The sequence below is a fragment of the Panthera uncia genome, chromosome B4, assembly GCF_023721935.1.
Source record: "Panthera uncia isolate 11264 chromosome B4, Puncia_PCG_1.0, whole genome shotgun sequence".
Taxonomy (NCBI): domain Eukaryota; kingdom Metazoa; phylum Chordata; class Mammalia; order Carnivora; family Felidae; genus Panthera; species Panthera uncia.
In genome coordinates, this window is record NC_064809.1 from 79,019,611 (window position 1) to 79,091,699 (window position 72,089).

General features: G+C 35.6%; 5 protein-coding genes across 5 annotated transcripts; 3 read left to right on the forward strand and 2 right to left on the reverse strand.

Annotated features, from left to right (window-relative positions):
* Positions 1-340: 340 nt before the first annotated feature.
* Positions 341-1,318, reverse strand: LOC125919851 (olfactory receptor 9K2-like). Its single transcript, XM_049626685.1, has one exon. The coding sequence runs from the start codon at positions 1,301-1,303 to the stop codon at positions 341-343; it is 963 nt and encodes a 320-aa protein (XP_049482642.1). The 5' UTR covers positions 1,304-1,318.
* Positions 1,319-9,701: 8,383 nt separating this feature from the next.
* Positions 9,702-10,738, forward strand: LOC125919176 (olfactory receptor 12-like). Its single transcript, XM_049625684.1, has one exon. The coding sequence runs from the start codon at positions 9,746-9,748 to the stop codon at positions 10,736-10,738; it is 993 nt and encodes a 330-aa protein (XP_049481641.1). The 5' UTR covers positions 9,702-9,745.
* An 11,392-nt stretch (positions 10,739-22,130) lies between these two features.
* Positions 22,131-23,078, forward strand: LOC125919163 (olfactory receptor 12-like). Its single transcript, XM_049625675.1, has one exon. It carries the CDS (start codon positions 22,131-22,133, stop codon positions 23,076-23,078), a length of 948 nt encoding a protein of 315 aa, XP_049481632.1.
* Positions 23,079-55,119: 32,041 nt separating this feature from the next.
* On the reverse strand, positions 55,120-56,061 carry LOC125919852 (olfactory receptor 10C1-like). Its single transcript, XM_049626686.1, has one exon. It carries the CDS (start codon positions 56,059-56,061, stop codon positions 55,120-55,122), a length of 942 nt encoding a protein of 313 aa, XP_049482643.1.
* Positions 56,062-66,941: 10,880 nt separating this feature from the next.
* Positions 66,942-67,892, forward strand: LOC125919162 (olfactory receptor 10A7). The gene has a single exon (XM_049625674.1). It carries the CDS (start codon positions 66,942-66,944, stop codon positions 67,890-67,892), a length of 951 nt encoding a protein of 316 aa, XP_049481631.1.
* Positions 67,893-72,089: the final 4,197 nt, after the last annotated feature.

The window sequence follows — 72,089 nt, forward strand, 5'->3', positions numbered from 1 at the left end:
CAGTTACATACATATTACATAACACTTGTTCCTAAGTCAAAATAAACAATACACCCCAAACATCATCCTTAGAGTGCCAGCAGCAAACTTGGGATATATTTTCCCTAAAATCAAAATATATGGGAATCATTATCTTTACCCATATGAAGATGAAGTATGGCGAAAGCCATTCCACCCCAAAATCAACAGCCAGGCAAAATGTAGTCCTAATGTATCCTTCAGCTGTAAGTACGTGGGTTTCAAATACGCAAAATTTCCAAAATTAAATATTTCTAATATCAATGGGCAAATTCTATGTGTCAATGCCTCCCCAGATTGTCATAATGCCTCTGCCTTTCAGTTATGTCACTGTTAAGATAGAATTAAATAAAAGTATTTTTTTCCCCAGAATCTTTCTCAAAGCTTCTTTGACATCTTTGTTTCTCAGGGAGTAAATCAAAGGATTCAGCATGGGAGTGACTAGGGTGTAACATAACGAGGCCACTTTACTCAGCTCAGGAAATCTGTCAGGGATGACATACATAAAAATCACAGCACCATACAGCACACTCACGACTCCCAGGTGTGAGCTGCAAGTGGAAAACGCTTTCTTACGTCCCTCAGTGGATCTTATCTTTAAAACCGTGGACACAATATACATATAGGACACAATAATGACAATTATGGTAGGCAAAATAATAATGCTGCATAAGAAAAACGTAACCATGTTATGAAAGTAGAGGTCAGAACAAGATAGTCTCTGAAGTGGACGGTCATCACAGTAAAAGTGGTCAATGGCTCGGGAAGCACAAAAGGACAAAGTAAATGTTATGCTTGTCTGAAGAACTGAGCTGATGCAGCCGCATAAATAGGAACCAGCCACCAACTGAGTGCAGAGACGTGCTGACATCTGGACAGAGTAGAGGAGTGGGTTGCAGATGGCAATGAAGCGGTCATAGGCCATGGCTGCCAGGAGAAATCCCTCCGCCACGATGAAGAGGGCAAAGAGAAAGAGCTGGGTCACACAACCTGCAAAGGAGATTGACTTGCTCTCAGACCAGAAGTTGATCATGGCTTTGGGTGCAATAACAGATGAATAGAAGAGATCAATGAAGGACAGGTTGCCTAGGAAGAAATACATGGGTGTGTTCAGCCGGGGATCAGTCATAATAATGGTCATCATCCCAACATTCCCTAGGAGGATCATGGCATACACAAGCAGAAAGATCAGGAAGAGGAGAATGTGGAGCTCGGAGCGGACCCTGAAGCCTACCAGGATGAAGTCAGTTACTTCCGAGTGATTGTCTGTTCCTCTGTCACTCATGGCAGAAACCTGCTGATAGGCACAAGGCAAAATAAACAAATGAAATCTAGGCTTTGTTTCTAGTGGCATAAATAATTTCTTAAATGTAGAATAAATTATTTACATCTTAATTAACTATTGCACATAAAACAATTTTAATGTCATGAAGAATCAAGAATTTGCATTACATAATACTAGGCTTATGAGACTAATTAAGCAGTGAAAAAATTTTCTGGGTCACTGTACTTAAATCATAAATTTGCTGTGAGTTCAGCCAATAAGTAGCATACAATATTGTCTAATTTCAATCAAATTTGAAATTTCTATTCTTAACATTTTTATAGTAAAATAATTTTCACAATCTAAAATAAGAGTGTTACTAGGATCTAAAATAGAGATATTACATGTAATCGCTGTGACAATGTTTATAGCCTGTGATAGCCAAGTCAGTGTTTGAATCATTACATGACAGTAATAAATATATTTTAAAATATTGTTACCTTATTTACCTCAATGTCTTTCCTTTTCATTATTACTGTATCCATCTTTGAAAATAGAATAAAAATAGATAAGTCTTTTGTGTGTTAAAATTAATAAAATTTAAAAACCACTAATCCTAGATCAAATAAAATGCTCTAAAGATCATTCTAAATAAATGGGCATTTCCTCAGATCAAGTCCATTCCCCCAAATAAAGGAATTTTTATTGCTTCGTTATAAATATTTTACTTCCACTAATAGTTGTTTAATTAAAATATGCCATAATCAGCTCCTTTTCTGAAGTGGGGAAAAGTTAATGAACATTCTAATACTTACAACACAATGATGCCTTTCAACCACAACTTCATCAATTCATGGGATCTGGCTCTTTGGGCAGGGCAAGTATATTTAAGGAATATATATAATGGAGAGTTCCTTTCTTAAATCCTAGTAGGCTTTATACATCTTAAAATAAGATGAATATTAAAAGACCATAGCAATTTTGTGTCATCTATAGTCCATCACCATTTGCTCCAGTATCAACAGTAGTTGTTTATGATGGTCTTACTTATTTTAGTCCTATGCAATCTTTCCTCAGGATATTTCAACATTAAGGTTTTGCTCATCCTCTGTGATGGATTCCATTGGGAGAGGAGTAATCATAAAGTCAATTACAGAGACATAAGTACAGGCTCCAGGGCTGTTGTCCATTAGGACTGCAGTAACCTCAGACACAAACAAATAATGTAATAATAGTCCAAATACAAGGAACTTTTCCTTTTGGTTGTATGTATGCTTTGGGAAATTTCTTTGGACTTAGTTTTCTTCATTGACAAAGAAACACTTTCTGGTAATTATCATAGCATGCATATTGGTATGTACAGAGAAACAGATTTAAAAGGTAGTATTATACGAGAAAAGTGTTAGATAAGTGAATATTTTTAATTATGTAGTAAATTACATTCACTATGCTTTAAAAAAAGATAAAAATTCACTCCAAGATATGGTTTGTCTATATTTCTTGATGTAGACATATTTCTTTTCTTTTTTTAAAATATGAAATTTATTGTCAACTTGGTTTCCATACAACACCCAGTGCTCATCCCAACAGGTGCCCTCCTCAATGCCCATCACCCACTTTCCCCACCCTCCCACCCCCCATCAACCCTCAGTTTATTCTCAGTTTTTAAGAGTCTCTTATGGTTTGTCTCCTTCGCTCTCTGTAACTTTTTTTTTCCCCTTCCCCATGGTCTGATGTAGACATATTTCATGATATGACAAATACCCTGTAAATCACAAACTCAGAGTCAGATAATATTTTTCTAATGCTATGCTTTCTTATATTCAAATACTAAACAATTAGAGAAGAAATAACAGCACTCAATAAAATGATTTTACATTTCCTTAGTAAAAGATTTTAAAATATCTTAACTATTTTATGACTAAAGGACTGCATTAAAACCATAGACATAGGGGCGCCTGGGTGGCTCAGTTGGTTAAGCATCCGACTTTGGCTCAGGTCATAATCTCGCGGCTTGTGGGTTTGAGCCCTGTGTCGGGCTCTGTGCTGATAGCTCAGAGCCTGGAGCCCGCTTCAGATTCTATATCTCCCTCTCTCTCTGCCCCTTTCTTGCTTGCGCTTCTGTCTTTCTCTCTCAAAAAAAAAAAAAAATAAATAAACATAAAAAAATTAAAAAAACAATAACCATAGGCATAATACTCTATTTAATGAGCTTAGTATTTTGAGCTTTATATATTTTCATCCTAAATATTTCCACAAATTAATTGTAATACTACTTTTTAAATCTCCTTTTAATTAAAAATTATTTCTAGAATTTATTTAGAATTTTCCTCTGTATGGAATACAAAATGATATAGGGTAAGAGTTTCTCATTATAATACAGTATTAGTAAAAGTTTGGTCAGTGTAGGAAGAAAAAGCAGATTAGGTATTTCATGTTTTAATTTTTTTAATATGTATTTGTTATAAGAGAAGGAGAGAGAAAGTGGCAAGCAAAGGAGGGGCAGGGAGAGAGGGAGAAAGAGAAAATCCCAACCAGGCTCCACATTGTCGGCAGTATCTGATGTGGGGCTCAATCTCATGAACCATGACATCATTACCTGAGCTGATACCAAGAATCAGATTCTTAATAGACGGAGCCACCTAAGTGCCCCAGAAGTACATTACGTACGTTAAACAGGAAAATATTAATTAAGGTGAATTGAGGCCTATCAAATTTGGAAAGCCTGGAAGAATTTCTGGATGACACTCTTATAATGATCCTGAGAGAAATTTAGGATAAACTCACAGAGATATACTACTATTGGGGATACAATTCAAAAGAACAGCACTTGACCTATGGTCCAAGGGATCAGATACACAGAAGCAAAAAAATGTCACTACTTCCTCATCCGTCAAAATCACTTTTCTAGGAAGTTGAGGATTCAATAGCACTGCAGAAATAAGCCCACATGTTTCTACAACTTCTTTTTTCTACTGGTAGATAGAATGGACAGGAAGTTGATCCCCAAGTCATTGTGCCCTTCTAAATTCTGAGCTTGTATAGATCTAATTGGTAGAGCAAAATCTGTGTCAAGAACCTGTGTGGCAGGAGACATTTGAACTTTCCAACATCTCTATCTAGAAGGCACATGAGATAGAGTTTGAATATCTAACCTGTAAAATGTACCATAATCTAATATACTTTTTATTTTTTTTTTTAAATTTTTTAATGTTTATTTATTTTTGGGACAGAGAGAGACAGAGCATGAACAGGGGAGGGGCAGAGAGAGAGGGAGACACAGAATCGGAAGCAAGCTCCAGGCTCTGAGCCATCAGCCCAGAGCCCGACGCGGGGCTCGAACTCACAAACCGCCAGATCGTGACCTGAGCTGAAGTCGGACGCTTAACCGACTGAGCCACCCCAGTGCCCCTCTAATATACTTTTTAATCCTTAAACTTTCCACAATAGCATTAACGGTAACAACATGCTATTTCTGACAAATACGTAGAGGGCCACTAACTGTCACAGTAGTTGAGACATCAATAAACCCTTAACAAATTCATTGATTAAAATCATTCAATATATGTTCTTGATCATATTCAACTTAATATAGAAATCAAATAGATTTTTAGGAAGTGTTTATTTTTAGTGTTCATGCCCATAGAATTTTCTGGTTATCTATCATTATTGATTTCATAAGTGATAGATAACTAGAAATCTTTATGGGCATGGACATTAGAAATAAACACTTCCTAAAAACATACTGATAAAAAAGAAATCAAATAAAATTTTGATTTCAATTGAACTAAATTATAATGAATCATGATATATTTAAGCTTGGTAAGAAAAAGTAGTACTTAGAGGGATATACAAAACCTTATAGATAAATATGAAGAAGATAGGCAGGAACATTTAGATTTTAATAATAACAATCTTCTTAATAATGTGAAATAGAAAACAGCAAGTCAAAACAAAATATGAGGCACCTGAGTGCTCAGGGGGCACCTGCATGGCTCAATCGGTTAAGCATCCGATTTCGGCTCAGGTCATGATCTCGTGGTTCATGAGTTTGAACCCCAGGTCTGGCTCTGTGCTAACAGCTCAGAGCCTGGAGCCTGCTTCAGATTCTGTGTCTTCCTCTATCTCTGCCCCTCCCTGACTTACACTCTTTTTCTCTATCTCAAAGATAAATAAACAGTAAAAAAAAAAAAAAAGCACAAAACAACAAAAACAGAAAAGAAATAATGTAGATAAAAATTACTTAATTAGAAAAAAATATGTATAATATAGGATAGCCACATAGTCTGACATTGATTCTTTGAAAAATTAGTAATGTGTATAAAATCCTAGCCAATTTAATGAAGGAAAAACAGCAACATTAAATCACAAGAATCAGGAATTAAAAGGTGATGGCACTACAGATTCTGCTGATATTGATAAAAAAATATTTTTACCAAAAATTGATGATTTTTAAATAAAAATATTTTAAGTAGGACAAAATTATGTGTAAAAGACAAGTATGAATTTTTAATTATATTTTCTAAAGAAATTGAATTTCATTAATGATATTTCCATGAAGAATAGTTCTTGCCTAAATGACTTCACCAGTGTTTACTTCTGAACATTTGAGAAAGAAATACGATCATTTGTACATAAACTCTGTCAGGAATAGTCATAAAGGAAATACTCTCTAACTATAGTTTTGAGTCTCTCATAAGTGTCATAAGGACATTAAACTTTATAGGTAAATCTTACTCATAAACTTAATGTCAAAAGTCTAAACAGACAATAAATAAAATACTTCAGTAAAAAAAAGAATAATGCAATCTCACTGAAGTGTATGTACTAGAAATGTTAAAGTCATTCAATATTTTTAAAAAATAGATTTAAGATTTTCCACATCTAGTTATTGATGCATAGCTTTTATAGATTTGCTTTCCATCACAAAAAAATTAAACTCTGGAGAAAATATATGAACCAAATATTTTTAGAGATTGCATAATAAGTGGTAAATGACTACTACTGAGAAAAAGGAAACATACCAGGAGAAAAAGATTTTAAACTTGAATACACAGCAATAGAAACAAACCAAACCTAAGACTGAGTTAAAAAGGAAAAAATAGAAAAGAACAGATGTTGAATGACAACTGAAAAAATATTACCCATGTAATTTTGGAAAAAGAGAGGCCAGAAAAATAACAGAAACTATGGTGGGCAAAAATTTTCTCTAAGTTGATGACAAAATCTAAACACACAGATGCAAGGAAATGGGCAAAATCCCAAGCAGGATGAACAGAGAGAAAACCAAATAAAACACATCAGAATAAAAATCTGAAGGTGAGTGAAAAAGAGACACTGTCAAGAGGGGAAAAGAGAGACATTACACACAAGCAAATGAAAGTTAAATCATACACCTTGGTCAGAAACAATTCGAACCAGAGACAATGGAACAACATCTTTAAAGCACTTAAAGATAGGAGGAGGGGAGACCAAACCAACAAGCATGTGCAGGACAAATGGGCTTCAGAACTGAAGGCAAAAAAAGGAACTTTCTGACTAAAGGAAAACTAAGAGCATGTGTCATGCCAAATTTGCGCCACAAGAAATACCAAAGAAAGTTGTCCTCACTAAAGGAAACATTGTCAGGATAAAGTGGGAAGGATCTCTAGGATCCTGAAGACGCTGCTTTCACACTGACAGCAGAACTAAGGATGTGTGAGGAGGGGGAGTTTCCTTCTCTTTCAGTGTGCTCCTTAGGTTTTTTGCTTGTTGGTTCTGGCACAGGTGGGCACACCCCACCCTGGTGCTCACTCTTGAAGCAATTCCAGGCTTCTGGGATCTTTTAAGCCACCTCTTCTGTTGTCTTGAAATCATAGATGGAGGTATGACTGCCTCCTCTTGCCCATCTCTGTGTTACTACTTCTAAATACGCACCCCCGCGTTTCCCCAAACTCTTTAACTGACTGTTTAGATTATTCTCCGCATAAAATTTTCTTCTAATACCAGCATGCTGTATTAACAGTAGAGTTAAGAAATGAGTTTCTAAAAGTAAGGGTTGTTTATCTACTCAAATGAAAACTAGTGAATATCCTTCTATATATCATGAAATTTAAAAAAGGAATCAGGGGGGCCTGGGTGACTCAGTCCATTAAGATTGTACTTCCATTCAGGACATGATCTCATGGCTCTGTGCCGACAGCTGGGAGCCTGGAGCCTGCTTCAGGTTCTGTCTCCCTCTCTCTGCCCCTCCCCAACTTGTGCTCTGTCTCTTTCTCTCTCTCTCTCTCAAACATAAATAAACATTAAAAAATTTTTTTAAGAAAAAAGAATCAAGTACTTCTCATCCAAATGTGTTTGTTATTATTGTTATTGTTTTTATTAATTTTGTTCAGTAAGTAGAAGGTACTTCTCATCTCAAGAGAGCCCTTCTAACTTTCCAAAGTTCTGTTGAGTTTAATAATTTCTTTCCTCATTTTTCTTTTGCATTCTGATACAAAATACATTACTGGTGAGAGAGAGACTGTTGTCCCTGGTTAATATCTTGCAGAGGGAATGCTCACCACTTTGGTTTCCATCCTCATGAGAGAACTTCTCTTAGCAGCCACCCCAGGTCTGGTTGATTTAATCAATGAAAGAGCACATTAAAAAAAAAGAGAGAGAGAGAGAGAGAGACAAATTACAATTGTTGCTGGTACTTGTTCATCTTAGTGATTGGACTCTGATCTGAACAGTGAGGAAATACAATCCATTTTGCAGGAAGACTTCCTGTTAAACTAAAGTGTGTCTCTTTTCATGCTTTTGTTTCTTCATGATTTCACATGTAGTAGGTTTACAAGGTAAGAAATGTGTTCATTCTTAAGAATATCGTTTATATTTAATTTGTTTATTCTCAACACTTCCTTTTTAGATAATTTTAGTTATATCTTTCTTTTTTTCCCAATTTTTCTGTTGAATTCAGAAACTTCTTTATGTAAAACATGAATTTAAGGGAACCATGCATTTTTCTAGTTGATAGGCCCTACCAGAGTATATTTTGGTGATTCTCCTGCCTGCTAAAATCAATCAGTCAATATTTCTGTTAACCTTTAATTTTTTTAAGAAAGTAAGTTTCATACATACTGAACCAAATTGACTCTAATATACTTCCATAGTCCCAACTGTCTTAAAAGAATGTCAAAATTAGTGAAACCATACCAGTGACAACAATAAAAATTACAAGAGACATTATAAGGCATTTTATAATTTATATAACATATAATTTTATTTATGTATTATAATTCTATAATTTACATAATGATTTATGTAAATACACAGAATTATAATTTTTATACTTATAAAATTATAAAAGACATTTTCATAGTATGTGAATCTTTGAATTTCTTGTTTGCCAGTTTTCTTTTACATGTTTTGATTATTGAATAGTAAACCCCTTTGCTGCTCAATCTCACGACTCTAAAGAAGCCTTTTAAATGTGTTTTTGTCTTAATTTCCCCATACATAAAATAAAATAAAAATTACTTCCTCCCTCTACCACAATATTTTAAGAATGCTTTATAGCCATAATAGTATATGCTGAAATCAATATAATGTAAGCTTGTTTAAATACATATTTCTTCCTTTTTTTCCATTTATACCTATCTTTAAATTGTCCTGTGTGTGTTCTATCCTCCCCATTCACAGATCTTTGTATTTTTTGTTAGATTTGTCTGTTTCTGAGAGGATAGAAAAATCACTACCCAAGATCTTAGAATTCCTCACTTGCATTCCACTCGGTGAATTCCAAAGGGAATCAGAGAGGGAAAGAAGGAAGGAAAGAAGAAGAGAAAAAAATAAAAATCTGATTACATTGTGTTCAGAAAATATATGCAAGAATCACTTCTGTTTTTAACAGATGAACTGTGCATTAAAGTGCATGTCACTATAGGGACAAAAATAATGGAAGAAATAAGAAGATGAAGTTAATGGGTAAAAGGATGATGCCTTGGTCGGAATTTGAAGGTTTTCTCTCCATATAAGAAAGATGGATAGATACAGTATTAGTATATCATTTTTCTATAATAGATAAGGAAACTAAATTATTTCTTTAAGGTAAAATGAGACCATCAATTGAATGGATTTGCATTACAAATGAAAATTTAAGTGCATTGTAATGTCTGTGAGAAATATTGTCCACTAGAAGAGCCAACTTTCAATGGCAGTAACTGATAATAAATCAAGAAGGGAAAACAAAGAGGAAGCTCTTGTTTCCAGACAGTTTCCTGAAATCTCCATTTCCCCAAAGTACACCTTGAGGGCACATCCTCATTATTTGCAAAATAAGTATATCTAAAGAGGCTGACCAATGAGATTGGATTCTTCATTAGGAAGACTTTTTAAAAACAGTAATCTGTCCTTTATTGGTGTTGTGTGATTTATTGGAAACAATATGATGAAAATTTTCCACGCTGGGTTTTAGTTATTTTTCCTAAAACAAGTATTCTGATGACTCATTTCTTTCATTTTTACCACCTCTCCAATTCCACCTACATCTCAGCCATGAAGAGCGAGCCTAACAGGAATTACTCAGAAGTGACTGAGTTTGTTCTACTAGGATTCATAACCCCTCCAAAAGTACAGATCCTCTTATTCCTAGTGTTCTTGCTGATCTACATGGTCACTGTGGTGGGAAATATTAGCATGATAATTGTCATTAAGGTGGACTCCAGACTTCATATGCCTATGTATTTCTTCCTTAGAAACTTGTCCTATTTAGATCTCTGCTACTCCACAGTCATTGCTCCCAAAACTTTAGCCAACTTCCTATCTAAGGGAAAGAAGATTTCTTACAATGGCTGCGCAGCCCAATTTTTCTTCTTTGCCCTGTTTGTCACAACTGAAGGCTTTCTTCTGGCTGTCATGGCATTTGATCGATTCTCGGCCATTTGTTCCCCTCTCCTTTACCCCGTGCACATGTCCCAGAAAGTCTGTGCTCAGTTGGTGACTGGATCCTACATCTGTGGAGGCATCAACTCCATGGTTCAAACAGGTTTCACCTTCAGTTTGCGTTTCTGTGGAGAAAACACACTAGACCACTTTTTCTGTGACGTCCCAGCCCTGATCAAGATCTCCTGTGCGGACACATCTGTGAACGAGATTGTGTTGTTCATTCTCTCGGCCGTCATTATCATCACCACCACAACCGTCATTGTGGTTTCCTATGCTTACATCCTGTCCACCGTCCTGAAGATCCCCTCGACCCATGGCAGGGGTAAGACCTTCTCCACCTGTGGCTCCCATATAGCAGTGGTGAGTTTATTCTATGGGGCTGTATTCTTCATGTATGCCCAGCCTGGGGCTATCTCCTCTCCAGAGTCAAACAAGATTGTAGCTGTGCTGTACACACTGGTAATACCGATGCTAAACCCTCTAATATACAGTCTGAGAAACAGAGATGTGAAAGAGGCTATGAAAAGAATACTACTACACAGGAAATGATTCCTCCCCTGATAATCGTAAAACCATCATTCAGTGGACACATTTTGTTTCCTAAGGGTCTCAGTTATCCTCGTTCTTGTAAAATTAGTATTATCAAAGATATTTTTATATACAGCAACAAATGTTTTTCTAAGTGTTACAAAATGGTATTTCTATGCTTAGAATATATGAAAGACTTATCTGTTTTCAATTTCTGATGTGATAATATTTTCATTTCAATTTTGCTTTAAGAAGTAAATGGTAAGAGTTGCTAGTATATAATGATTAAAATATTACATCTGTGTGAATGATTCTTTAACTTTTCTGTTTTCCAAAACAAGTAAACTGATATTTTTTTTAAAGCATTTTATTTTGAGAGAGAGAGAAAGAGAGAGAGTGCGTGCGCATGAGCGGGGGAGGGGCGGAGAAAGGGGGAGAGAGCGAATTCCAGGCAGGCTCCACCCTGTCAGTGCAGAGCCCCACGTGGGACTTGAACTCACCACCTGTGAAGTGATAACCTGAGCTGAAATCAAGAGTTGGATGTTTAACTGACTGAGCCACCCAGGCGACCCCTGGTATTTGTTTGGAAAAGAGAACAGCCACACTGTATAGGTGGCAAAACAGAACAGATATGGTTACATAGGACACTTTTAAGTAAAGGCCCCCTTTTTCCCAGAGATCCAGGTTTATATTCTGAAAAGTACCATCCTTAACATTACTACTGCTATAAAAACAGGACCCACAATATCTTATTTGATTTGAGAAGCAATTATTCACATGGAAATATGTGTCAATAATGCTCTATTTTTTATTTCTTCATTTTCTTCTTAATATAAAATGATATGTTTTATAATAAAAGCTGAAGCATAAAAAGCAAATACCGTTTTTATCAACATTTTCAAATGAGGAAATTGAGGCAGTCGGGAACTAAGGAGCTTGGTGTAGCCAAAATGCAACACTAATATGGCACCAGGATTTTTATTATTCTAATGTATGCTGTAAAGCATGTGGAATATTCTGAAAATATAATCTCACAATCTAGAAACAACCATTTTTGAAGGACATATAGTTATGTGGCCAGTCTTTAAACTGTAACAGATCTGATGCATTATCCTGTCATTAATTGTGCAAATGTAATTCTGTATTTATTTTCTTATGAAATTTTAATCAATTTTGCATGTAAAGCAGTATGACATTTGCATACCATTTTATTTATCGGTCTTTTTACTTTTAATTTATTGCCTATACTTACCCATTCAAAATCAGATAAATATTTTCGAATATTAACGTTTTTCTATAAGATTATTTGGCTTTTAGTTATTATAAAAGTGATTTTTCTATTTGGTGTGGACTGAGGTACTTGCTCAATTTTTTTTTTTTCTATCAGCCAGAAATACTTAAAAAAATTGTTTTTAATGTTTGTTTATTTTTGAGAGAGAGAAAGTCACAGTGTGAGTGGGGAAGGGGCAGAGACAGAGGGAGACACAGAATCCAAAGCAGGCTTCAGGCTCTGAGCTGTCCAGCACAGAGCCCGACACAGGGCTCGAACTCACAAACCGTGAGATCATGACCTCAGCCAAAGTCGGACACTTAACTGAGTGAGCCACCCAGGCCCCCCTCCATTGACTAGGAATATTTTTAATACCTAAAAAAATGTGGAGAGGAAATAAAAGTTTTGCCCTGGTTTGTCATGATGTACAACACTTTATATACTGCTGAATATAATTTTCGAAAGCTTTACAATGCTGCGTTAACCTGATCAGAAGAGTTCCATGATATTCTTTGCTAACGTTAAGTGGCTAATTATTGTGAAGTGAATTATATGATCCAGGTATGCGTATGTAGAACCGCTCAGGACTCCCTGGAGGGTTTGGCTCCAGAAGCAAACCAAACCATGGACGCAGTTGCAGTTGCTGCCATCTGGTGGCTGTCGTCCACTCCTACTAAGTCTGAAGAGAAGAGTCTGGATACTGTGATAGAATGGAACTTCCAGAACAGTGGTTAAAAATTCAAAGTACTTCCTAAATTACTTGGCTTCCACCCCCATCATATTGTCCTGAGCGATTGGACAATCTCAATTGTCCTGAGATTGGTTGACTATAAGCAGACCTGTGGAAAGTTACCCTATTCCTCCCTGTCTCCTGAGGGATAGTTGTCTGGAGTTGCCAGCCCTACTTTCCCACCCCTCCTTTTGTGCTTTTCCTTCACCAAAAATGAATCATGTAAGATCTCGCCCTTGTTTCAGAAAAGGGATGCGTAGAAAAGGGAAAATATTTGTCAATTATATTATTTCTGAATTTGTCTTATCTTGAGATATATTTTGATGGGATTTTACTGAATGTTATTAGAATTGTATATGTTTATCACTGAGACAGAGCATTATTTGTTTTTCTCACACTATTTAGGGCACATTTTGGACTCGAGCTTGTCTGAACATCATTCAAAGATGGAGACTTTTTCCTCCTTGTTTATTCTGAAGAAGAGGCTGTGTAACAATGAAATTATTTCCTCTTTGAAAGTTTGTGAGAACTGATGGGAGATGCCATCTGGACAAGGAGTTTCTATTATGGAAAGAGTTTGACTAATGATTGACTTGATTTAGTGGTTACCAAAAGTGATGATAATAAAGACATTTAACAACTTGTTAAGTAATGTTTATATATCAATGTTTAATATATCAATCAATACAAAGTAGCCCCTTTAGTCTTCTTATTAAAATGCTTAACTAGTGGTAAAGTTTTCAACACAAATCATCCTAAAGTTTCCATGCCATTTCTTTTCTTTCCTCCCTCCCTCCCTCTATTCCTCTTCCTTCCTCCCTTTCTTCCTTCCTTCCCTCTTTTTCTTCCTTCCTTCCTTCCCTCTCTCTTTATTTTTCTTTCTTTCATTCCTTTTCCAAATTGTTGGGAGAAATCTTTGGTTTGATGTGTTATTGCTAAATGAAATTTGATGCGAGGGGACTACACTAAACAAGCCATTACAATAGTTGTCCCATTAAATCAAAGTCATTAGATGATGTGGTGTTTGAAAAAGCAAAATTTCATTTCAACAAAATTGTTTATAATGCTGAATCTTCTGAGGCTTCTGCTAAACTAATACCAATTACATTTAAAATTTCCTAGCTCCTCCTCTTGCTCCTGATGTAAGAAGTCAGTCATTCTTTCATCATTATGGGGGATAATACCTATGGGTTTTGGATAGTTGCTCTTTATTAAGCTGAGGGAAATTGCTGAGTTGTATCAGATATGAATGAGTGTCTGGTTTTGTCAAATGCTTTTCCACATCTATTGAGATGATTTTAAATACACACACACACATATATACATATATATGATTATTTATATACACAGGTGATTCTTGAACAACACTTTTGAATTGTGTGGGTCTACTTATATGCACATTTTTTTACAACACAGTACTGTAAATGTATTTTCTCTTCCTTATAATTTTCTTATTAACATTATCTTTTCTGTATCTTCTTTATTGCAAGAATACAGTATATAATACATATAGCATAAAAATAGCAAAAAAATATGTGTTAATCAATATGCTAATGTTATCAGTAAGGGTTGTGGTCAATAGTAGACTATTAGTAAGGTTTTGGGGGAATCAAATGTTATATGTGGATTTTCAACTATGTGTGTGGGTCATTCTACACCCCTGACCCCCATGTTGTCCAAGGGTCAACCACATATACACATGCACATACACAGACACACATACACACATACACACATATGCATATATGTGATATGTATTTTTATATATCACATGTTTATATATAATATATAAACTATATGTATATGAATTCATATAGCAAATATTTTCTCATATATAACACACATTTAGTTTATTAAATATAATTGAAATCTATTTTAGTTTGTTTATAGTATAGTAAATTAAATATAGTAAATTAAATTAATTTATTTTTGAATATTAAACCAGCTTTATATCCTAAGATAACCCCTACCTGGTCATGGTGTATGATAGTTTTGATCTTTTTCTAGATTGAATTTACTAAAATTTTGTTTAGAAATTTTGCATCTATGTTCACAACAGATATTGGCTAGTATTATCTTCTTCTTTTTCTATCTAGTTTACCATTAACAGTACACTAGCTTCATAGAATCGATTAAGAAGTAGTTTCTTGTTTTAAATTCTTTGGGAAAGTTCATGCAGAATTGTTACTAAGGTTTTGCTCAAATGTTTGGCAGAATTCACTAGTGAGCCAAACTGGAGTGTTTCTTTGTGGGATCCTTTTAAACTATAATTTCAATTTTTTGAAGTGTTCTCAGTGAAATAAACTGGGGTACTCATTGGGCTTACCACATTTCTTTCCCATTTTTTAGGAATCACTGTGCTTCATTGCCTACAATCCAATGTCTTCAATGTATATGTGTATATATTTGTATGTATATGTGTGTCTGTAAGTGTGTTTGTGCCATAGATAGATAATAGATGATAGATGATGATGATGATGATAGATAGGTAGATAGATAGATAGATAGATAGAGGTGCTGAGAGCCAGAGAGAGAGAGAGAGAGAGAGAGAGAGATGTTCCCTTTTTGTTGATTTAGGCTCCTATGACTTCTTCTTGAACAGAATCAGAAGTCTACTCATATCTTTTCTATTTCCCAAGTGAAATTAAACTTCGTTTTCAATCTGCTTGAGTAGTAGGGAAACATTTATTTTAGTTAGATTTTGTTTTTTTAAATTATCTGTTTAACTAGGGGTTTTCATAGGTAGGGTCAATGTGCCCACTGCTTCTCATTGAACATTGAAGAGTCACTGAAGGCAATTAAGTCCGAATTTTCAGTGGATAAAACTGTTCTATTGTTGATGAAGTTGCCTGCACAAGCTGCCTGAGGTTCAGCGAAGAAAGTTATCTATATCTGTTCCTTTTTTTGAAGGATGGTCTCACTCTTTGAAGGCCAAATTCTTTTGGGGATGACACTTTGATTCTTAAGACCACTTCTCTTAGTTCTCAGCATTTTGTATTCCATTCCAGAGAATTACCTTCGATTCTATGGCACAAATGATTTGGGTGTCCATCATTTGTAGACCAGAAATGATTCTTTGTTTCCTATCCAGGAATCTCTGCAGCAGGAGTTAGTCATGTGCCTTTTCTTATTTTTGAAAATGTAAATCACCGCATTTGAGTTCATAGGTCTTCGGTCTTTTTACCCCATTGGTGTTATCAATCCTCTTTTCTGGACAGTAAAACTACACTTATTCTACTCTGCCACTCTTGCATTTTGGGAAGACAGACATCTTTGTGTCTCAATAACAATTCACTTTCTTCAAATCAAATGAGGTTCTTTTAAAATTTGTTTTGCTGCAAAGGATTACTACCTTCCCCCTTCATGGGCAGGCTCTTTTATCTTTTTTTTTTCTTCTTGTTAGTGAGTTATTGAGTATTCTTAGTGTAATATCATTGCTGCTGTTACTATGTAGCTTAATATTTCGTAGTTTATGTGAGATATAATAAAAATGATACCTTGCATCTATCTATTTCTCGATCGATCGATCTATCATGCTATGTTTTACATATATTAGTATATGTAATCCACACAGCAACTCTATGAGAAGTTACTTTTGTTATCTCCAGTTTCCAAACAAACAACATTGGAAAATGAAAAAAAAAAAAGTGAGGGGATGCCTGGTTGGCTCAGTTGCTTCAGTGCCTGACTCTTGATTTCTGCTCAGGTCATGATCTCACGATTCCTGAGATGGAGCCCACGTCACCTGCCCCCGCCCTCCCATCCCCTATGCTGTCATCGAGGAGCCTGTTTGGGATTCTCTTTCCACCCTTCCCCCACTTATGCACACACACACACACACACACACACACTCTCTCTCTCTCTCTCTCTCTTTCAAAACAAATAAATACACTTAAAAAAAAAAAAGTGGAGGGGTGCCTGGATGGCTCAGTCAGTTAAGCTTCCAACTTCAGCTCAGGTCATGATCTCACAGTTGGTGGGCTCCAGCTATGAGTCCAGCTGTGCTGACAGTGCGGAGCCTGGAGCCTCCTTTGGATTCTGTGTCTCCCTCTCTCTCTGCCCCTCCCCTGCTCATTCTCTCTCTCTCTCTCTCTTGCTCTCTCAAAAATAAGTAAACATTAAAAAAATTTTTTAAAAAGTGGAGATAGTGAAAAGTATGCTAAAACAAGAAATTTAAGGGGCTCCTGGGTGGATCAATTTACTAAGCCTCTGACTCTTGATTTCAGCTTAGGTCAGGATCTCACAATTTTGTGAGTTCAATCCCCCTGTACACTGACCATGCACACTGACCATGCAGAACCTGCTTGGGATTCTCCCTCTCTCCCTCTCTCTGCCCCTCCCTTGCTTGCATTCTCTCTGTCTCTCTCAAAATAAATAAATAAATATTTTTAAAAAATAAGAAATTTAAATATGTTTGATACCCAGTGTTGGGGAGGGATTATGAGTGCTGGTAGAGTTGAGTATATACACACTCAAAGATAAATAGATTTAAGTAAAAAGTCAAAATGAAAACAGTTTGAGAAAACAAAGATATATAATACAAGAATACTCAAGTAACTGTACATCAGGATAGTAGGAGTGTTACAGAATTTTAAAGTAGTTGGTAGCTATTATAAAGTATTTTGTAAAACATGATTTTATATACACAACAAATTTACAAAAAAGAAATAATAAAATAAATTTAATATTAATTATATACCATGTATTGTGACGATATTAATTGACTGAATGATGCACATTAAAAAATAATTTGCAGGGGTGCCTGGGTGGTTCAGCAGGCTAAGCATCTGACTCTTGATTTCTGTTTAGGTCATGATCTCATGGTGATGAGATCAAGCCCTGTGTTGGCTTCACACTGAGCATGGAGTCTGCTTAACATTCTATCTCCCTCTCTCTCTCCCCCCGTCCCCTGCTTGCGCTCTCTCTCTCTCTCTCTCAAAACAAATAAATAAAATCTTTAAAAAATAATTTGCAAATCTGAAGGGTAAAAAAATCACTGATATTCCTTGCTTTCATTGTCCATTATTCTTGACTTGTAGGTGTATCACTTATAACTTTTAATACTAATAATTTTCAGTTAGGAGTTGTTTTTAGAATTTGATATAAATCAGAAAACCTATTTGCCATTTTATTTATTTATTTAGTTAGTTAGTTTATTTACTTTAGTTTTGAGAGAGAGAATGAGGGAGAGGCAGAGAGAGAATCCTAAGCAGACTCTGTGCTGTCTGTGCAGAGCCTGACATGGGGTTTGATCTCACAAACTGTGAGATCATGACCTGAGCTGAAATCAAGAGTTGGACGCTCAACCAACTGAGCCACCCAGGCACCTCTAACCTGTCATTTAAATGAAAAAAGTTGGGGGGATGCATGGGCGGCTCAGTCGGTTAAGCATCCAGCTTCCACTCAGATCATGATCTTGCAGTTTGTGGCACAGAGCCTTGCTTTGGGCTCTGTGCTGACAGCTCAGAGCCTGGAGCCTGCTTTGGATACTGTGTCTCCATCTTTCTCTCTGCCCCTTCCCACTGGCGCTCTGTCCCTGTCTCTCAAAAATAAATAAACACTAAAAAATATTTTTAAATAAATGAGCAAAATTTTATTTATTATTGGGGTTTCATAAAGTCTCAGAAGTGTCTTCAAATATTCCATGCCAAGACATTTTTACTGTATATAAAATATACGCTCTACTTTTATAGCATTCTTTAAAATGTCTTTTAGAGCCCAAGATAAAAGTAGACGTATAGAGTGGAAATGTAAGTAAAGTAACAGAATGCCTTGGATGTGGGTGAACCTGGTATATCTAAGCAGGATAGATCTAGTTTAAAAATCTATTGCATCTGGGGCACCTGGGTGGCTCAGTCAGTTGAGCAACCAGTTCTCAATTTCAGTTCAGGTCATGATCCCAAGGTCATCAGATCAAGCCTTGCATTAGGCTCATGCTCAGTGTGGAGCCTGCTTTAGTTTCTCTCTCTCTCTCTCTCTCTCTCTGCCCCTCTCCCACTCACTCTGTCTCTCTCTCAAATAATAAAATAAAACAAAGAAACAAACACCCACTGCATCAGAAAAGCAAGAAATAGGTTATATATATATTACATATTTGTGTTGGATAAAGACAGAAATTCCTGGAAGTATTATTCGTAAAACAATGCCTTGAAGGATGAGGAATATCCTTTTAGGGGAATCTTTATAATTAATAATGATTTTGATTGACTGTGAGTGACTCAACCACTATTCTTCCAGGAAGCAAAAAGAAGACTAAATTCACTGATTCTTGAACTTCTACATGGAGACTGATTTCTTAAGTCATTTGAAAATCTTAAAGTCCATATGAATGCTTTTCCACGTTCATCTCACTAATAAGATAATTTTCAACGTTAAGATTAAGAATGAGGTGTGATCCAGGAATCAGTATTAAAAGTAGAGTGAAACAAACCCTCCCCAGCTGATTCTGAGGTATGGGGAAGTTTGGCAAACACTGACCTAATTGACCTCCAGGGCCTTCTTACTTTTCCAAAACATCTGACGTCTGTGTGTGTGTGTGTGTGTGTGTGTGTGTGTGTATTTCTAATCTACTTTCTGGGTTTTAAGAATAACTATATGGCTAGATGAAATTTATGGCAGATTACATATAAGAGGAATCGTCAGTTCTGTCTTTGCAGAATATAAAGAGTAAGATATTTATTTTTTTTAATTTTTTAAACATTTATTTATTTGTGAGAGACAGAGACAGAACGCATACAGGGGAGGGGCAGAGAGAGAGGGAGACACAGAATCTGAAGCAGGCTCCAGGCTCTGAGCTGTCAGCACAGAGCCCAATGCAGGGCTCAAACTCACGAACTGTGAGATCATGACCTGAGCTGAAGTCCAATGCTTAACTGACTGAGCCACCCAGGCACCCCAAGAGTAAGATATTTCTTGAGTTTCAAACCAAAGACCCAGACTAAGATTTTCTTTTGGTTCAAATAAGTAAAAATGAGGAACATAAGACTTAGAAATAAAAAAGTCTGCTTATTGACTGTACTCAGAACAAATCTAATATATATTGTGAAGCATTTTTGTAATTAACTACACTTTTGTCAAATCTTCCTTTAAAAGAATAATCAATTAAAAGTTTCAGTGAAGCTTCTTTTGGAATCTGCTGGATCTCAAGTAAAGTAAGTGGTTTTTGAGCATCAACTTTTTCTGAAGGTAATTTTCTTAGTTTAGCAAACCTTTCTTTTTTTTCTATTAATCTTTCATAGATCCATTATTTATTGAGCACTTTTTTCTTCCCAGTTGCTATATATTTCATTTAATTTAAACATATCATTTAATTTAATCCTTATAGTAACAATCCTATGGGGTAAATGTTCTAAGACATACCTTGCTGATGAGAAAACCAAGGTGAATGAAATGTGAACAATTTTCCCAAGATTAGTTAGCCAGTGAATGGCATGACATGGATTAAAATTCAGATTTATGTGAGTTAAAATGTCACTGTTTAAAAAAAAATGCCACGCTTTTAACTAATAAAACATTTTGACTTTACACACAAAAAAATAGTAACAGAAGCTACACCAGTTTTACTTCTGATTCTATGGTACTTTTAATTTTATGAAAATTTCTGAGTAACAATGTGACTTCAAATATCATAGTAAGTTCCTTGAAGGGAAAAAAAAAATTGTCAGTTCTGAAATTAAATAAAGTAATGGAACCATAGAATTATAAAATTTCTTATATTTCACTTGAATTTAATATTTCTTTAAAAATTTTTTTGATGTTTATTTATTTATTTTTAAATGTTTATTTTTGAGAAAGAGACAGAGCACAGGTGGGGGAGGGGTAGAGAGAGAAGGAGAGACAGAATCTGAAGCAGGCTCCAGGCCCTGAGCTGTCAGCACAGAGTTGGACGCGGGGCTTGAACCTACGAACAGTGAGATCCTGACCTGAGCCAAAGTTGGATGCCTAACTGAGCCACCCAGGTGCCCTAAATTTAATATTTCTGATACTTAAAAATTACTGACTTTTTTTAAAAAAAGAGAAGTTCTTTTATATTTTTAAGTTTATTTATTTTGAGAGAGAAAGAGAGTGGCAGAGGGGTTCAGAGAGAAAGACAGAGAGAGAATTCCAAGCAGGCTCTACACCATCAGTGTGGAGCCTGACTCAGGGCTCCAACTAACAAACCATGAGATCATGACCTGAGCCAAAACCGAGAGCCAGAGGCCCAACTGACTAAGCCACCCGGGTGCCCCCAAATTATTGATATTTTATCCATATGCCTCTTTAGTGCTTAGTATTAAGATGGATAGTTATTTAAAAAGCAAAACCTATGAAATATTGATATTTTTGGCTCTATTTCCATTGATGCTTTCAGTTTCATTAACACATATACAAGGAAAAAAGGGACTTCTTGTTGGTGAAATACCTCTATATAAACAGAATAATTTCTATAATTGAGATGTTAGCATTTGACAAGAAAAGGCAAAGTCATGCTGGAGTTTGGCTGCCAACAAGAGAGTGGAGGTACCAGAATCAGAGATTAGAGATTTGCAGTAAGTGAAGTAGGAAGTAGAAGTTGAAAAAAGCATTAGTGGAAGAGTTTGATCATTTCATGTGACTTTCTTTGAGACTGGTGCTTCATTCTCCCTCCTGAAACAGTAATCCCATGTTTCCTAATGTCTTTTAAATAGCAGAATGTTTTGAGAACTAAATTAACTGTGTCTTTTAGTGGGAAAGGAGATGACCTGTGTTTTCACCCAGTCTTCCATTCCTAACACAAAAATAATTTTTAGGTGTTTGTTTCCTGGTTTATTTATTTGACTAATATTTGTTTGCTTTAAGATGTTCTAGTAATTGTAAAACTGAGGGTTGATGGGAGGGGAGGGTGGGTGATGGGTATTGAGGAGGGCACCTTTTGGGATGAGCACTGGGTGTTGTATGGAAACCAATTTGACAATAAACTTCATATATTGAAAAAAAAAAAGAAAATGGGCAAAATAAAGATGTTCTAGTAATTGTAAATATTGCCTTTCACACTCAGTCCCATGTTATTCTCACAGTAATCCCATAATGTATTATTATTATCTTCCATCTGATAGAAGATTTCAAGATGTTGAGAGTGCAGGTCATTATTTTAGATTCTATTAGATTGAAAGAGGCAAGATTTGGACTCAGTCCATCTGATTCCACAGCTCTGAACAAATGGCATAAAATGACTGACCCAGACGTCCTCATTTCCCATATTGTAATGACACTAAGTACAAAATATATGATATATTTGGGTACTGGTACTCCCAGGTAAGGCTATTCTGTCAGATGTGTTGCCAAGGACACTTAGCATTTTTTTTCATTCACTGGGAACTTTGGGAACCAAAAGTTAACAAGGCATTCCACAGGCTTCCTGATCATCCACTCATTTTCTCAGATAGGTCTCAGCTATGAAGAAAGAGCTGAATAGGAATTACTCAGAACTGACAGAGTTTATTCTGCTGGGATTCAGAACATCTCCAGATGTACAGATTTTTTTATTCTTATTCTTCTTGCTTATCTACATGGTCATTGTGGTGGGAAATATCAGCATGATAATTGCCATTAAAATAGACTCCAGACTTCATACGCCTATGTATTTCTTTCTCAGAAATTTGTCCTATTTAGATCTCTGCTACTCCACAGTCATTGCTCCCAAAACTCTGGCTACTTTCTTGTCCACGGACAAGAAAATTTCCTACAATGGCTGTGCAACACAATTCTTTTTCTTCGCTCTTTGTGTTGGGACTGAAGGCTTTCTTCTAGCCGTGATGGCATATGATCGCTTCTCAGCCATTTGCTCGCCCTTCCTCTATACTGTACATATGTCTCAGCAGGCTTGTATTCGTTTAGTGTTTGGCTCCTATATCTGTGGAGGCATCAACTCCATGGTCCAAACAGGTTTCACCTTCAGTTTGCATTTCTGTGGAGAAAACCGACTAGACCACTTTTTCTGTGACGTCCCAGCCCTGATCAAGATCTCATGTGCTGACACGTCTGTGAATGAGATTGTGCTGTACATTCTCTCTGCCCTCATCATCATCACCACCACAACTGTCATTGTGGTTTCCTATGCTTACATCCTGTCCACCGTCCTGAAGATCCCCTCGACCCATGGCAGGGGTAAGACCTTCTCCACTTGCAGCTCTCACATTACCGTGGTGAGCTTATTCTATGGGACGGTGTTCTTCATGTATGCCCAGCCTGGGGCCATCTCCTCACCACAGAAAAGCAAGATTATAGCTGTGTTCTATACTTTTATCATCCCCATGTTGAATCCACTGATTTATAGCCTAAGGAACAGGGAGGTGAAACATGCTGTGAAAAGGATACTGTTGAGAAAATTATCTTTTCATTGACATCCAGCTATCTATAAAACCGTAGAATAGAATAAAAACAATATTTTCAATAATTTGTTATAGAATAGTTTCAACTAAGGCCATCCAAAAGTTTTGAGTATCAAAGTGTTTTTTTTTTTTTTTCAGGAGTAGAATTTAGTGATTCAACACTTACATATAACACTCAGTGCCCATCCCAACAAATGCCCTCTTTAATGCCCATCACCCCACCCAACATCCTCCAGCAGCGTAATATCAATATATTCTTTAGAAATGAATTTAAAAATCAATATAGATTTTCCATATTCCTACAGAATTATTTCATGGTGTGGTGTGTAGTTATTATGTAGATTTGTTGTTCATGTTTTATTTTTCTTAGATGCATATGCAAAATTATAACTTACAAATACAGTACCCTAATTTAATACACACATTCAATTTATCAATATATATCTACAAATATATATAAATATGTGTAAATATTTACATCTCCACCTATATATCTGGAGAGGGAGAAAGGCAGGAGAGACATTACTGAATGTTCTATGCTTTGTTTTCTCCAAATCATAATCAAGTTTGCTACTGTCCAATCTTTTCAAATGAGATTTCAAGATACTATGGTATTATAAATTATTGGCTCTGTCTATATTATACAAAAGAGTGGTAGAAAGTATTACTTCAATAATATTCTTAATAATATCTTTCCATTGTCTAAACATTAATGATTGCACCAAGAAGCAAAAACTAAAAATAAATAAGTAAATGTGATATGGTTGATGTAAAACTATCTTGTCATGGGGGTCTTCTTTTTTTTTTTTTTAATGTTTATCTACTTGAGACAGACAGCGAGTGTGGGGAAGGGGCAGAGAGAGGGAGAGAGAGAATCCCAAGCAAGCTCCGTACTGTAAGTGTAGATCCCAGTGCAGGGCTCTATCTCACAAACCATGAGATCATGACCTGAGTCAAAATCAAGAGTCAGATGTTTACCTAACTGAGCCACCTGGGTGCCCTGTCATGGGGGTCTTAATAACAAATATTTGATCATCTTTCCAATATTGCTCATGTGTATGGGTCTCATTACTGTCTATTTACATTCTGGGATCATCTTCACAGATTGTGTATTGATTGAAAATCATTATTTTTCTCTAAATTTGAAAGATTATTGCCATAGAATGACATAAAATCATGGCTTATAATAATTTCTTTCAGTGTGTTTCATTATCTATAGTTTTATTATTAATCCTTAGAACTTTATCCTATTTTTTGTTCTTTAATGAAATTTGCCAAGGGTTTGACTTCATGCCTTTAGACTTTTGAACTCCTGGTCAATGTTTTTAAACTAGTTATTGTTTTAAAAAGTTAGTGGTATCTAGCCGTTACATAGGTTTATTGTTCTAGTTTTGTTTTGCTTATATTCAAAATTGAAACTCCTGAATTTAATACATAAATACACACATTGGATTCATTCATATAATATCTGCATATACATTTGCAAATATACATAATTATTTTGATTCATTCACTTATGATCTGGTTTTATTAAACTTTTGCTTCTGAGTTCATACGTTGAATGCTTGGTTAGTTTATTTTCTGTTTTTACTTTAATGACATATTTAAAACTTTTACTTACTGGGGCGCCTGGGTGGCTCAGTCGGTTAGGCGACCGACTTTGGCCCAGGTCACGATCTCACGGTTCATGAGTTTGAGCCCCGCATCGGGCTCTGTGCTGACAGCTCAGAGCCTGGAGTCTGCTTCTGATTCTGTGTCTCCCTCTCTCTGCACCTCCCCTGCTCATGCTCTCTTTCTGTCTCTCGAAAAATAAATAAATGTTAAAAAAAAAATTAAAAATAAAAAAAAACTTTTACTTACTTTTCCATGTATCTTGCTTTTGTTTTTGTTATTATATAATTTTTCTGCTTACTTTTCATGTTAAGAATTCTTTAGATGATGTTTCTTATTCCATTATAATTGATTTGTTTGAATGATAACATTTTATTGTTGATGAAATATAAAAAACAATATCTCATAGATGAAGAAAGAATATTTGATAAATTTTTACACCATTTTATATTAAAAACAGTAAAATCATAAAAGTAACCAAACATCATTAATCTGTCAAATTACATTTATAGGAACTAATGAACATTCTAAAAGGAAAGATATTAGACATATATGGATAAAAAATGTCCATTATCCTCAATGTAGTTCAGCATTTTATTATTTCTAGTAAGAGCAATGTGATAATAAATAAAAACTTCAAAGTATAAGGGATTAAACATAGGATTAAACTGTTCACTTACATGATTATTTACAAAGAAAATCTGAAGAAGTGTTATACAAATGTGTGAGTTAACATAGAAAATCAATTTCATGTTTATAGAACAGTAGTGAACAACTAAAATATTTAATTAAAAGGCTGCACCATTTCTATGTATATCAGATATTACCAAGGATTTAATATAATTTAGCAAAAGATATATACAACCTCAATGTGGAAAATTAGAAAATTCCTTAAAATATGCACTAGAAAAGTAACATTCAAAAATACAAAGAAGGGAAGAGTGATGTCCAGCAAGACCACAGAATAAGCTGTACCCTTCTCATATCCCTCCTGAACAATAATTTGGCATTCATCCGTGGACAAAGTGCCTTTGTGGGAGGTTTGGGATCCAGGTAGGAGACTGTGCAATCCTGGTATAGTCTGCCACTGAAGACAACCATTTCAAGATCACAGGCCAACATCCAAGCAGTTTGACTCCTGGACGTGGTCCCAGCTGTGGTTCTGGAAACAGCTCCATACCCCTGAGGACTCAACTACATCCCCTTTTGGCTTGATCCTGTGACCAGTACCAAATGCCAGGGCACTCAGAGGGAATCATGCCCCTCCATAGGTTGGGGAATAGGCATATAGACCTCCCGTCTTGTCTGTGGACCTGGAAGTAGCTGGCAAACCAGCTCCAGTCCCTCTCAGCCAGAGTCTGGGAGTTCCTGAAAATAAGCCCACCAAACGCGATCAGATTGTAGATTCTGAGTAGTCCTGTAACTGGGTTCCGGCCTGTCCCAGCAGCAGTTCATAAATTGTCCTGCTGACACAGAGACTAGGCAGGAAACACTCCTGTCTGCACCACTAAAGATCCTGAAAAGGCCATATGTTTCCCTACAGCCACAGTCTGCCAGCAGTCCTGCGAGTCCAGGGACCCAGCAGGAGACACTCCTGTCTGTGCACCTGGCAAGAGATACATGAGGACCTGACTATGGACCCTGAAAGAGATCCTTGTCCCAGTGCCACCCTACTGAACAAGCTGCCGGAGGCAGTCCATCCACCCAGGGACCAGACAGCATCAGTGCTCACCCTAGCCCCTGGTAACAAGCATGCCAACAAAGACTCCACTACAGACCCAAGGACAGTCTTAAACTGGCTCCAATCCAGTACCACTACAATTCTGGAGGTGATTCCTTTAGCTCAGGAAACCAACAGGAGGAGGACTTTACCTGCTGAAACCAGTCCATAAATCTTAATGGAATAAGAAGAGGTGTTTGCTCCCTAAAACACATATATACCAATCCAAAGCCACACGGATCACATAGAATCAGGTAAACACGATGACGTCGACAAATGAATTAGTAAAGCTCTTGTAACAGACCCCAAAGAAATGGGGATCTACAGTTTGCCTGACAAAGAATTCAAAATAATCCTCTTAAAGAAACTCAGTGAACAACTAAACAGAATCAGGAAAACAATGCATGAGCATGCTGTCATGTGGAAGACAGGTTTTCTTCATAATTTTAATGTAAACGTATCAGCCAATCTAATAAACTTTTCTGAAAGTTTCAGCACAAAGAATTCAAGAGAAAAATAAATTTTTCAGGAATGAATAAATGTAGCTTTGATCAATTGTGCCTTGGGAGCATAAATTATTTCTCATCCATAAGGAAAAAAATGAAATAGAGAAAAAGATTTTAAAGATTACAAAGGGCTTCAATCATGTAAGAAGAGATAAGTACATGTAGGAGTAGTTTTGCCCAACAAAGGCACTTTATAAAAAGTAAAATCACAAAATGCAAGCTTAAAGAATATGTTTATAGTACATGTTCACATATACACAAATGTTCACAACCAATAAGATTATATACTGAGCTCGAGGCACCTGAGTGGCTCAGTCGATTGAGCATCAGACTTGGGCTCAGGTCATGATCTCACGGTTTGTGAGTTAGAGCCCCATATTGGGCATGCTGTGGTCAGCCTGTCAGCCTGTGAGAACAGAGCTCACTTTGGATCCTCTGTTCCCCCTCTCTCTGCCCCTCCCCTGCTTGTGCTCTCCCCAAAATAAAAAAAAAAAATTAAAAAGATAATATACTGAGCTCTACAAACGTATAAGAAAGGCACAATTAACCAGGGTGAAATGGATAAAATATTAGTGCACATTCTACAGAAGAGCAAACAATATTGCAAAATTTAATTGGAATGTTTTATATCAATAGTGATTAGGGAAACGTAAATCAAGATTATAATAAAATTCCATTTTATGCCCATTTAATTAGAAAGAAGTGAAAAAGTCTGACCATGCCAAAGTTGGAGAGTACATGGTCCACAGCATACATTCTAAACAGAAGGATATTTTCTCTAAGGGAGCAAACATTGTTTCTGGCTTGTGATATAAAAATCTTATTTTTTTAATTTAAAATATTCTTTTGTATCATATCCTTTTTATTTACACATGGAAAATTTACACATTTATTTATTCCATGTGTATATATTTCTGTATATATACACACAGTTATTACCATATGATTGTAGTATTAACATTTCATGGTGGTGATTATAAAAATGTACAAAATAGGCTGTTGCGGGTGACAATGAAAAAATAAGATTCAATCTGCAAGTGGTCCACAGGTTGTATTTTACATCACATTTGGTAGTGTAAATCAATACAGATAATTTGGGAAGTTTGTCATTATCTTCTACAGTGGATTATTTATGTATCTTATGTCACAAAACTCTATTCTTGAATAGATACCCAAGAGGAGATCTTGCACATGAAGTGGAGAAGATATGTGTAAGAATGCTCATAACAGCATAATGAACAAGATAAAAAAATCCAGAAATAAAATGCTCATCAATGGGATTTTTTGATCAATGAAAACTGGTGTTTTTACACAACAGAATATTATGCAACAAAGAAATGACAGATACACCCACAACAAAAGTGAATCTAAATAATAATATGTTAAGGAGGAAGTCATTCCCCAAACATCACTTATGGAATATGATGTTTAAAAAAATTAAAGTCGGGGCGCCTGGGTGGCTCAGTCGGTTGAGCGGCCAGCTTAGGCTCAGGTCATGATCTCACGGTCCGTGAGTTCGAGCCCCGCGTCGGGCTCTGTGCTGACAGCTCAGAGCCTGGAGCCTGTTTCAGATTCTGTGTCTCCTTCTCTCTGACCCTCCCCTGTTCATGCTCTGTCTCTCCCTGTCTCAAAAATAAATAAAAATGTTAAAAAAAAATTAAAAAATTAAGGTCTATACTTTATTCAGATTTCATTAGTTGTTTTTTTTTTTTTTTGATTTTTTTTTTTCATTTCCCGGACCTCTTTCAGGATACCATGTTACATTGTATTCTCATGCCTCTATAACCTACTCTAAACTGTGACAGTTTTTAGACCTCCCTCGTTTTTGATAATCTTGATAGCTTTGAGGAGTAGTGGTCAGTTATTTTGTAGAATGCCTCTCAGCTGGAGTTTGTCTGATGTTTTTCTTATGGCTAGACTGGGATTGTGGGTATATATAAGGAATATCATACAGGTGAAGTGACATTCTCAACACATCATATCAAAGGTACAATGGGTACATACTATCAACATCACTTAATCCCTGACAATGTTAACCTTTATCGTCTGGCTAAGGTGGTGCTTATCAAGTATCTCCTCTGTAGTTACTTTTTCTCTCTTTTCATACGATTCTCTTTGGAAGCAAATCAGTAAGTACAGCTTCTTCTTAAAGAGTGGGGAGTGAAGCTTTACCTCCTGGTGAGGTGTGTCTACATAAATTATATGGAATTATGTATGTGACACTTTTTAATAAAATAAAAGCAACTGAAATAAAAGTAGTTAGAAAGACCTGTGTATTTACTCAAACTATTTTAAATGTTAGCAACTGGACGATTAAGGCAGTGAGATTTGGGATGGGAGGATGCAGGTATGAGAGGAACAGCATGGTCTGAAGTTGATAGTGGAGCATGAAACAAGGATTACCACAAATCCGTTTCTGCACACTTGAAATTCAAGTGTGTTCAAATTATAATTTTGTATTATTTTTGTGTGTGCTTAATGATATTCCCCAGAATTCTATCTGATACATTAATATTTTTGTTTCTTCCTTTTTGTTTTCAGTTTGTTTTTTCCTTAACCTTTGCAACTCTCTTTATTTTCAGTGTTTATTCAGTTCTCTTTCTTCCCACTTGGTCGCTTTTTATAAGCTTTATAAGTCATAAACATTTTCCTAGGTTTCCAAGGAATTTTATATTTTAGTTTTTGCATTTATTTTTGTGATGCATTTTGAGTTAATTTTTGTATGTGGTGAGAGGTATAAATTAATTTTTTTGCATATAGATATCCAATTGTTTCAGCACTTTGTTGAAAAGATTATCTTTTTTCCACTGAAAAAAAGATTTTGTATCCTTGCTGAAAAATCAACAACCATGTAGGCGTAGATCTATTTCTGGACTCTCTTGCTTTGGTCTATCAGGATGTCTTGATATAAATTCCATGCTGTTTTGATTTATAATGTCTAGAATTACAATGCTAGTATTAGAATTAGTTAGGCCTCCAATTTTGTTCTTTTTCAAGTTGTTTTGGAAATCCTCTGTCCTTTGAATTTCTACGTGAAAATTTAGGATAAACTTACCAATTTCCACAAAAACCTTGTTGGGATACTGATTCAAATTGATTTGAATTCATAGATCAATTAGGGGATAACAAATCTAATATTATTGAATCTTCCAATGATTTAATATGGCATATCTCTCTGTAATTTCTCTTCTGTAATTTCTCTCTGTAATTTTTTTTTAGTTTTTAGTAAACTGGGCTTGCACATTTGTCAGATTTATCACTAAATATTTAATATTTTTATTCTATAGAAATTTATGTTTTTAGTAGAATACAATTCTACTCAAACTCCTCCAGAAAATGAAAATAGAAATAATATATCCCAAATCATTATGTGGCCAACATTACTTTGATAGAATACCCATCTCTCATGTACACAAATATGCAAAAGTTCTTTTTTTCTTAAGTTTATTTACTTATTTTGAGAGACAGGGAGAGTGAGTGGGGGGAGGGGTAGGGAAAGAGGGAGAGAGAGAGAGAATCCCAAGCAGGCTCCAGACTGTCTGTGCGGAGCTGTTGTGGGGCTCAATCCCACAAGTGTGAGACCATGAGACCTGTGTCGAAACCAAGAGTGGAACGCTCAACTGACTGAGCCATCCAGTTACCAGATACAAATATACAAAACTTTAATAAAATTTTAGAAAAATCAAATCCACAATACATAAAAGGGATACTGCATCATGACCAGTAAACTTTATACCTGGAAAGTAAAGTTGGTTTGACATTTATTATTTCTGGTAGTTTTTCTGTAGATTCTATTGAATTTAATGCACAGATAATCATGACATCTGCTAATAAATGCAGTTTTACTCTTCTTTTCCATTTGGAGTGCCTTTTTAATATCTTTCTTAACTTATCACACTTTCTTGAACACTCAATTCAATGGTGAACAGCGGTAGTGAACCAGATATCCTTGTTTTTTCCCTGGTGTTAGCAGAAAATTCTCTCTCTATAGGGTATGATGTTAATGGTTGTCTTATTGCAGATGCTTTTGGTAAGGTTGTGAAGCTTCCTTTATATTCTAATTTTCTCATAGCTTGCACCTATAATGCAGGTTGAATTTTTTCCTTATCAATAAATTTTATCATGGTTTTTCATTTTTAGTCTATTAGTAGGCTGAATAATATCCTCTAGTTTTCTCATGAGGCTGTATGGTTATGATATCACCAAAAGGATATAAGCAGCAGTGTCATTTGAAAATTATAAGTACCCTTAAAGGAAATTTGTACATCGTTCTTCTTCCTCCTTAATTTATAAGGGCTTTAATTTTTTTTTTAAATTAAAATTTTCTCTCTTTGGCTGGAGCTCAACAATGGTATGCATCAAAACTTAGTGGCTTAACACAACAAACATTTAAAAGCTCATCATTTAATGATTATCTAGAATATTAACCCAGTCTCCTTAACATGATGATGGGCACAGAGTTCACAAATACAGCAAGAGGGGTATTTGAAAATCCTCATAAAGGTTAAAAATTCCCACAACATCAATGCTACCACATTATATAAGTCAGTGTGATTCACAAGGCCACCCTAGATTCACCTCTTTGTAAGTAAGACCTGGAAAATATCAGAGTGATATTTGTTATTAACTACAAAGTGGTATCTCCCTGTTGAAGGGTGTAGACTAACAAGTTAGAAAGAGCAAGTGTCCTTGATGAATGTAAAACTACTACACAATTTCTTCATTGTTTATCTCAGGACATCAGTTTTTGAAAAGGAAATAAACCTACAGTTAATTTAAGCCACATTTATTTTGTGATTAACAAACTAACAACTTTCAAGAATCATGCTTACAAATATACAATTCAGCCTGGATTCTTCTGTAGGGGAGTCAAAACTTTACCTCTACCCATCTTAGGTTCTCATTTGGGGCTCTTAAACAAAAAGAGATTGACAAGAGGAAAAAAAAACAGTTTATTAATGTATGCAGTGCATATCACATGGGAGAAACCTAAAATAAAAATAACTTACAACGGGGATTTAGAATTCCGGTTCACATAGCAGCTTCAGCAAACAACAATACATGTATTGAGAAATGACTGGACAAAGGAAAGCAGTTTTAGGCTTCCACAGTGGCAAACTGAGAGAAGGTAAATATATATGGGGGAAAAAAAAAACCCAACAACTAATGGACTAAGCTTTATTTGCAGATTTCTCTGGTGCCATCTCTGGGGTGATGAGTCTGTTTCCAGCAAAACAGACTCCAAATTTGAGCCTTTAGCTCAACATACTTTTTATGTCAAGGAGGCATATTTTGGGATGACATTCTTCATTCCCCCACATAGTGATGCTGGGTGATTGCCTCTCCCACACTACAACTTTGAGGTTTATTTCCCAGGAAGAGTAAACTAAAAGATTTCTAGATTTGGAGACAGCAGAGAACATGGGTGGGCATCATACCAAAAGATGGAGCAATTAAAAACTATATCCTAAACAAATGTGAGATGTTCCGGGATTCCTCCCTCACTTCCATGCCAGAATACTGGCTATCAGACTGCTATCCATTATTCAGTAATTCATATTTCCCAAAGGAAAGACTCAAATATACTGAAATTGAGGATTTACCAATAAATGACCCAGAATTAAAGTAAATTCTCAAAGCAATAAAAAAATCATGTTATGTAAAGAATGAAATGTGCATTTTAGACATTTTGTCTTTATCAAGAGCCTTTAATAAACAATGTGCTAAATAAATGTGGAAAAATACAGACACAAACAAAAGCATCAAATAAAAATATATGGAGGAAATGTGCAATGTAGCAGAATCTCTTTTGCAACTTCTCAACTCTGTCATTATAACAAGAAAATAGCCATAGAGAAATAGGAATGAATGAGCATAGCAGAGTTCCCATAAAATTTTACTGACACTGAAATTTAAAATGCATATAATTTTCATGTGTCATAAAATATTTTTTTTACATTTTTTCCAATCATTTAAAATTGTACAATTTAAAAATGTGAAAAATGTTTCTAACTCACAGGCATGTAAAATCTTGTGGCTGACCAGATTGGATCCAAGTGATGAAATTTGAAGTGGGGTTCGTGAGCAAACGGCTAAGAAAAAATTCTTAAGACATTTTTAGTGCGACAAGGTGATTTTGTTATAGCACAGGGACAGCACCCATGGGCAGAAAAAGCTGCTCCAGGATTGTGAGGAGTAACTGATTATATATTTTTAAGTCTGTGCAGGGACGGGGTGGTAGAGATAACGTTAGTTTCTAAGGAATTTCTGTAGGCTGAAAGCTGGTTCTTACAAGATTCAGAATTTTAGCTATTGTCAAGATAAGGTTGCTTTCAGTTTTTAAAAAAATGTTACATTAAGGCCTTAAGGCAGCTCTGAACTTCCCGAGGAATGTTACTGGAGCTGCACGTCTCTGGTATCTATCAGTGGGCTGTAAGCTCCAAGGAGATTTAATTTAAACTACATTTTTCTTGCCTTTGTTTCCCTCATCACAAGGGCTATACAGTGTGCTGACTCCTGATTTAAAGAGTTATCTTTTAGAGAAATTTAGAATGAGAAAACAAGGGGAGCCTGGGTGGCTCAGTCAGTTAAGTGTCTGACTGCAGCTCAGGTCATGATCTTGCAGTTTGTGAGTTCAAGCCCCGCTTCGGGCTCTGTGCTGACTGCTCACAGCCTGGAACGTGCTTCAGATTCTGTGTCTCCCCCCGTCTCTCTGCCCCTCCCATGCTCAGGCTGTGTCTCTCTCTGTCTCTCAATAATAAATGTTAAAAAAATAAAATGAGAAAATAATATTTTATTTTATATTCATTTAGTCCATTTTAAAACTTGTAATTTCTTTCTGTAGATCAAGTTCTTGACCCATATTATATTACCTCTATATGAAATACTTTATACACATTTTTTAAAGTGGGAAATGAATGTCTTTAAGTTTTTATCTTAGACAGTCTTTCTCCTTTGTATTTGAAGGATATTTTCACTGGATATACAATTCTAGGTCTGCAGTTTCTCGTGGGTTTTTTTTTTTTTCTGTCTGTTTTTTAGCAGTTTAGAGATGTTACTCTATTGTTTCCTTGCTTGCATGGTTTCTTATGAGAATTCATCTGTATTCCTATTTCTCCTTATCCTGATTTCTTTTCCTTTTTTTTAATCTTTCTTTCTTTCTTTCTTTCTTTCTTTCTTTCTTTCTTTCTTTCTTTCTCTTTCTTTCTTGAGAGAATGAAAGCAGGGGAGGGACAGAGTGAGAGTGACAGAGGATCCAAAGCAGGCTCTGCGCTGACAGCAGTGATCCTGATGTGGGGCTCAAACTCACCAGCCTTGAGATCATGACCTGAGCTGAAGTTGGGTGCTTAGCCCACTGAGCTACCCAGGCGCCTCTTTGTCCTTATTTCTTTTATAGATGCTTTCTCTTCACTTTTCTGGCTGCCTTCATAATTTTCTCTGTCTCTGTTTTAAGTAGTGTGAACACCATATGTCTTATGTGCAGTAGTTTTGGTATTTTTCCTGGTTGGTGTTCCCTGAACTGTGTGGATCTCTGGATTTGTGTCTGTCATTTATTTTGGAAAAATTTTAGCCATTATTTATCAAACTTATCTTCATACTTATCTGTAACCTACATGTGATTTCAAAAAAAATTTTTAATGTTTATTCATTTTTGAGAGACAGAGAGAGAGAGCATGAGCGGGGAAGGGGCAGAGAGAGAGGGGCACACAGAATCTGAAGCAGGCTCCAGGCTCTGAGCTGTCAGCACAGAGCCTGATGCTGGGCTCGAACTCACGAACTGCAAGATCATGACCTGAGCCGAAGTTGGACGCTCAACTGACTGAGCCACCCAGGTGCCCCCCTGTGATTTCAATTACACACGTGTTGCACTGTTTGGTATTGTCCCACAGTTATTGGATGCTCTGCTTTCTCTTTTAAAAATGTTTTATCTCTTTACATTTCATTTTAAAGAATTTATATTGATTTATCTTCATGTTCATTAATTCTAATAATTTTGGGGAGATGTATAAAGTATACTAATGAGAACAGCAAAGACATTCTAAATCTAGGTTACTGTGTTGATTTCTAACATTTCCATTTTTTTCTTAGAGTTCCCATCTTTCCCCTAAAATTAAATTTATGATCTTCCATGTTGTCTATTATTTCCATTACATGACATATTAATCATAGTTACTTTAAATTCTCTGTCAGAAAGTTACAGGTAAGTTGAAAAAATAGTAAAAAAAAAAAAACCCTTTCCTTAAGTCTCCACTTCCCACAATGTTTATGTTTTACATAATCATAGAACAATGATCAAGGATAGAAAATTAAACAGTATCTTGACTATACCTTATGGCTAAAGACAAAAGGTCATACCCAATTGCTGTAATCTAGTAGGGAAAAGTGTTTTTCACAATTTTGTTTTAAATTAAAAAATACTTGATTCATAGTATTTTCCATTATTGTGGAGATATAAATATGTTTAATAGTTTTTGACCAGTGGTTTACTTGGTAATAGATTGTAAATTTTACAAATATGAAGGAACTGTTGCCATGGCCCAGAAGCTCAGTGGGATCCTGTCCTTCATCCCCAAGATTGAGAAAGGGCGGAAGAAGCTGGACTTCAAGCTGCACTTCAGCTGTACCTCATACTTGGTCACAACGCCCTGCTGCAGCGATGCCTCTGCCAAGTTGCTAGAGTCTGGGGACCTGAGCATGAGCTCACTCAAAGTCAATGGTATTAGTATGTCCTTCCAGAACCTTCTGGCATAGATCTGTTTTCATCACCATTTTTCTGTGGTGGAGAGAGTACACTCCTGCACCTCCATGTATATACAGCCGCCCCATCCAGGGCCACCATGCCTGTCTGCTGGTGAACAAGGAAAGAAGTCCCTATCACTCGATGGGAAAGCAGTGAATGGATGTTGCTGAGCAACTTGCTGGAGGAGATGAAGGTGACGCCGGCCAGGACAGGAGCCAGGTGGCCCGGGTCCACCGTCGCCCACCGTTCAAAAGGAGAGGTGATATGTTGTTACGCTGGTTTATCTTGTCATTTTTACTTCGACTCTTTCTACTCTCTTTGGCGAGAAGCCCTCATCCAGCCCCCAATCCACGGGGCGCTGGTAGCTAGGCCGGCCCCCTGGGGGAAAAGCTTACCTGCCAACAGGCTGAGGACACTCAGTGGACTGCACAGGGTGGTGTGTCTTGCTTCTGTGAGGCCATCTAAGTCCTACAAGTCCCCCAGGTATCTTGCTCGGGGGCACCTGCTCACTGCAGAGACGCTCTCTGTCACCCTCACAGCCGTGATCCAGGACACCTGGTGGCCAGAGGGTTGTTCAGCCTGCTGTCCCTTGTGTTCTCTGCGTCCCACTGGTGCGTTCATGTGCTGGGCCCGGAGCAGGGGGCTGCCACCTGGGGTGGGGGTCCACACGGGATCCTTGATGGAGCAGGATCTGGACCTTGCTGGTTTACATTTTTTTCCTGTTCAGTGAAATGTGTCTTAGTAAGCACTGTGTGATGAGTGGTGGGACTGTTTGGGATTATAGGTCCTGTCACTGAATGCTCCACAGGGTTTGTTCCCACATTGTGCCCGCAGTTGCCAGGAAGGCCCCGTCCTGGGGTGGCCCCAACCCCTGGAATGCACCTCATGGGCAGGCCAAGGGAACTATGGACCAACCCAGTGAAATGTACTTCCTTAGAGATGATGGTCCTCAGTGACAATTAATTTCCTTTTGATGAACACTGTCACTTTAACATGTAATCTATTCTTGTAATCACAAGAATCCTGTGCAGGATTCTTTTACAAAATATGACTGGAATTTTAATTCAAAATTGTATGATGTGTTAATATAAGAATTTATTCACTATGACATTTCCGCATAAAGGAAAGAGGGATGTATCACACTGCCGTAATGATTTTGTGTCACGATGATCCAATAAACTTGTAAATAGAAAAAAAAAAAATATGAGGGTACTGTTAATGAGCTTTTCCAGTTGTTGCCTTATTTATTTATTTCCAAAGAATGCTATCCATATATGTATTTCTAATTGTGATGAATCTAACTTGACTGCCTAATTTATGATTTTATTTTGATAATTATTCCTCATGTGCTGAAGAAGAAACTGCATTCTTTTGTTTTGGGGGCCCATACACACATTATACATGTGCATGTTTATATATATTTTAGCAGGTGTCTATCATATCAGTCTTTTTAACTGTACTTCTTTACATTTTTTCTGATTTCCTGTCTGCTTTATTTTTTAATATTTAGTGAGATATGTGATGATCTCCTACTATGATGGTGAACTTGGCAACTTGTTTCTGTAGCATGTTTTCTATATAGAAGCTATTTTATGAATTACAATTTGAGACTAGTTTTATTCAGTTCTAAATTTAAGTTTTATCAATATAAGAATACTTCTATTTTAATAATGTCCTTCTTACATTGGTGCCTTTAACTTATCTATGCATTTGAATGAAATCAGAAGTTGATAAGATGTCTATACAGCCTCCAGAAAGGTAGGAGAATTCTGGTAGCTCCTCGTCTTTGCCAGTTGCTTATCTGTCTTCTCAATAGTAGCCAGTCTAGTTTGTGTAAAGTGGCCTCACATCATGATTTTAACTTTAATTTCCATACTAACGATGTCAAATTAGTATGTTTCTGTGAACTCATTGGCCATAAGCTGTCAAATAAATGGATGTTCTTTTGTCCATTTTTATGGTGATATGTTTGTCTTTTAATTGAATTCATAGGCATTCTTATATACTCAGGATAAAAGTCCTATGTCAAGATACATGAATCATAGGTATTTTCTCTTAGTCCATATTTTGCCTTTTCATATCAAATGTGATGTCCTTTGAAGAACACATTTTTTAAATTTTGATGAAGTCAAATTTATCATTTAAAATAATAGTGTTTCATGTGTTTTTTTCTGAGGGATGCTTTCCTCCTCCGAGTTTTCAAAGATAAGCTGTGGGTTTTCTATAAGTTTAACAGTTTTGGTTTCATGTTTATGTCTGTGAATCCACTTTAAGTCAATTAGGGGACATGATACAAGGTGGGATCCAGGAGCATTTTATTTGTTTTTGTTTGTTTGTTTGTTTGTTTTTATGGCTAGTTATTTCTGCACTATTTGTTGAAAAGAATTCTCTTTTTCCAGTGAATTTCTCTTTGCTAAAAATAAAAAAAATCATACACATGCAGTCTTTCTGCATTCTCTTTTCTTTTTTTTTTTAAATTTTTTTTCCCAACGTTTTTTATTTATTTTTGGGACAGAGAGAGACAGAGCATGAACGGGGGAGGGGCAGAGAGAGAGGGAGACACAGAATCGGAAACATGCTCCAGGCTCGGAGCCATCAGCCCAGAGCCTGACGCGGGGCTCGAACTCACGGACCGCGAGATCGTGACCTGGCTGAAGGCGGACGCTTAACCGACTGCGCCACCCAGGCGCCCCTCTGCATTCTCTTTTCTGCCTCACTGATATATTCTTATGCCAATACAACAGTTTTCTGATTGCTATATCTTAATGTTAAATCTAAATCTAAAACCAGTTTAAGTCCTCCGATTTTCTTTTTTTTTTTAATGTTACTGCTATTCTATATTCTTTGCGTTTTCATAAAAATAATAGAATCAGCTTTTCAACTTTTTACAAAATATGACTGGAATTGTAATTCAAATGGTATTAACTTTATAGCTCAATTTGGGGGAACTCAATATGTTAATAATACATCTTAACAATTCATGAGTACAGTATATCTCTCTAAGCTTTCTGGAATTTCAGCAATGCAGATTTCAGTACAGAGGGCTTGTGGATGTTTTGGTAAGTTTATTCTAGGTTTTTAAATTTTTTAATGCTCTCCTAGATGGTGTTTTTAATGCTGTTATTCAATTGTCCATTGCTTATAGTGGAAATGCATGTTCTTATTAAGTTAAATTAGTATCTTGCAATCTTTGTGAACTTAGAAATTTCCTTTTTTTGTAGATGCCTTGAAATTTTAAAACATTTGTTTTTGAGATAAAATATATATAAAATAAAATTTACCAATTTTAACTGTATAATTTAATGAGTTATGGTGAAAGTATACATTCATGAAATCATCATTAAAATCATGATTTAGGGGTGCCTGGCTGGCTCAGTCAGTAGAACATGTGACTCTTGATCTCAGAGTTGTGAGTTCAACTCCCATGTTGGGCCTAGAGTTTAATTAAAAATCTAAAATAAAGTTGTGATATAGAATATTTCCATAGTCCAAAAAAATTTCTCATACACCTTCACATTCAACCCTTCATTCCATTACTAGCCTCTAAGAATCACTGATCAGCTCTGTCACTATATTTAATTTTCTAGAACTGCATACAAATGGAATTTACAGCATTTATCTTTTTGTAATAACATCTTTCTCTTGGCATAATGTTTTAGAGATTGATTTATGTGTTTATATCAACAGCTTGCTCTTTTCATTGCTAAGTAGTATTTTTATTACATAGACGTATTGCAATTTATCCATTACCTATTGAACCTGAATTTGGTTTACTTCCTTTTTTTTATGTTTATTTATTTTTGAGAAGGAGAGAGAGACAAAATGAGCAGGGGAGGGACAGAGAGAGAGGGAGACACAGAATCTGAGGTAGGCTTCAGGTTCTGAGCTGTCAGCACCAGCCTGACACGGGGCTCAAACTCACTAACTGCGAGATCACGACATGAGCCAAAATCAGACATTCAACCAACTGAGCCTCCCAGGAGCCCCTATTTCCTTTTTTTAAACTCTTATGGTAAGGCTGCTATTAACAATCATATACATAACTTTGTGATGATATATATTTTCATTTCCTTTAATAAAATAATTGGGGTGATTATTGATTTAGAAAGTGTATATTTGATTTTAATGATACTCCATACCGGTTACAAAGGAGCCGTACATTTTGCATTACTTACCAGCAATGTGTGAAAGTTCAACTTGCTCCAAATCCTATCAACACTTGGTATTCTCAGTGTTTTTAACTTCAGTCATTCTCATGGGTATGTATTGACTTAACTAGCATTACCCTGATAACTAGTCATATTAAGGCTCTTTTCATTTGATTAACATTCATATAGCTTGTCTGGTAATGTTTCTGTTAAAGTTTTTGCCCATTTTTTTTTGCCTTTAATTTTTGAGTTATAAGAGGTTTTTACATGTTGTAGATAACTTCTAATAGATAAATGTTTTTCAAATATTTTTTTCCCAATCCATAGCTAGCCTTCTCCTCCTATCTCCCAGGTTTTGGCAAACACCATTCTATTACTTTCTATCTCTATGATTTTGACTACTTTAACTACTTCATATAAGTGGAATCATACAGATTTTGTCTTTTTGTTTGGTGCCTGGCTTATGTCACTTAAAAAATGTCTTCAAAGTAAATGTATGTTGTAGCATATGTCAGAATTTCCTTCCTTTTTAAGGCTGAACAATATTCTGTTGTTTATATATATCATATTTTGCTTATCCATTCATAAATTGATGGGCACCTGGATTGCTTCCATGTTTTAGCTACTGTGAATTATGCTGCTACAAACGTGGGTGTACAAATATCACTTTGAGATCCTGCTTTTAATTATTTTGAGTATGTACCTAGAAGTGGAATTGGTCCATCTGATGACAGTTCTTTTTTTAATATTTTGAAGAATCCACTATGCAGATCTTCCTCAACTTATGATGGGGTTATGTTATGATAAACCTATCATAAGTCAAAAATAACATAAGTCAGAAGTGCATTTAATGTACCTAATCTACTGAACATCATAGCTTAGCCCAGCCTACCTTAAATGTGCTCAGAACACTTACATTAGCCTACCGTTGGACAAAATCAATGAACACAAAGCCTATTTCATAATAGTGTTGAATATATCATGTAGTTTATTGTATATTGTACCAAAAGTGAAAACAGGTGGTTGTAGAGGTACAGAATTGATGTAATGGTATTGATTGGTATCCCTTTCATGTTACTATGGCTGACTGAGAGCTACAGCTCACTGCTGCTGCCCAGCATCTTGAGCGAATATCATACCACATCCCCCTAGCCCGGGAAAAGATCAAAATTCAAAGTACCGTTTCTACTGAATGCACATTGCTTTTGCACAGTTGTAAAGTCAAAAAATAGCAAGTTGAACCGTCATAAATTGGGGGCCATCTGTACTGTTTTCTCCAGCTATACAGCTTTACATTCCCCCCAAAAGTGTACCAGGTTCCAATCTCTCCACATCCTCTCCCATGCTTGCTTTCTTTCTTTCTTTCTTTCTTTCTATTTCTTTCTTTCTTTCTTTCTTTTTATAATTTTTAAATATTTATTTATCTTTGAGATAGAGAAAAAGAGTGTGAGTCAGGGAGGGGCAGAGAGAGAGGGAGACACAGAATCTGAGGCAGGCTCCAGGCTCCCAGCCGACAGCACAGAGCCCAACGCGGGGCTCGAACCCACAAACCATTAGATCGTGACCTGAGCCCGAGTTGAATGCTTAACCGACTGAGCCACCCAGGTGCCCCTCTTTTGTTTTTAAATAGTAGCCATCCTAATTGGTGTGAAGTGATATCTCATTGTAGATTTGATATGCATTTCCCTAATGATTAGTGATGGTGAGCATCTTTTCATGTGATTTTTTTTTTTAATGTTTATTCATTTTTGAGAGACAGAGAGACACAGAGTGTGAGCAGGGGAGGAGCAGAGACAGGGGAGACACAGAATCCGAAGCAGATTCCAGGCTCTGAGCTGTCAGCACAGAGCCAACGTGGGGCTCGAACTCACAAACCAAGAGATCATGACCCAAGCCGAAGTCGGTCGCCCAACCAACTGAGCCACCCAGGCGCCCCACATGTGATTGTTATTTGTATATCATCTTTGCAGAAATGTCTATTAATTTCCTTGCCCAATTTTGAGTCTTATTTTTTTGCTTTTTGTTGTTGAATTTTAGGAATTCTCTATATATTCTGAATACTAGTCACTTATCAAATATGTGACTTGAAAGTATTTTCATCCATTCTGGGAATTGCATTTTTATTCTGTTGTCTTTTGAAGCAAAAATTTTTTTAATTTTCATTAAGCCTTTTTTGCCTGTATTTTCTTTTGTTCTCTATGCCATTGGTGTCCTATCAAACAAATATCAATAAATAATTGACAAATTCAATATAGCTTTAGCTTCATTTCAGTTATTTTTTCCCTAGTATCATTTAGTGTAAAATCATTCAGCTCAGGTTTTTTTCGTTTTTTAATTCCACTTTGATTCATGTATTTTTAAAATGTTTATTTATTTATTTATTTATTTATTTATTTTGAGAGACAGAGGGAGAGAGAGCGTGAACAGGGAGAGGCAGAGAGGGAAAGAGAGAATCTCAAGCAGGCTCCATGCTGTCGGCACAGAGCCTGATGTGGGCTCAAACTCTTGAACCATGATGTCCTGAGCTGAATTTAAGAGTTGGATGTTTAACTAACTGAACCACCCAGGCACCCTGATTCATGTATTTTTTTAAGTTTCTTTTATTTATTTTGAGAGAGAAAGAGCACTCCAGAGAGTGAGTATGTACACATGGGCAGGGGAGGGGGAAAAAGAGGGAGGACCAGAGGGAGAGGGAGAGAGAATCCCAAGCAGGTTCTGCACTGCCAGCACAGAGCCCCTTGCAGGGCTCCAAGTCGGGAATAGTGAGATCATGACCTGAGTCAAAATCAAGAGTCAGGTGCTCAACCAACTGAGACACTTAGGTGCCTCTTTGATTCATATATTTTTAGATGTTATTTAGCTCTAGCTATTTGGAGATTTTTCTAGATGTATTATTATAATTATTATGGATTTCTAATTAAATTACTATTTTCCTATTGTGGATTAACTAAGAAATAAAAGCATGAAAATTTTTGAAGACTCAATAATGATAAATTGTGTTTGGCAAGTAGGATTGTGAAATTAAAATGAATAATTTAAAAAATCAACAAATCTCCTGTTTAGACGTTTGTTTTATTTTCTCTAAAATATGGTAGGCATCTGGCGTTTTGAATTGAATATATTTCAGCCTAGGGAATAGAACAGGAAATGGTGTATGCAGTAGTTTTCATGGAGTTTTTAATTCAGTCTTTAAAAAAGTCTGTGATATAAGGCTGGAATTCTTAAGGATTTTAAATGAGAAATACCTGAAAAGTAAAATGGTTAGCCAGCCCATGTGCACACTTCTTTTTGGTACCAATCACTACTAGAATCCAATTCTCCTAATTCCAAATTCTTATTTTTTCCACAATAATTTACCTATATTTAGATTAGAGATTAGATAAAAATAATTCATGATAACTAGAGTTTTTTTCTTTTAATTCTGAGATTTTTGTATAATTGATGGGGAAATTTTCTGATTAACTTTTTTTGATTCTTCTTTCTTTCTTTCTTTCTTTCTTTCCTTCCTCTTTTTTAAGGACTATCTCATCTTAATTATGTGAGGGGACAAAATCCCTTTAAGATACCCTTTTTACTTAGAGTGTTTAATGCACTTTCTGGGGTTTATAGTCAAAAGAAATTTACATTTTTAGTTCATCAAACCCTGGAGACCAATCATAAACTCATATAGCACTTCTCTATTATTGCCATTAATCATATTTATCCTTGGAGAATATTTATATAAATTATTTTAAATTTAAGATGAAGTTATCCTCAGGGTAACATTTTGGAATCAGTTTACTCTGATGGTTTCCAAATACTGTGATTCCCACTGGATGCCTAAAATAATACTCCATTTTCACAGTTAAATGTACCAGTTAGAGACATACCTATGAGAGAAAGAATCATACCTTTAAAAAGGTTAATAAGAAGATGGGTCCCCACTGGTCTCAAGATACAATTGCCTCAAGATACAACTGGGGCGTGAGGTAGATAATTCCTCAAACTTCCTCAGACAAATTGATCTTGTTTTGACATAATTAGCTATGGGCTACACCAGGGCAACCAGATGATTCCCACTGGTGGAGTGAAACTTTTGTATCCTGCTATGAATCATCTTAAATAAAGCTCATGTAAAACAACTCTTGATTTTAATCAGTCTCATTGGACCTTATTTAAAAGTGAATTTAGTCAAAGAACTAAATTAGAAAGAACCTTAGGAAATCCCTGAATAGATGATTACTAGGCAACTCAAGCTTGAAATAGTTTTAAGTGATACATTAAATGTTAAAAAATATAGAGTCAGAGACAACTGTTTCCCTTAAATTTTCATACTTGTCACACACACACAGACCCAGCACACACAGTGCACTCACAAGAATCTTTTAGGTAGATGCCCATATTAGCAGAGTAGTTCCCAAAGAGTCCACATGTTAAAAATATATATATATGCAAACACTATTTTCTGACTTCTTTCCATGAGAAATTATATTTACCCTTGACCATATATTAAAAACAACAACAACAGTCTATTTGAAGGTACAATTTATAGCTTCCAGTTTAAACTCATTTTACGTTCCTAATATCTGGAAGTTAGTTTAGAATTTATTTATATTTATTATTCCTTCAGTGGAAATAGTAATCTTATGTTATTCATCAGGTTTAAAAAACATAACCTAAAATAAGTGTGAAAAAATTAAAGCTCTTTTTCTAAAATGGTTTCCCTTATGTATAGACAAATTTGAACCACAGTTTCTCTTACTTCTAGTACACACATGTAAAATGACATTTTACCCAGTTTCTTGAAAGTTTAAATATATTTTTTTCTTTTAAAATAACTATGGATCTGGGGCACCTGGGTGGCTCAGTTGATTAAGCGTCCGACTTCGCTCAGGTCATGATCTCACAGTTCGTGATTTCGAGCCCCGCATTGGGCTCTGTGCTGACAGCTTGGAGCCCGGAGCCTGCTTCAGATTCTGTGTCTCTCTCTCTCTCTGCCCCTCCCCCGCTCATACTGTCTCTCTCTGTCTCTCAAACATAAATAAACATTAAAAAATAATTTTTTAAATAACTCTGGATGGCAAGATATAATTAAACAATTTCTTTTGAGATGATGCAAAATTTTTACAGAAAGTTCAAAAAAGATATTTCCATTAGTCAAACATGTTACAATCTTTACCTCCCTCAATTAATATACTATTATTATTTGTAATCACTTCAAGCTTTTATATACATATATTATATATATATATAACCTTTATATAATATGTATATATTTTTCATATATATATATATATATATATAAACTCAGGGTTATTGTTTGATTGGTTAGACTGAGTAGTTGTTTTGAACTACATTAGAAACTATGTTGAGTATGATGCACTATTTTCACCTAGTCCTTTTAACCAGAGCAGTCACAAAACAGAATAATGAATCATCTCAACATTAATGCTCCTAATACTTGATATCAATTAAATATCAAAATCACATCACAAGTTGTAATAACAATTAAGTATATGCACAGAATTTGAGAAATGACTACCAAAAATATTTTTATTCAAGTCTTCTCAAAGACATTTATTATACTCAGTCGCCTTAAAAGAGTTTTTCTCCTGTACCCCACCAAGAGTTAGGGATAACACTGGAAGATAATTACAGGTAGAAATTCCCTGACTGTGATGACTAAAATGATAAATATGAAAGAAGAGAGTAAAATGGTGAGAATAATGAGTCTGTAATTTACCCAAAACAATGCAAAGTGGACTGCCTTCAAAAATACAAAGTTCTCTGGGGTGCCTGGGTGGCTCAGTCCGTTGAGTGTCCGACCTCAGGTCATGGTCTCGCGGTCTGTGAGTTCGAGCCCCGCGTCGGGCTCTGTGCTGACAGCTCAGAGCCTGGAGCCTGCTTCAGATTCTGTGTCTCCCTCTCTCTCTGACCCTCCCCTGTTCATGCTCTATCTCTCTCTGTCTCAAAAATAAATAAAAAAACATTAAAAAAATTAAAAAAAAAATACAAAGTTCTCATTTAACAAAACTAGTTAAGTATATCCTAACTGGCTACCGACTTAGGAAGTAACAACATACTAACTATGTTAAATTTTGGCCAAAAATAAAACATTTTATACCTTCTGTTTGAGGCTAGTTCCAGACACTAAATAATTAAGCTATAATTCAAATGTTTCTTTCATGTTTCCCAGACCTTTTGTCACTTAGAGATAGGGGTTTCTTATTCTAAGTAAGAGATGTAGTGTTCTAAAGCTTTCAAAATTTTAAAGCTTTCCTTAAAGTGGATAGATATTCTTCTTATTATTTTTAGTTAAATAGGAATTTGATGATAGGTTCTCAGAAGATTATGGAATAGAAATTTTTCTTAAAGAAATGTTTGGTTTTACTTGTCTATTTTACAGCATTCATGCATACAAATAACCCTCCAAAAGATTGGAAACCATATTCTACCTAAAGATAGAGGATGGGGGTCAGGAAGAAGGAAGACAATGGAGATTTAAATTTTAGGCACCTGCTTTTACTGTTTAATACTTTCAAATGAAGAATGTGTTGTGCTTTCTTATGTCATAGATGTGCGTTAAGTAATTTAACCTAACGATATTCAAAGTCCTTTCTATATGCTTCCTAAATCAATTATCAATTAGAATACACTTGAATATTTTTGACAACTGAGAATTTCATATTTTTTTTGAAGCAGTCCATTTCATTTTCAAAAAGCTATGCTTCTTAGAAAGATTTTCTTTATACTGAGCAGAAAGGTGCTTTCCTGTGACTTCCTCTCATTGGTTTTAACTTTATGCTTTCCATATTTGAGAATAAATTAAGTCTCTTGTAAAAGTTCTTTAAATGGGTAATGATAATGACTTTATCTTGTATATATTCAGCTTCTCTAATGACTTCAGTTGAACCTTGTTGTGGCCAAACAGCAATTCTGTCCACCCCTATGAATTTGCTCTTTTACTTCATCTGGGTCTTTCAAATCTGGTAACATTTAAAATTGAATGATATTATCAATAATGTATTTATTTAAACTATTTAATGCTTTCTAGGTCCTCCCTGAAGGGTGGAGATATCATCTTTGGACTTCTTTATTGGAAATCATTGATGGCCATGACAGTAGTCATCTCTGCTCTCAAGCAGCTTGTAACTTTTTGTGGAGAGAGATGCCAGGGAGTTATAAGTGTTTTACAGAATAATAGAGTTAAGTGACAAAAAATGAGTCATATGTGACATGTTCTTCATTTGATGTATACATAAAACAGAGTGAAGGAGCAAGGGAAGGGAATGATCATATTTCTTTGGGTAGATTTTAAATAATTATAATAAATATAATAGTTCTAATAAAATTGCATATGCCGTAAGAGCTAAAGTGTCACAAAGTGTCAGGTTTTTTTTAAGTGTAAAAATGTCCAGACATGACATACGTTCAGACACAATCTGCCAAACAAATGGATGACTCCAAATTATTTGTTCTATAAGATTTGAATGATATTTATTGAACACATTTGCATCATTCTGGAATTACTCTTAAAGGCTATGTGCATGCTAGATTTGTTTGATTAATAGAATTATTAAAATATATTTTAATTCATGAAATTTGTGGGGGTGCCTGAGTGGCTCAGTCGGTTGAGCGTCCAACTTCAGTTCAGGTCATGATCTCAAGGTTCATGAGTTATAGCCCCACAGCAGGCTCTGTGCTGACAGCTCAGAGCCTGGAGCCTGCTTTGGATTCTGTGTCTCTGTCTCTCTCTGCTCTTCCTTGCTCATGCTCTGTCTCTCTCTGTCTCTCAAAAATGAATAAACATTAAAAAAAATTTTAATTCATGAAATTTGTAGGGAAGACCATTGAACATTTTCACCATATAAAGTTATGTCAAGCTAGAATGTACAGCAATAGCTTATCTTTCCTAGAAAAGTAAAAAGAGTAAAAACGTAGCTAAGTCTAAGTCTCTAGAACATGAATTAAAATGTTAAAATGGCTTTTGAATCATTGAGGATTTTTGAGTTACTGGCAGGGAATACCTCATCTTGAAATAATGTAAAAAATGATAAAAGAGAGGCATTATTGTCTCATGCAATAGAAAATTGTAGCACATTATGAAAACTGGATTCACTAGCCTATGTTGTCCTGACTCAAGATTTATGCAGCTCTGAGCAGTGTTTTCCTCTCATTGACATTACAACCAAATTATTTTCTTTCCTTGTGCTACAGTCCTCAGAAGCTCCAGAGTTATATATTCCCAAGTTCAAGTCCAATGGAAAAGATATCACTTTCTTGTTTGCTTAAGTAAAACCTTAAAAGTTAGTTTGATTGGACCTTACTGGGTCATCAAACTTTGAGCCACTCTCTTCTGTGAGTGAGGCCTTGGCCACATGCCCACCTGTGTTATGTGGTGCTAACGTGTGGTTTGAGAATTGGTAAGATGTGTTTCTGAAATGAAACAAGGCAAAGTGTCATTGGTTGCTAAGGAGATTAAAAATTCAAAAGATGTCTCTTACATGTTAGCACTAATAAAGGATGAAAGAACAGACACATAATGAAATGTGTTTAGAATAGATTTCTTTCCTCCAACCACAGTTTTACAGTTTCAGGTATGCCCAACACCTGTTTTTTGTCTATCCATTTCCCATTGCTTTAAAATGGTGGATTCTTCTAATAGAGATGTTTCTTAATCTGTGCTCTCAGAATGACAAATGTCTCCGTCTTCTAAAAAGTAAAGTTTGGGTTTAATATTTCTAGTATGCATCAGAGACTTTCTTACTAAAAGAGTTGGAAATTTTTAAAAGAGTATTGAAAAAGGAAGACTCTAAAAATAAAGTGAATAAGTTCTGTGTACATTTTATTTCATGAATTTACAGATCGGCACATTAATTATAAAGGAAATTATCAATTTAACATTAATAAGGTGTTCATTGTTTTTGATAAGTTCTCCTACTTGGGAAATAATGTGTGGATAGATCATTCCAGTCATTCCAATCCACTTAAGCAGGAATACAACATACATACTATGTGTAACTGACTTTCACATAAAGAAATAAGACATTTGTACTAGAAGGCTCAAGTCTTTAGGAACACAGCTATGAAATGGTTGTACCTTTTTCCAATCACTGTTTAACCTTGCTGTTTTGATTTCCCCCTTTGTATTCCTGAACTATCTCAGTCAGTTTCTACAACGTCCAGTTATCTTTTAGGGATTAACATTTAGTGCAATGGAATTTTAAATCTTTCATTTCATTTAATTAAAAACCAAGCCAGTGCCCAGCAGTTTGTAGACCTTGGGTTGGTAAGTCAGGGATGAGAAAGAGGAAAAGGGCAAATGTCTTTACAAACGTGAGGCCCAGGCAGTGATAGCCTATAGTTAATTATGTAGTTAGTTATGTTGCTGATACGTACAAAGCTATTATGTTTCCTTTTTTTCAGTTCTATAATTTCTTCCATCAGAGTTTTATAGTTTTCCTCATATAGATCTTACACATATTTTGTTAGATTTGTACCTAAGTTGTTTATTTTTTTCTCTATTCCATTCCTGTCAAACGCTGCCTTTAAAGATTCCTACAGCGAACCTCAAAATAACAATATTAACTGGATAAGAAATGATTCTCGCCTTTATGTTTACACAATCCCCCAAACTCCAGTGGATACAAACAAAATATATCTGAAACGTTTTGTCATGTGAGGCTTCACTCAGATGCATAGGTGCTAAATCCCAGCAAGCATCCAAATGGAGAACTACAGTCCACTTTCACTTTTTAAGATAGGCTGTTTTCTGTAATTTGGTGGACTTGCTGCTTTTGTTTGCCATGTAGTGTGAGAAGAAGTAGAAAAATCTCATGAACCTGGCTGTTTTACAAGTGTAACAGTTTCACTGCCTCACACCCTCCTCAGCCTTCCTTATACATAAGGAGGTGGTGGGGGGTGACTTCCTACTTTTTTTTTTATATCCAAGTTAGTTAACGTATAGTGTAAAAATGGTTTCAGGAGTAGAATTTAGTGATTCATCACTTACATATAACACTCAGTGCTCATCCCAAAAAGTGCTCCTTAATGCCCATCACCCATTTAGCCCATGCCCCCACCCAACACCCTCAACAACCCTTAGTTTGTTCTCTGTATTAAAGAGTCTCTTACAGTTTGCCTCCCTCTCTGTTTTTATCTTATTTTTCCTTCCTTTTTCCTATGTTCATCTGTTTTGTTCTTTAAATTCCACATGAGTGAAATCATATGATAGTTGTCTTTCTCTGGCTTATTTCGCTTAGCATAATACATTCTAGTTCCATCCATATTGTTGCAAATAGCAAGATTTCATTCTTTTTGATTGCTGTGTACTATTCTATTGTGTATATATATATATATATATATACCATATCTTCTTTATCCATTTATCAGTCGATGGACATTTGGGCTCTTTCCATAATTTGGCTATTGTTGATAGCACTGCTATAAACATTGGAGTGCATGTGTCCTTTCAAGTCAGCATTTTTATATGCTTTGGATAAATTCCTAGTAGTAAAATTTCTGGGTCATAGGGGAGCTCTATTTTTAACTTTTTGAGGAAACTCCATACTGTTTTCCAGAGTGGCTGCACCAGTTTGCATTCCCACCAGCATTTCTCCATAACATTGCCTTGTTTCCTGAGTTGTTGATTTTAGCCATTCTGACAGGTGCGAGGTGGTATCTCATTGTGGTTTTGCTTTGTATTTCCCTGATGATGAGTGATGTTGAGCATTTTTTCATGTATCTGTTAGCCATCTGGATGTCTTCTTTGGAAAAGTGTATTTATATCTTTTGCCCATTTCCTCACTGGATTATTTGTATTTTGGGTGTTGAGTTTGATGAGTTCCTTATAGATTGTGGATACTAACCTTTTATCTGATATGCCATTTGAAAATATTTTCTCCCATTCTATCGGTTGCCTTTTAGTTATGTTGATTGTTTCCTTTGCTGTGCAGAAGTGGTTTTTTGGGTTTTTTTTTAATCTTGATGAGGTCCCAATAGTTCATTTTTGTTTTTGTTTCCCTTGCTTCCAGAGACAAGTCTAATAAGAAGTTCTGTGGCCAAGGTCAAAGGGGTTGTTGTCTGTTTTCTCCTGTAGTATTTTGATGATTTCCTGTCCTACATTTAGGTCTTTCTGCTTTTTTAATAAACCTAATTATTATTGATCCATTTGCAGTCTTATTTAGAATTTCAAGTGCCTCTTGCCTTCAGCTTTGTCCTCATCTGAAATTGTTAAGCAAATGGAAAAATCACCACTCCATGCCTATCGCATATTTAAAACAATAGTTACAGTGAATATAATATGAACTTTTTTGCATGATTTAAAATTAACAAAAAAGAATTTAATTAGAGAGAGAGTGCAAAAGAGGGGGAGGGGGCAGAGGAAGAGAGAGAGAGAATCTTAAGCAGACACCACACTCAGTGTGGAGCCCAACTCGGGGCTCAATCCCATGACCCTGGGATCACGACCTGAGCCAAAATCAAAAGTCAGACACTCAACTCACTGAGCCACCCAGGCACACCTTTAAAAATGTTTAATATCTTAAAAACATAGAATGTTAAGTGTAATATCAGGTTTTATCATTTTGGAGGTCTGTAAATGTACTAACTAGAGATTTTTGGTACTTAAAATTAGTTTTGGCTTTGGAAGTAATGTCAAATTATCTTAACGTCAGGGGACTGAGTTCTGGGCAAGTCTCAGAAAAGTAGGCATGTACTGGAAAGCATCTCATTAGAGTCCATAACTTTCTATTACTTAAACTAAGGATGTATACACATCTTTTTCCTTTCATACTTTTTACAATAGGGTATTTTTTGAGGTTGCTTTTTTGGAACCTCTCCACAGTTTTCTAAACCAATAGTCAGCATTGATTTATCTTTTGTAGTATGTGTGGAAAATATTCTTTAAACTTTTGACTTGAGGGCAAACTGCTTTGAATTCAAGAAATAAAATGCCACACAAGTTTAGTAAAGAAATTTTTGTTGTGTCTTTTCCTGAAAATTAAGTGTTCTGATTTTGGGGAACTAGAGGTTGAGAAACTTTACTTCTGGTGTAAACATGGATTGATTTCTTAATACTTTGGTAATAAATAGCAACAGCAAATCCTCTCTAAGTGATTTTTCAGGGCAGTGAGTATTTGAAAAGAGCAAAACAATAAAAGGGATCAGACACTCTGTAATGAGTGGCAGCTGTTGGACTTACGGTATGTTGGGAGGTGCATATGTGAGGTAAACATTATGTACCTCAGAGACAACTAAGAGATACCTTTGAAGAGGGCGAGGCTCTGCTATTACAGTGCCCATAAAGCCTTCAGTCATTCCTCTCTTCTGAAGTTTCTTTCACCTAATGTTACCACAGTATCCCATGTACAACCACAAACACTCTCAACAGGAGACAGCACACATTCATGTTATTCAGTCACAGGAGACAAAATATGTTGGTTCAGCTTCTACTTGTAGTGACAGTTAGTTTCTGAGTTTAAAATACCCAGATGTATCCTTTCCAGCTGTAATTCTATTGATAACCATCCAGGTTCTGATCACCACAACTCTAAAACTTAGAACCTGGGTGATAATTTGACTAGAATGATAATGTGGGCAAAACAATATACTGTGTATTCAATACAGGGGAAGACAAGATGATCGGGTGGGGGGAAGACAACCACAATTTAAAAGTAAGATAAACAGGAAACACTTTCCATAGCAGTGTCATATTTTTATCATTAGCCCCCCCCACACACACACACACATTATGTAATCTTTTCTCCCCCAATATAGTAAATGTAAGGTAACTGAGAGGATGACTGAATGATGACACAGGGATCAGTTTTATCACATCCTGCAATGCGAAATGAATTCTTGGTTATCAAATTTAGCTGCTTCCCTTTCTGTCCCCTTCAAGTATTTTGTACTTGTCTTTTCTTGAGCATGGATGATAAGAGTACTGGAGATTTGCTATGAGAAGACAATATGGTTAAGTAATCACAACAGCCATTAAAACAAGAACACACCATTTCTCAGTACTTGAAAGCTGACACTGTATTTATGCCCACAGGACTTAACTTAGTTCACAATGCTATTTTAATTGATAGTGATAGCAACTATTACTATATGGTTCCTCAGTGTCAGGACACAAGCTAGGTGATTTTTAATAATGTTTTACCCATTTAATCACCACAACCTAGAAACATAATCAAAAAGAAAATAATTTGTTTTTCTGTTATTACATTATTACAAGCATATTAATGATGAAAGACTATAGGTACAAGTTCCAAGAACATAGTCACACAGTAGTGTTTAAGTGTGACTATTTTTCAAAATTACCCAATGAAACATTTCCCATGATCCATTACTTAAGCTGAATATAATTAGTCATGTTCACTATTTCTTTCTCTATTTGCATCCACTTAGTGCTAGGAGTGAAAAACAAAAGATACAATTAGCTATTAAGTGTGTGTTCATCAGAACACCCACAATTATGAATATTTTATGTTTTATACAAGGTAATGTGACACCGCGTGGTTTGCATTTAGGTTTAAATACCCCAATTATGTTAAAAAGAAAAAGAAAATCAACCTTTCTTGTGGGCTGAACAATGCTTCCAGGCCCCTTTTGTTTCTTACTACTACTGTTGTTTTGGATATGCAGGCTCACTGGCTAGAAGAACTCGAGTAACTCCTTATGTATCTTCCAATACAAAGCATCCCCTTTATACTAAACATTAATGAGATTTGGGGATTTTGTCCACGGAATTTTGTTCAAATACACTTCATCTTTAATATGTTTATCATCCCTAATTATGAATATGTTATATATCAGAACTGTGATGTATAGCTCTAGCACCGGCCTTTGAGGAACTACCATTCTACAAACAGAGCCAGAAAATACAACACAGAAATATAATTACTGAAATATAAAATTCTTATTTTATATTCATTCCAATTCACACATATACTTTACCTTCTTTACTATCACAAATACAAGTATCTCAAATCCTTCTGGAAAATAAATGGGTAGATTTCACTGACAGTCTTACCTCTTATATCCCTCCAACTTGCCATCTTAAGATCCAATGCCAGATACTTTCCAGATGTCACAAATCCAAATCACTGTTCTTGAGGGCATTTCCAGAAGTTTGCAACAGTTAGCAGCTAAGTATTACTGTCAGAGTTAATGCTCCCTAAGATCAACCTTCAATCAATGTGTATGATAGGTGTGTATGTACACAGGCCTATATGTCAATACATTTTAGGATTGTGCTTTACATGATTTCCCTTGTAAGAATAAATTTTAGTGGCCTTTTATGGTACCTGGCATAATAATGGGCAATTTAGTGGCTGTCTTCCCTTGCCTGTATCATTTTCTCACTTCTGAGTCCTTCCAAATAAATTGCTTGCACTGGTATTAAGATTTGACTACAGGGTGAAAACACTAAGATAAAAATAAAATGTTAACTCTAATTTCTACAAAATATTACTGAACATTTAAATTATTTTGGTCACCTCACTTCTCCAAAGTTGCCATAAGAAACCAGCTTTTGTTTAAAAGTTATTTATTTTGGGAGTCCTGTTCTTGATAATTCAGGGTCAAGAATAATATAATTAATTAGCTAGAATAAATGGTCAGCTCCTAAAGGAAATTATATTCAAACATATACATTTAAATAAGGCTTACAATGGGAGTAACAAGAATGAATGTCACCTAGGGAGAAATTTTTCTAAAACTTGATTCATATGAAAAACCAAACACTAAGTGAATAAGAGCAAGGGAAGAATCTAGTTTTGAATAAAGAATCAGGGTGCCACTGGATTTACAAGTTAGACATTTTAAACACTTACCTTAAATACTTAGAGTTGTGTTATAGTGTATAACACTCAACAGTATTTATTAACAATTTATAATTTAAGATGCATGATTTTTAGGTATAGAGAGCTAAGTAATTAGGGAGTGTACTCCACTTAAGAACTTAAATCCTAATAGCCTATGTTTGACACTAAAAAGCTGCTAATTGCTTCCTATTCATTTTTAACATTCTCCACAATAATATCAGTTCCTCAGTAAAGTGGTGTAAAGGATACCAAGCTTAATCCTAGTACTTATGGAGAAGGAAAAAATGAATAGTGTCCAGGACACAGGAAATGCTTGTGAACGAAAGATAAATAATTTGCAGACCCTACTACATAGTTCCCTTTTGCTTAAACACATTGAAAAAATGTACAACATTCATAAGTGTTTCCTAGTTGGATGGTACAAATACTTTAAGGACAATGTATATTGGTAGATGCATCATAAAACCTTGGGTAACTAACTTATCTGTATATTAGTATATGTTTCATCCACTATGGCTGGGTTAGGCCATTTGTCTAAGAGGATTCCTCTGTGTTACCCTTTGAAAGGCTTCCTTTACTTCCTTGTTCCTCAAGGTATAGATAACAGGATTCAGAGCAGGGGTGACCACTGTGTACATGAGTGCAGTTGCTTTGTCTGTTTCTGGAGTGTGTACAGTCTTTGGTTGGATATAAGTGAACAAGGCAGTGCCATAGAACAGAGAAACAACCAAGATATGAGATGAACAAGTGGAGAAAGCTCTGTGTCTGCCAGCTGCTGAAGGGATTCTCAAGATGGTTACAAGAATTCGCAGGTAGGAGCACAAGATGAGCAAACAGGGAGTCATGATGAAGATCATGGAGAGAACAAACATCACAATCCTATTGTGGGAGGTATCAACACAAGCCAGTTTCATTACAGGCATGATGTCACAGAAAAAGTGCTGAATCTTTCCTGTTCCGCAGAAGGGAAGACTGAAGATCCAGGTGATCTGGGCTGACTCCACCACCACCCCAGTGGTCCAAGACGCTGTAGCCAATATCAAACACATGCGAGGGCTCATCAAGAGTGTATAATGCAGCGGGTAACAAATAGCTACAAAGCGATCATAAGCCATGGCTGCTAGCAGGGAGCATTCTGTCAGTCCCAAGATGGCAAATGTGTACATCTGAGCTGCACAACCACCCACACTTATAGTCTTGGTCTCCATCAGCAGATGCACCAGCATCTGAGGCACCACACTGGTGATGTAGCACATCTCCAGGAAGGAGAGGTTAACCAGGAAGAAATACATGGGAGTGTGTAGGGAAGTGGAGACCCAGATCAGGGAGATGATGATGAGGTTTCCTCCCACAGTAAACAAGTAAATGAGTAAGAACACAACGAAGAGCACAGGCTGTAACTCTGCTAGAGAGGAAAAAGCCACAAATGTGAATTTGGTGCAGAGGGACTGATTTCCACTCATTGTAGGCTCAGAGCCAGACATCTGTGGAGACAACAGAGAGGACAGGTAATCCTGAAGGGAATCCAGACCACCATGGTTGCCTATCAAACCCCAGCAAAGGAGCTCTCGTAGGATCAATGGTCCTACGTGAGAACCTAAACATTTGGATTTATTTTGATAAATATTTCTAAATAAATGCCCAATTAAAATAGATGCAGTTTTCTTCCTGATTTTGTTTTCTAGATCTTGTGGTGTTTTCACAAAAATTAAAAGAAAACAATGGCTTTAAATTATATAATCTAATTTTTGTTTTTATCTTATTGATATTCTAATCCTATACACAGGGTATATGTAAGCAAAATGGGAAGATATTCTATTGAAAAAGTTACACAAAACTTAAGCGTAAAGAGTAAAATACAAAAGTGCTATATTTAGGTTCTGAATTCCACACTTTTCTTCAAGCCACAATTAAGGGTTCAGAAGGGAGTATATTTCCAGCCATGTATCTATTTATTTGCATACATGAAGTTACTCATTTAGATTTGAAAAAAATAATCAAATGATTAGGCAGGTAAAATCCATGGAAACCAAAACTAACAGAATCTTCTTTCCACAACCTCAGTGTAATTTTACAGGAAATTATGAATAGGGGAACATACCTAGAACCATAAGGTGAATTTTCTTTTCCCTGTTGGTCTTCCAGACTTTCTACAATTCCAAACTGGTGGTGGAATAGGCAGTATTTTTATTCTGACTAAAGACCGAAGGGATTGTATTCACTGCACAGTTTAATTAGATTTCTCTCAAGAGGGATTTCTTCAGAAACAACAATGAACATTCGATGTAAATTTCGTTTTCATTTTTTGAACACATTTTCCAGAGAGAATCTATTACTGTTAGTTACATCAGTTAAGTTTCAATGTGTAAAATGAAAATTTTCTAATGGATTTCCATTATGCAATTGAACTAATTATTGGATTTATGAATGTTTGCCATGGTAATCTTCTTTAAGCTCCTCAAATGGACAGTGACTGTTCAGGTCTTTGTGATATTGTAGGCACAGTGCAGGGACAAAGAAGCTCCATTAACACCACAGATGGCTTTCACTTAATTATCTATGTGGAAATTAACAACATAAATAAATAGGCCTTAACAGGGCAATTCCTAATTTTGAATGCTTCTAATTAAAATAATTTGTCAGAAACGTGAACAATGTGTTTTCTGCACTTCCTCAAGAAGTGGAAAAACTCATTCATTCTGAGAATTTTTATTTTCAAACATAACACATTTTTAAATTTTGTTTCTAGTTTTATGGAGATATAATTGGAAAATAAAATTTTACATATTTAAAGTTTACACATGACAATTACATATAATATACATATAATTGTGAAATAATTTTCACAATTAGGATAATGAACACCTAAATCACCATGCATTGTTATCATTTTGAGTGTGATGACAAAGCTTAGGATATGTTGTCTTAGCAAAGTTCAAGTATACAATGCAGTATTATTAACTAATACCATCATGCTATATACATTATATCCCCAAACTTATTCATCTTATAACTGAAAGCTTTTACCCTTTGATCAACATCTATCCATTTCTCCCACTCCCCAACTCATTCTACTCTCTGTTTCGAGTTCAATTTTTTTTAGACTCCACATAACTGAGATCATATGGTGTATGTCCTTCTGTTTCTGACTTATTTGACTTAGCCTAATGCCCTCCGAGTCCGTCCATGTTGTCACAATTGGCAATATTTCTTTATTTTTTTATGGCTAAATAATATCCCTCTTTGAAATTGGTCTTAATGATTTTTGAAGCACAGGCAAGAAAGGCAAAAATAAACAAGTGGGACTACATCAAATAAAAACGTTTCTGCACAGCAAGGGAAAGACAGTTAAGAGCATGAAACAGACTGAAGTTATTTATGGGTAAATAGAAATAAAAAAGTGAAAGAAACCAGTGGCTGCATTCTGGAAAACAGAATTAAACTAGACCAAAAAATTAAAAATAGACCTACCCTATGACCCAGCAATAGCACTGCTAGGAATTTACCCAAGGGATACAGGAGTACTGATGCATAGGGGCACTTGTACCCCAATGTTTATAGCAGCACTCTCAACAATAGCCAAATTATGGGAAGAGCCTAAATGTCCATCAACTGATGAATGGATTAAAAAAATTGTGGTTTATATACACAATGGAGTACTACGTGGCAATGAGAAAGAATGAAATATGGCCCTTTGTAGCAACGTGGATGGAACTGGAGAGTGTTATGCTAAGTGAAATGAGCCATACAGAGAAAGACAGATACCGTATGGTTTCACTCTTATGTGGATCCTGAGAAACTTAACAGAAACCCATGGGGGAGGGGAAGGAAAAAAAAAAAAGAGGTTAGAGTGGAAGAGAACCAAAGCATAAAAGACTCTAAAAAACTGAGAACAAACTGAGGGTTGATGGGGGGTGGGAGGGAGGGGAGGGTGGGTGATGGGTATTGAAAAGGGCACCTTTTGGGATGAGCACTGGGTGTTGTATGGAAACCAATTTGACAATAAACTTCAAATATTGAAAAGAAAAATAAAAAAAGAAACCAGTGGCAGCAACATGTGGGAGAAGTTTGCTCATGAAGGGGAAGAGATAGGGTGATACCTAGAGAAAAACAAAAGACAGGATAAGATTACTTATTATTGTTATTCATTATGTTTTTAAGATGGAGAACCATATGCCATATCTGGTGTGAAGGAACCATCTGAAAAAAAGCTCTCTAGTGCTTATTTTGGAAATAAAATGATATAACATATATTTTAATATTTGAATTAAAGTACTAACTTAGAAAACTATGAACATCTCAGGGTAGAAAATTACAAACAGCCATTTATCATAATAAGATCTGTGCTTCTAGGACTTACAATGTTTGATTTGAGATAAAGAGTAACTTAGCATTTGCAACAGTATTTAGATAGTCTTTTAATAAGATTAATTAATTAAGTTACAATACCGTGAATTTTATCAAAGCTTATCAGTTATTAGTAAAGTGATAGCAACTATTACTATATGGTTCCTCAGTGTCAGGACATGAGCTAGGTGATTTTTAATAATGTTTTACCCATTTAATCACCACAACCTATAAACATAATGAAAAATTAAAAAATTTGTTTTTCTGTTATTACATTATGATAAACATATTAAAGATGAAGTGTATTTGAACAAAATTCCATGGACAAAATCTCAAAATCTCATTCATGTTTAGTATAAAGGGGATTCTCTCTCTTTCTCTCTGTGGGATTGTGGGTGATCATCTCCCATGCTCAGTTTTTTGGTCTCAGGCCGCAGTGTTTGGCAGAAATCAGTGATTTTTCAGAACGTTGGAAGGTGCCCACAACGGGCACTCGTGTATTTTTTGTCATTTCAAAGGACCTATGGACAGTCCTTTGCTTTTCCATACAAGAGTAAGCTTAGCAATGCTTTGCTTCCCTCTAGGTCAGGCTGCCGGCAGATATAGACCCTTTCCTCTGCTGCCTTATTGCCAGTTACATTATATACAGTATATTAAAAGAGTTTATTAATACTGTACTGTAGTCAACATCCATGCGAACATATACAATGGCCCCCATGCAGAAAAAAGGTTGAAAAGAAAGACGGTAAGAAGAAGGAGGTTATTTTAGTGGAAATTAAGAAGGAAATCATCGAGAAATACAAACACGGTATGCGAGTGACCGAAATTGCAAGATTTTGTAAGAAGTTTACATTTATTTGCATCTTGTCCGCAGAGAAGAAGGAGAAAAAGGCGGAGGAATCCTTCACTTCAAACGAGATTAGGGAGAAGGGTAAAATGTGAGAAACAGGGCAAAATTTTGTAGAAAGGAACCACATGAATAAGGCTGTAGTGCGAGCGATGAATCTGTTTAACAACAGTGCAATGTCACATTTCTGTGAAATCCTCAAAAGGAGGCAAAAACAAGTGTCATTGTCTGGGTTCCTTGTTAAAGTTGCACAAAAAGAAAAAGATTCCATTAAGTCAATAGAAAGCACTGATTCCACTAGTGATAGTGAAAGTTGTTCTACACAAACTCTCTTGTCTCCCTCACACCAGCCATAAAGCTTTTTTTCAGAGGTAAGCACAGATTAATTTTTCTTTACACTTTGTATTTTCTTTATTATTTTGCATTATATTGCAGTATTGCAATCATTTTTATATGAATATTTTTGGGTTGTGGAATGAATCATCTGAGTTTCCATTATTTCTTGGGGGGGAATTCATTTTGATATACAAGTGCTTTGGATTATAAGCACTTTTCCAGAAAAACTTATGCTCGCAAACCAAGGTTTTACTGTACTAACATCTCTTCTATTATTACACACAAAAACAGTTTGTGAAAGACTTGATTGTGTGTTTTTGTGTTTGTTTTGTTGTAAATTGTCTGGTAGAATTTTCTGGTGAAGTCATCTGGGTCTATTTTGGGGGGAAATTCTTTTGACTACTGATTCATCTTTTGCAAAATTGTATGTCTAATCCAGTTATCCATTTTTTCTTGAGTCAGTTTTGGAAAACTATCTTTTTTTCCTCAGCGTTATCTTTATTTGACACTCATTCTTTTTTAATTTGGAATACCTGAATAGAGATAACTTTTATTTATTATTTATTACTTTTTTATTATTTGCTTTATTTTCTGAGTGTATCTTGCCAGAACATTGCCAAATTTTATCTTTTCAAAGATCAATACTGGGTCCACTAATATTCTCCTCTGTACATAACATTTTGTTTCACTAATCTCTGATGTTTTCTTTGTAATTTGTTTCCTTCCATTTTCTTTTTTTTTATTTATTTCATTTTTTATTAAAAACATTTTTTTTAATGTTTATTTTTACTTTTAGGGAGAGAAAGAGAGACAGAGCATGAGAGAAGGAGGAGCACAGAGAGAGGGAGACACAGAATCCAAAGCAGGCTCCAGGGTCTGAGCTGTCAGCACAGAGCCTGACACGGGACTCAAACTCATGAACCAGGAGATCATGACCTGAGCCGAAGTCAGATGCTTAATTGACTGATCCACTGATATGCCCCAAATTTATTTCATTTTTTAAAATGTTTTATTTATTTTGAGAAAGAGACAGAGAAAGGGAGCAAGCAAGCACTAGTAGGGGAGGGGTAGGGAGAAAGGGAGAAAGAGAATCCCAAGAAGGCTCCATGTTCAGTGTGGAGTCTGATGCAGGGTTTGATCTCACGACCATGAGATCACGACCTGAGCCAAAAACAAGAATCGGAGGCTTAACAGACACTTTATGAGTCACCCAGGCACGCTTTCCTTCCATTTTCATTGGGTTTAACTTACTATTGTTTTGAAAATTCTAGGGATGAATTGTCATTATTTCTTGTTGTAATTAAAAGCAAACATATGAATTGCACTTTAATTAGGAATTTTATGAATTCCAGATAATGTTTTTGGCAAGTCAACATGGCAGGAAGATCAATGGCTCCTCAAAGATGTCCATGCCCTAAGCCCCCAAAGCTGTGAATATGTTAACTTGTATGGAAAAAAGGCATTTTGTAGATGTAAAAATACTAGAGACTTTAATATGGGGAGATTATTCTGAGAAATCTGAGTTGGCTCAATCTAATCACGTGAATTCTTAGAAATTACTCTTAGAATGCAACTCTTGATCTTGGGGTCCTGAGTTCAAAGCCCACGTTGGGAGGATTTTATTTAAGTTAAAAAAAAATGAAACGTGTAAACTATATTCATTACATTTTTTTAAAAGATACATCTCTCAGTTTAAAGCACACAAATAGATTTTACACATCTTAAGTGTTTACACACTTTTCACATTTACACACCACATTTGGTGTGAGTTTAATTTGTGTTCATCACCTTCTAAGAACTTGGATTCCTCAGGATTAATTCACATATTGAAATTCCAAAACTGAAATCTATGGACCAAATCCTAGACGAATGTAAGGACATACTTTATCTTTATTCAAGAGCCACTAGATAGCCTATCCTGCTGACATATCTTCATTCTTTACTCTTTCAAAATGAATTTCATGGTTATAAATGATACAGATTCACAAGAAGTTGCAAAGATAGTACAGGGTGGTCACGGGCACATTTTAGTTAAACATAAAGCGAGATATCAAACACACTAAGTTGACATTTTACAAAATGTGAATACACGTGAATGGCTCTATACCATTTTATTGCATGTGTAGATTCATGTAACCACTATTAGCGATTATGGTTGAGTTTTGTAAAAAGTTTTTGAAGGGGTGTGAAATATCTATGGAAGAAAAAAACAATAAACGTGAAGATAAAAAGTGAATTTTGTTAAATTAGAATTATAATGCAATCTTTTTGAGATGGGCATCCGTGTCTAGTGTACCTTTCAAACCTGCTGTTTAGCACAGTGCCTGTCACTTTGTAGGTGAAGATAAAAATCTATGGAAAAGAATCACTGATGTTTTTTCAGGCAAATGCAAATGTGTAACAACTGGAAAATTATCAGCTAAAATAGTTATGATGAATGACTCACAAGGTGGCAGTAATATATGCTCAGGGGATGTGTTGTACAAGCTGACTTTAGGAACTGGCCAGGAGCTAGACTACTGTAAAGTGGCAATTGGACACTTACACACTGAGCTTACACAGTGTATTTAGTGGGTAGTTGTCTCTATCTAGTAAATTGAAATAGCTTTAGAAATTCCAAAAATAAAATATTCCAAGTATTAAAAAAGAAAAAAAATTACTTACTTTTTTATGGCATTAACTTAGACATTATAAGATACTACTTCCATGGAATGTTATATGAAATTTGGTACTGTCTACAGTGTTCTCCTATTAAAACAAACCAACAGCCAAACTATTTAGGGTATAAGACTGCAATAAAATACGTGCCAATTATCAGCTTAACTTGAGGTGTTTAATCATCTGAAATGATTATTACTAGAAAAATATATGTTTAAGATCACATTTACAAATGAATTAAAATTTGAAATTTAAAAATCATGTAAGTTTCAAGGACGTAGTACAAATCTCTTTTGTCAGTATTGGACCAAAATCTATTCCATAAAAAGTACAAAAATCTTACAGGGAAAATGAAAATCTCTGTTCCTTATACAGTCTTGGCATATTAATAGTTGTAATCCTGAGGGATTTGACCAGTGTGCCCAATAGACCCACCACAAAGTATCTATTATTGAAAAATACATATTGAATTGCAGTCATTATACCTTAAAAAATATAGACAGTTTCATGAAAATTCTACATTCTCCACTATGAGATTTAAACAGGTGTGTAATTAATAGTAGTTCCTTCTAATATCCCTTGGGTCATTTCCCCAAAGCCAGTCACACTTTTAAATATTACTACTAAAATATATCCACCACTTAGTGCCATCGCAAAGCAGGTTAGTGTGTCCAAGGTATTTGCTTAGTTCTGAAAATTTGAAGCAATAAGCAAAATTATGTATCTTTAAAATTGTCATTAAACTTCTAATTAAAGAAGAAATATAAGGTTTTATTTGGTAAGATATATCCAGATATTCTTTATGGCTTATTTCTTCCCTCAATTAAAAAAAAAACTCATGTTATCTGCATATCTGTGTATAATAAAAACATTTTAAGACAAGTAAATATAGGACTTTATGGAAAAAGGAATAAGCTTATAATTTATTAAAATAAAACAAAAAATAATGGGGTCCTTGTTCTGTCTAGAAAGCTATAGAATGGTAAAGAAATGAGTATGAAGAAAAAAATGAGAGTTGTGTACTCAAGGAATGCTGTGGATTACAACCATGCAAAGTCTTTTCAATTTAGAGACTGGGTTCATTCATTTTCCAATTAACTAACTACACTTTGTGTTGTACTGTTCCGGTAAGAGACATGTAATGATTATTTCAGTTTTGTCTGGTGTTCCAAATACTGATGATGTAATTGCAAAGATACATAATCATTTTTTTTTAATGGGAAAATATATATTTGGGAGAAACCTGGCTAGAATGAAAGGTAAAGTCTGTTTCTTCAGAAATGTTGGAAGCTGACCAGCTTAGTAAGAAGTGAAAGAGCTCTTTGGACTCCTGAGATATAGCCAGCTAAATTAGTGGACTTAAGTAAATGTCATTAAGTTATCAAAATGCTATGCAGCAAGTAAAATTTTATATTCTCTAGAGCATGTAGTAATCATGGCAATTCGGTCACAGTTTGCGAATTTTAAAAAAGATAATATAAATCTGTGGTATTGCTTGTAATCACTGCTGACAAATCTTTCCCAAAGAGGATATATGCAATGTAGTCAGTAGAGTTTTTAGGATTATAGCAGGAATGAGAGGAACACTTGGAGACACATTCTATGATATTATCAACCCCTAATTTTCCAAAATTTTGAATTTAAATGTGCCCAGGCATGGTGAAAAATTTACAACACTAATTTTCAAGCAATCAAGAAAATGGTGATTTTCTTGGATAGCCTTATTCTTATTTTACATTAGAGACCATGGATGGTACATTGTAGAGCTTGATCACTCAAAGTTCAGCCATTCAACCTAGCATTGCTTTCTGTGGCATCAATATCAGAGTTCTGAGGGGCGGTAGTGGCTCAGGCATTTTAGGCATACACTAAAAATCATAATATAATAAATATAAATGAATAAATTTCAATAAAATATGGATACTTTCATCAACTCTCATATTTTTATTTTTCTCCAAATAATGGAGTAATTTTAGTGCCATGACAAGTATAGAATTGTTGGAAAATGCTGGTGAGCATGAAAATACATGTGAAGCTTTTTATCAGTTTTGCTAAATGTACCAACAACAATGTTGTTGTTCTTTCACTGATGATGAGAATGGTATTGAAGTATGTTTTGCAATAATGGTGAGAGGCTAATGGGCACAATTACCGTTACATCTGTCCCTGTGATTCTGGGACTTCTAGGGGAATGGAGAGTGTGGGAGCACCAACATTCCTTTCCTTATGCTACCGAGGAAGTTGGCTTCAGAACTTAGAGTAAGCAAAATAGACAAGTGAGTGAGTACCACAAGTACATATATTTGGGATGGAATTAAAGCAGAATTCTTCGAATGAGCCACTTATTTCAGAATGGATCCAGAAGCTGTGAGTTTTCAGCTCCTTTCTTTCAGAGGGGAAATCTGTTTTAAATATTTTTACTATAGAAGGAAGTAGTTAAGTATTTTTCTGAATTAAATTAGAAAGTGTACTGTAAAATAGTAGATCCAATATTCACCTAACCCCACTATTAAAAAAAAAAAAAACATTGTTCATCTCAGTCTCAACGTAGCATTATGAGTAATTATTTTTCCAATATGTTTCTGACATTACTAATGTCTGCTATACTATTGCTGAGTAAAGCTTGTACAGAAAATATTTGTCTAATTCTACTTTTGGTCACAATACTTAATTCTAAATAAGATATAGCAATTGAGTTCATAATAAATGAGTGAATACTTTTATGGCTAGATTTTTAGTGGACGCACAATAGTGACTAACTCTCACTTCTGACCATGCAGTTTTGGAAATGATTGACAGTCTACTCAGAGTTTAGCTAAACTACCTCATAATGCTGCTGACTTGACATCTTTTTGGGGTAGCCAGATTGCCTGCAGGGCCCTTGAACTGGTATTAACCTCCCTCCCCCAACCTGCCACTTGAATGCAAACCTTAGGTAACAGCCCAGAATCACAAGTAAATATAAGCTCCTGATATGATTCCCCAACCGCCTTTGTGATAAATCATAGATTCCCCTGTCTCCTGGGGCTTTCTCCTTAGCCCTTAGATAAAAACCCCAAGAAAGCATACCCAAGTCATGCTCTTTTTGGTCTAAATTGACCAAACTGGCCTTAGCCAGGGAACCCCAAAGTACCCCACTCTCATTCTAATACAAGTATGTGCACCAGCTCCTGCTTCACTCTTTCTGCCTGCACTGTGCCTTGACTTCCCCATGTGGCACCTTGAGTGAGCTGTGTGCCTCCTCCAGGACCAGTGAGTAATAAATTTCTCTATTTTGCTTTCCCTTGTGGTCTTTTGTTGAACCCTAGTTCAACATCCTACCCATCGCTACTTAATGATAACTGAATTTGGAAGGAGGACTTCTCTATTCAAAGTCATAATTGTTCAGAAGGATTTTTAAGCCCAACACAAATAATAGGACCACACTTATGTCAGTAGTAGAAATAGGGGCCCAGGGAAGTCAAATTATGGTTCAAGAGACACTATTAAAAATCACATAAGTTAGTAGCCCCAGGAAGATTACAGAAAAACACCAAAATCAAACATGTAAGTTATGCTTATTTTTTACTATGTTTATCAATTGTTTTTCATATATACACACATGTGTGTGCACATGTAAACGTATATGTAAATATATGTACATAGAAGATGATGGTGTGGAGTACACACTCCATTCTTATAAACATGCAATCTATATACTAAAAGATTCCAAAAGTCAAATCGCCCATAATTTCTCTTTTTGTTCCCTGGATTTATTTCATATTTTAAAAAATTAGTAGATGATTCTATTTTAAATATCATCTGCCTAAACTACTTCTACTTAATCCTGACAACAGCATGCCTCTGATGAAGAGCATGAGCTGCAGGCTGTGACTACTGACAAAAAAAACAAACAAAAAAAAAAACAAACAAAAAAACTCCCAAAAAACTGCACCTACGTGATAAGCAATTAGTAGGAGTCATGCAAAATATTTCTTTGATCTTGCTTGTATTTTATTGTAAACATTATTTCTGCATCAGAGGAATAGAATGATGAGATGCCTGAGCACAGTGATGCTTTTATGGATTTTATTGATATATTTGAGATTATACCTGTATTTAAACAATATCCTTTCATGCACATATTTGATTCTTACAGAGAAACTAGTCTGAGATATGATTTGTGAAAATCACACCAGAGTCACTGAATTTCTTCTTCTCGGTTTTACAAATAACCCTGAGATGCAAGTTTCCCTCTTTATTTTGTTCCTGGTCATCTATACAGTCACTTTGTTGGGCAACTTCCTTATCGTCACAGTTACCAGTGTGGATCCTGCTCTTCAAACACCCATGTACTTCTTTCTCCGAAACCTATCACTTCTCGAAGTCTGTTTTACCTTGGTCATGGTGCCGAAGATGCTGGTAGATCTAGTGTCTCCAAGGAAAATCATCTCTTTTGTAGGCTGTGGTGCCCAGATGTACTTTTTCTTCTTCTTTGGCAGCTCTGAATGTTTTCTTCTGTCTATGATGGCTTATGATCGCTTTGTGGCCATCTGTAACCCTCTCCGTTATTCAGTCATAATGAATAGGTCCCTGTGCTTGTGGATGGCTGTCGGCTCTTGGATGTCTGGTGTTCCTGTCTCTATGCTACAAACAGCTTGGTTGATGGCCCTTCCTTTCTGTGGACCAAATACCATAGACCACTTTTTTTGTGATGGTCCTCCGGTGTTGAAACTAGTCACTCAGGACACAAGCATGTATGAAATGCAAGCACTTGCCTCCACACTACTGTTTATTATGTTTCCTTTTTCCCTCATTTTGGTCTCCTACATCCGCATTATCACAACTGTCCTCAGGATGCCATCTGCTACTGGTCGCCAGAAGGCATTCTCCACCTGTTCATCACACCTCATTGTGGTATCCCTTTTCTATGGAACCGCCAGCTTGACCTACCTACGGCCCAAATCCAGCCAGTCCCCTGAAAGCAAGAAGCTAGTGTCATTGTCATACACTGTCATCACTCCTATGTTAAATCCGATCATCTACAGCCTAAGGAACAATGAAGTGAAGGGGGCTGTCAAGAGGACAGTCACTCAAAAAGTCTTGCAGAAGTTAGATGTGTTTTGAATCCTATTGTCTAGAGTGTTTCTAAGCAAAGCAGGGGCAGCAGGACCCACTGACAAAAGCTTAAAAAGAATATAAGATTTGCTTTGATTTTGTCAGTATCACTTACTGTGATGGGTGGATCTCAGTGTATCAGTCTGAGTCTCAGCAAGAGATGGATGGTACTTTCAAATTGGAATCATTGAGAGAATATTAATGAGGGGGCTCTTAACAAATTGGGGGATGGAGTTAGATAACTGTCACATAGCTCATAGGATGGAAATTCCATATCTCTTGCCCTGAAGGGACAAAGAGGAGTATTAACTGGAACCAGGATGATCCTACTACAATAAATAAAAGTCACTCAACAGGAATTCTGGTTTTTAGTAGAGGAAGGCAGCCATCCCAGTCTTATTCCATCCTGACTCTCAAATTTGCCGATTCCTGTTCTTCATCAAACCAAATCTGAGGGGCACCTGTGTGGCTCAGTTGGTTGAGGTCCAACTCTTGATCTGCTCAGGTCATAATCTTGCAGTTTATGAGTTGAAGTCCCACATCTAGCTCTGCACAGCTAGTGCATAGCCTGGTTGGGATTCTCTCTCTCTCTCTCTCTCTCTCTCTCTCTCTCTCTCTGCCCCTCCACCACTCTTGCTCTCTTGTTCTCTCAAAAGAAATAAATAAACTTAAAAAAAATCTGAGACAGAGGGCAAGAATGTCTTGGTGCAGTATATAAAGGCCAGCCTTGTGAGGCACAAATCAGAATAGAAAATCATGAAGTGTAAATGAAAATATTCACCACAAACCTCTATACATTCTGCAGCTAATGTGATGCAAATATAATCATGCACTGTGTTTTACTAACTTTTTAAAATATGTATTAAAAGGTAGAGACTTCTAGCTGCCAAGAATTCATGGTTCAAATTGTTTATATGTGTAGCTGTTTTAAATGAAGTTATTTAATAAGATTATTTTAGTATTAACATTTGATGATGTGGGTCTGGACTTTTTTGATCGTTGGCTAAATCATCTATTCATTTTTACTAATTAACGTTTACTTATTAGAATTTAAACAAAAAATACTTGCTGGACACTATAGTAAAACCAGAAGAGTAGTGATAATAATAGACAACATGATCTATCAAGTCACTGTCTTTAATAAATGTCTATGCAACAACCCAACAGGTAGATCTTATTATACATTTAATTTTCTAAAAGACATATTGGAATCAGAAAATTTAAGACTCTCAACAAGGCAAAGAGTTGTTGAAAGGTAGCCACAAGAATTTAAATTCAGACCCTTCTGTGTTTGAAATTCAATATGGTAATGTGTTAAAATCTCTAGTCACATTTTCATCCAGATAGAGCATGATTATAGATGGGATTTTTTTTAATTAACACCTTAAATGCCTTCAAACAACTAAGAAGACAAAATGTGACTGGGTCAAATGTAATTTTGGAAACTGTAATATTTCCAAGAGCATAAAGATACATTGGCTTTGAATATGCAACTTATATCTAATAATATCTGTTGCTCCAAGTCTTCATTAGCAATTAGCCTTTTTTTCAAAATTGTATAGACTTGTTTTTAAGCAGTAACCAACCTCCATCATTCTTGGTCAATTTCCAGGAAAAATTTAAATCATCACAAATATGCAACTTGAGATAACTATTTTAATTTAAATGCAATTCCCTGAGATTTGTAGCCGTTGACTATATTGGGAGTTTAGGGTAAGAAATCTCAGTTTCTTTAAATCTTTCTCCTTCAATGGCCTTTTAGTTTTTTAAGTTAAATGCATATATCCCAAAATTAATGTTACTAAGTTCAGTGACCATCTGGTAAGACTGTTGCAACGTTTTTCTACTAGTTGTGTGTGACTCATGAGTAGATTGTGAGTTTTTAAAATCAGTTTAGTAGTGCATGTGTATGCATTTAATAAGCTAGCGTAATACAAACTAGAATAGAATAACACAACAATTTATGAAAACAGTCAATGGCAAGTAAATGCTATCTGAGTGTTTGATAGTACTGTTGTGAAAATAACAGAAAATATAGGATCAGATCTCACATGTTAAATGGTATGCTTTAGTTATGCATATATTATGTTTCGAATGAAATGTAAAATTGATTTCTTCTTGTAAGATGCCAGCCAAAATTTTCATAAGTCACTCATCTATTGCATATCTTATATGATTAATAATCCCTGGCTTCTTGAAAGGAATTTATAACACGATTACCATGTTTCATATAGTTTCATTAAAATTGGTGTAAGTCATAAAGCCACAGACTGAGACATTTTTCTCTTCAGGCTTGTCATCCTCAATTTACAGCTTGGTTTTTTCTTTAGAGTTCCAAAAGCCAATTAATAGAGTCATTATTATATCCAGACAGATGATTGAAAGTATTGATTTGATAAGTAATTCACCACGCCCGCCAAAATGCTAAGATTTTCATCACTAATAGTATTCTAGAGTTTTCTTTGGAAAGATATTTTTATCATTGTCTTTATGGTGATATGATTGACTCTTTTAGTGATAGTGAAAAAACATTTTGTAAAGAGTGTTTCTTACGTTTATAATTCCATAGAGCACTTCTATATATATGTCCCCTTATTGTCATTTGTAAGCTTTTCTGAAAATATCTCCTCCAAATGTCTTTCAGTTTGAGTGTCAGAAGATGCCTTCAAAAACCAAACCTGGCACCCCTAAAATAAGAATTGGTTAGTTCAGGGGCACCTGTGGCTCAGTTGGTTAAGCGACCGGCCTAGGCTGGGGTCATGATCTCATGTTTCGTGAGTTTGAGCCCTGGATCGGGCTCTGTGCTAACAGCTCAGAGCCTGGAGCCTGCTTGGGATTCTGTGTCTCCCTTTCTCTCTCTCTGCTCCCCCCACACACTCATTTTCTCTCTCTCTCTCTCTCTCTCTCTCAAAAGAAAATATTAAAAGACAAACAAATTTTAAAAAATTGGTTAGTTCAGTTTATGTATTATCCAATCCTGTCACATGTATGAGAACTGAGGGAAGAAGAATGAGCTATCAACGTGGTTGATATTTAAATATAGCTTAAAAATTCTATCTTGCTTTATTTCAATGACAATCAAGTCAAATTTGTGAATCCAACCCAATGTATAGAATTGCTTTATTTATTTAACATGGAGGAAATAACACTGTCCCAAGGGAGTTTTAAATTTGGTTAGGAGACAAAACTTAAGAGCTTTAGTAAAAATACAATTACGTAACGAAGTCATAAAGCAAAATTCTCAATATACCAAAATCAATGCTACAAAATGCACATACATGCACATTTATAAACTCGTTTTATTAAATAATGTTGATAGTGAGTGCTGTGGATTTTCAGGTAGTAAAGAGAATAAAATGCACTCACAATGTTGATTCATTATGGAATGAAACCCACATATTTGGTAGTCAGATAATCACTATTTTGAATCAAGATCCAATACACAATAGCTATTTATCCTCCATGAAACCTCATCTCTAGCACAGATTTGTGGCAAAGTCATGTCAGCTTTCATTGTGCTATTACAATTCGGTACATTCAGAAAGGCGGGAACAGTGATCATTCACTAACTGCTTAGCCTCTGAACTCCTCATTTTTTGAGTCTTAGGGAAGGAAGGCAGAAAACATTTCCCATGGAGGAAATCTGAAGGTCATGTATGTATTTTACCAGACTCCCTTACAGCCAGTTTGTGGGCATGTAAGCTAAGCTCAACTGATAAGATACTGAATTCTGATTTAACAATGCAAAGAAATGGAGACAGTGGGGATCCACCTGAAGCCAGTGGGTCCCAGTGTCCAGGGCCATGGAGACTGCAGTGACAGTGGCAGTTCCCAGTGTCCAGAGATCGATGCAGTATACTTCTCACTATCTTTTCAATATGTTTCCTGGGTAAGTCATGAAAAGTCAGTTTGAGTTTTTTTGGATTCCTTTGTTTTTCTTTGATTTAATGAAGACGTCTAATGGATAGAAAACAAGTCAGGGAACAAGTGTCATCCGACAAAATTAATCTGTAAGTTCCAATCAAAATGGCTCGCTCAGGATGTTATGAAAGGAACATTCTAGATCCAGAAGAAAAAAATACATACACATATGTATATATGGAATATATTGATATGTAGAGACAAAAACCGCCCTTCATCATAAAGAAGAAGTGAATAACTTTATCTATGTGTTTTAAGGGCATCTGGACACAGTGCAAAAATAAT

What these genes read in the sequence shown, in the direction of transcription:
- LOC125919851 (XM_049626685.1), bottom strand. Translation starts at nt 1,303, where the DNA reads ATGAGTGACAGAGGAACAGACAATCACTCGGAAGTAACTGACTTCATC.
- LOC125919176 (XM_049625684.1), top strand. Translation starts at nt 9,746, where the DNA reads ATGACTCATTTCTTTCATTTTTACCACCTCTCCAATTCCACCTACATC.
- LOC125919163 (XM_049625675.1), top strand. Translation starts at nt 22,131, where the DNA reads ATGAAGAAAGAGCTGAATAGGAATTACTCAGAACTGACAGAGTTTATT.
- LOC125919852 (XM_049626686.1), bottom strand. Translation starts at nt 56,061, where the DNA reads ATGAGTGGAAATCAGTCCCTCTGCACCAAATTCACATTTGTGGCTTTT.
- LOC125919162 (XM_049625674.1), top strand. Translation starts at nt 66,942, where the DNA reads ATGATTTGTGAAAATCACACCAGAGTCACTGAATTTCTTCTTCTCGGT.